Consider the following 72,089-nt stretch of genomic DNA (forward strand, 5'->3'; position numbering starts at 1 on the left):
TAACCATTTTCGGCCCTCTTGGGTGGAAATATGTGTCTAGAATATCTTGAACAAATGGAACATCTTTTCTACTTCCTGTCTCACTGCACAACAAAAGGGAATAGCTATCCCATTGTGATGTACAGGAATGAGGGAATCATAACACATGGATAAGACAGGGAGTAGGTGGAGCATGGTGGCCAGGAATAAGAGCTATGAACCAAATAGCAAGGTGAACTTTCACCCCAGCCATAAACCTCAGGTAGCCTTAAATAACCCAGTGATCTGGTTATCATAATCAAAATAAACCATGATGGCTTACTTAAATCATGGCACATGAAGGGCACAGTTTTCATAATCAACCCTTCAATAGCCTATGGGTTTTTGGAGAGTTGTTTCCCCCTCCAACAAGCCATGCCACTCAAGTTCAGACAACATGACAAGCCGTGCCTAGACAATGATTATGGAAACTGCGCCCCATATGCACCGCAATGTAAATAAGCCACAATGGCTGAAAAAAACCACAGTGGCTTATTTTGATCATGCAAACTGACCCACTGTCTCTCTGCACCCTCCCATCCTGATCTGCAATACTGGGGTTAATAATACTGACCTACCTTACAATGCTATACATTTCTAACCTGAAATGCTAGAACTGGGATAAAAACAATGGTGGGGTAAGCAGAGCTGGCCCTATTATTTTAGGGGTCTTCATGCAAGGTATCTGCAGTCCCCACCCCAAAGTGGCCAAATGATCCAGCTGGGAAGGGCAGGGGGGATGGATCCCCCTTCCACACAAGTTTCCAAAACAGAAACCGATGATGAAGAGCATGTCGAAGCTGTTCCACCCTTTTAATGGTACAAGGAAAGCAGCTCAGGTTAAGCTCATGAAAGCTGGGATGTGATATCAGGAGCAGCAGGGAAATATGGAAGGACTGACTAAATGGGCAGGCACACAGGTCACCTGGTCACACTCAATTTCTATTCAAATTATAATAATTATCTCTAAATTTACATTGATACACATAAATTAGCATATGCAAATTTTATGAAAATTGATATCCTCCTTTGTTCTCTTTTTGAATGATGCATTTTCACTTTTTTGGAGATGTCGAAGTGGCCACCCTAAGGTAGGGATGTGCAAAACAGCAAAATTCAAGCTTACCAAAATTCTCCAGATTCCATCTTGAAGCTTGCTCTGACCCGAAGTCCCCATCAAATTGCAAGCTTGCTTTTTACTTTTCACTTGAAAATCCATGTGTATTTTCATGTGTATTTTCCAAAATATATGCACCAATTGTGCATATCTTTGAAATATATGCATTCTTCTCCCATTGATTCAAGTGTATTTGTGCACAGTTTCAAAAGTACACATTTTTATGCACATTTTTCAAATGTACACATGCTATCAGATGCAATTTTTTTTGGTCTGTGATTCACACTGCAAGCTTGGAAAAGTACAGACTTTAACTGCAGATTGTGTCCAAGTCTGTGTTTGATCAGGAAGGTGCAAACTGAGTAAATCCTGACCAAAAAGAACTGAACTGAATTTCTCATACATCCCTAACCTAAGGTTCTGTCTAGTTAGTGGTGGGCCCCTGCTAGAACTGTTGATCTCAGGTCTGCAGGTACATAGTGTGAGCTTTAAAATAAGGTATGGTTGTTGAATCTAATACTGACACTTTTTAACCACTAAAGTGTTTCGCTCTAATTGAAGTTCTATGTGGAAAATACTAGTTAATTGCTGACAGAGATATTATAATAGCTGCAAGATTGGAGCCAGGTCACGGGATTGATGAGAGAGGTGGGAGGAAAATACCAGAACCACTTGTCCCCGCAAAGTTTGTGTACTTAGCAAACAACAATACATTCTTAATTCGAAAGCAGCATGTCACTACAGTTGGAGAACTCTGAAATTTTATTCCACACAACTCTGTATAGTTTTTTAGTTAAGTAAAAACCAGTGGACCTTACCTGGCTGATAGCAATCCAGAACCATTGTGAGACTATGAAGAAGGGTCAGGTCAGTGCTCAAATTATGGGAGAAATAGGGGGGAAGTTAATGACATCCAAAAGCCCCCAACTCCAATTGCAGCCAAAGCATGCCCCCCACCATAGGTAAGGGAGTTGGACCCCTTTGGGCCATGTAAATCGGGGTGGAAAAATTGACGTATTAGGGTGTGATTCTAGATCTTCAGGCCATCGACCCAGTCATACGTTAAAGGAGATGGTGGCTTATATACATGAGAGGAAACCAACTTCCCAATTCCTCTGGTGTTCAGGGGATCAAACTCAATCTGGTCCTGAATGTAGACATACTGAAAACCATATTGCAATTTTATTTCAGTGGTGCATGCCCTGGCTCTACCCAGAATTAATCATGAGTACATTAAACATTTTGGGATTGTCCAGGCTTCTACACTCTGCACTCTTTGAGGACTGAGAGGTTGTCAGAATGTATCTTTCTAACTTTTGGCCTAAAGAGTAAGCAGGTTATCTGACAGACAGGCTGTATTTATGGTGGTCATTCCTCAGGTGGTACAGAGTCTGGCAGCCTCCCAGTGTCCTGGCTATAAGATAGGTAGTTCCCAAAGCACAGAGTAAAGCAGCCTTCCCCAACCTGGTGCAGTGATCATGCTGGCTGGGGATGATGGGAGTTGTAATCCTACACATCTGGAGGGTTGGGGAAGGCTGGACTAGAGAAAGGCAATCTGGCACCCTGAAAGTGGTTGGTACATAAGTGAGCAAGAAAATTTTGAATTCATACATTTCCAGTCATGATATTGCATCCTTCAAACCAAGACAGCAAACATGGAGTTTTTAGGCAATCTCCCACCTAGGTACTGATCCAGCCCAGACCTGCTGTGCTTCAGCGAGCAAGATGGCTAAATTACTCTCACCATGAAAGCAGTGCACAATATTATAGTGAAATCAATTACCTCTTCACAAATGCCATTCACTATCATAATATGAAGAATGCCATATTCCTGTGAGAGCTGGAACCACCAGGTGATTCAGGTGTGCTGAACTGTTTCCCAAATCTCTGTTAAACTGAATAAAAACAATTTCAGTCAGAGCTAACCCCAGACCCAAACCAGATAATAAAAAAATGTCATTGTTTGACTTTCCGCGGCTCTTGTGCCTTCTGGCGCTGTTATAAAATGTCCTTGCCTGCTGCCAGTAGTTTAGATGAGCAAGCAGTGAACACGGCTCAGGGAGAAAAGGTCTTGACCTCAGATCCCCCCAGGAACTTCTTTGTGAAACCTGGATCTTCACTTTAGCCTGGATGTTTGGCACTGTTATGTTCGGGGAGCTACTGGAAGGAGGCACTGTGATATCAAGTAAGGGATGCTATGAAGGAAACACAAGCACTGGATAGTGACTAGTGGAGAACTGTGCAGGACCTCGCAGCAGCTCCCTCCACCCACAGGAAAACTCAGGGATCAGACATGACAGGCATCAGGACAGGAAGAAGGCAAGAACCTAGGGGATTAATAGCTGAAGTCCAGGAAACCCCCGAGCACGGAGCATTTGTCGCAGTGAGATTGAGGATGAGAGTCCTACACACATGGACACACACACACACACACCCTCCTAGTTACTATAACATTTAACTGGACAATTATAAGCCTTTTCAGGGACTGAAACTGGATCAGGTGATGATGTTCTCTGTATTACCCAAAGGGGAATGTGTGAGAGAAGTAGATAAGGATCCTAGACAGGAAGCACCTTCCCATTTTTCATGGCCGCCTCAATTACTCTGCTCAATGCAGCGTGGCCCCTGTGGGCATCATATGTGCTTTTGGCTACTGTACTGCCGATGTGCAAGGGGTTAACAAAGCTTTTGATCTGACCAGCCAGCAAAACATTAGCTGAAGACTCACTGAAGCATCGCTACTTTGTCTCACCCAAAGAGCACAAGGATTATTTCTCTTTTCCATGGAGAGCATAAGCTTTCAGAGCTGCATTTCACTGTCCTGACTTCAAGTCTCAAAGAATTCGCATGATGATGGAAATCGTGCGTGCGTGCGTGCATGCGAGAGAGTGTGCGGTGGCACATTATACAATGCCCTTAAACAATATTTTCAGTCTGCTTTCAGCTCATCTGAAGAGTGTTTTGTATTTTTGTATGGCTTCTGCTACCTTCTGCTACTACCACCATTTCCCCGGGTTTTGTTGTTCATTAAGAGTGAACTGCCAAGACCACATCATGTCCTAATGAGAAATGCCTTACAATGCTCAGTGTTTGATTTATGGGTGCAGCTTAAGTTACGCTTAGAGTCATGCCAAAACAGGCCAAAGAGATAAGCACACATTTATCTATAGAAGTTAAGGATAATTATACGAAAGCGTTACATTTTAAAGAGAAACAAAGACAGACCTGCGGGAAGCACATTTTCACAGCGTGATTTAGCAAAGCCCAATCAACCCCCTTGTGGGAGGACAATTAACAGAATTAAAAGTTGGAATTTTAATTATCATACAAATTAGGGGGAAATTAATCAGCTCATATTTTATGACCACTGTGCTCTCAGCCTTGCCAGTTGAGGTGTTATGGCAAATCTTTGATTAATTGAGATGCAGCATGAAAGCATAAAATCCAAGCTTGAGTAGCCTTTTAACACTTAACCCTCTCTTCCGTTTGCTTGCCAACCATAAAGGAAGAAGAAAAAGAGAGTGAGAGCTCTTTGTTCGCTGTACATCTCCACCAGATGCTTCCTTTGTTGCCTCAGCCTTCTCCAGCTTAGTTCCCTCCAGATGTTTTGCGCTATAACTTCCAGTATTCCAGACCATTGGCTATGCTGACTGGGGCTGATGGGAGTTGAAGTCCAAAATGTCTGGAGGAAACCAGGTTGGGGAAGCCTGCCTCAAGTGTTTTCTAGCGACTATACATTCTTTATGGCACTGACTGACCACAGAGACCTTCCATTTCCAATGGTTAGTGCAGATTGACATAGGACCCATGCAAATATAGCAATGGATAGAGTTTAATCAGCATATGGTCAAGCAGTTCATTCCAAACTGGAAAAAAAATATTAAATCTTGGGTTCTGAGCCCAATAAGGTGTAAACTGTGTAACTCCTACAGTTTTCAGCTATGGATGTGGGGATGCCGATTGGCAATGGGTGAGATGAATATTTCAGTTCAATTTACTAAAGTTCGCAAAGAATTTGAATGCAGGATAAAGCAAAACGACAGATTCAGCCATCCCTATGTGGGAGTGATAAATATAAACAATAGTTCTTTGTTTAACAAATTAAGTGCAATTATCACATTGAATTAAATTGTTGTCTTGTGTTGTTGTTTTGTGTTGCTGTTGTTATAAAAATAGATGTTGCCTTCATCAAAAGAGGATTTCAGGGCTTCAAATGTTTAATACAATACAACAAGCACAAAACATACAGTCAAACGGAGAGGCATCTAATGAACCACAGCAAACAGTGCTGGCTCCAGGCTTCTGAGGGTCCTTGAGCAAGACACCCTCGAGGGGCCCTTCCTCAGTGTGCTGCCTCCTTGCCATCATTGACACCGGCTGCTCTTGCCCCTCCTCCTCCTCTCTCTCATCACTGCTACCCCTTGCTTGCTGGACAGGCGGAGCGCCAGCCAGCCAGCAGTCAGTGGCATCTCCTGCTCCTCCTTCTCACCACCACCGTTGTCTGGGCCACAGCGAGAGGCGGGTGAGCAAGCAGGTTGCAATGTGAAGAGGGGGAGCAACTCCAGGGCACCCTTATCAGGGGACCCTTGCTGGGATGTGGGACCTCAGCGGGTGCCCTACCATGCCTACCCTTGATGCCGGCCCTTCTAACAAAGCACAAATGACCCCACCTTCAACCCACAGTTCATTCTAGTCCTGCTCAGGCATTGTGTTCATGAGGCTAACACCTGTGTGGAGGGAAAGAGCTTGGTTATGCCTGTCGCATTGCTTCCCAATCTTAGGAAGAGCTTATGTGTGTATAACAGGCTCCCCTGTACAAACAGACCTCACAATGCGGGGGGCAGCGGACAGGGCCAGGAAGGCACATGATGGCAAGGGTGGGGCCAGTGGGTGCAGCCCCACTCTTTCCCTCTGTGCAGTTGTTATCTACATGAGCATAACCCCTGAAGAAGCCTAAAGAGGCTCATGTGAAGCATTGATAGTCTAGCAGTTTGACAGAAACTATGACAGAGTATTAGTCCAGTATTGTCTATACTGACTGGCAGCAGTTCTCCACAGTATCAGAGAGGGGTCTTTCCCAGGTCTGCTTGGAGAAACCAGGGATTCTGTTCATTCTGCCTGCTGCTGGTGTTCCTGCTTCTGGTGTTATTCACTCTCTCTCCACTTTCTGTCTGCTTCCTTCTCTTTCTCTTCTCCCTCAGCCCTTCTCCATTCTCCGTTGCTTCTTCTTATCTTCACTTCTCCACTAATTTTCATCTTCTCTCCCCTCAGCTTCTGTATCCACAACAAAATAGTCTTTCCCCTTTTTCTCTTTTCCAGTGTTTGATGGCCCTTCCTTACCTGGCCCATGATTCTACACCGAAGTGCAAGTCTGCTAGCTATGGCTTTGGCTGACTCCCAGCCCATTTACCAACTTGCTTCCAATCTCAGGGGGAAGATTGCTGAATGAGCTCTGCAGCTTCAAGCATATTTGGACAACATCAGTGATTTGGACCTCTGGTAGTCTGGCTTTCACCACCTGGGTTGCACTGAGACTGCGTTTGTGATTGTGGCAGACTGCTGATGGTGAGGTGTGGGCAACTTCTGTGCAGGACCTGAAAGGTGTGTGCAGAACTGCCCAGTCCTCCTGAATGGTCCTTCTCATCAGGGAGACCCCAGAGAATAATGACAGTTAATATGCCATTCTTTAGGACCTCACTTTTGTAGGGCTCCATCTTGTCCTCCCATCTCTTCAGGGTATATGTGAAGCTGCTGAGGTTGTTCACCTCATTCAGTGAACAACCTCACTCAGTAGTGCAGACAGATAATTGTAGATGCTGGACTGAATGGTCTTATGGGGCGGGGGGGGAGGCCACTGGACAGCCATGTTTATTCCTAAAGTTGTGAAGCACACAACTAACATTTATCTTCTCTCCCCACCCCTACCCCATACTTCACAACTCATGATACATTACAGCACAAGATCAACCCTCATTTTTTAGAAAGGCATACTCTGAGCATGTGCCATTTTCCATTTTAAACTCATTTAGATCATGGCACCATAATGACTGCAAGGATAAAATGTTGTTTGCTTCAGCTGCCCTGATGCTAAACACATTTACTTGGGAATAAGCCATTTTCTTGTAGAGAGATATTTTTTTATGTAAAAACAATAGAGCATCTGCAGCCATGCTTATGCCTGGTTTCCCAGCCCCCCCCCCAAAAAAAAAGAATAAGGATGCTGCTGCAAGCAGTGTCGGCCCTGGTGGTTCCAGCATGCCTATACCAGCCCTGATGCTGATGCTGAGCCTGTCTGTTGCTGCCCCCATCACCTTCCCCACTCTGAGCAGTCATGGGGGGCGGGGGCTGCAGGGCCCTGCACTTCAGATGGCACTGGAATAGCATTAGGGGCCTTCAGCAAGTTGATAATACACACCTTTATCTCTCATCTTCCATTTTAATCTGGCCCAGGTTCTGCTATCTTGATGGTTTCCCAGGAACGAGAAATAGTTGGAGACTGAAAGCATGAGAGCGAATTGAAGCTGGCGTCAGGCAAGATGAAGGTGATGGTGGTAGATGAGTCTTGTGACATGGGGAGGTGGAGATAGCGATGGGGCATGGTAAGTTGCTTGAGCCTTGCCTAACCCATGATGGCTGCAACCCCCGATCACCTGGATCAGAGGTTGCATATTCAAAATGGAGTCCACACACACTCTGCACGTGCCAGGGCTAATTGTGGGTGAATTAACTCACAATAACCCATTGTGTTGTGCAAACCAGTCCATGTTCACCTAGAAGGAAAACCTGTTTATAAGTTTTAGCCTGGAACATCAGAGATACATTAGTCCAAAGATGATGAACAGTGGCAGAGAAGGACCTTGTGCCTATAATAAATCCTGACTTTAAAGATCGTTCAGTTCTTCCCTATTTAAAATACAGGGTATATTTTGTTGTAGGAGGCTGCTGTATGTGGACATGTACGATATGCTAGGGAACAGCCAAGGATGACACTGGTCGAATTAATCCAGTATTTGAAGCATTAACAAAGATGTTTTACATGTTCGTCTGCTGAAAATTCGTATCCTGCACCATTGCAATTTGTTAGAAGGTGCATTAGAAACCATCGAAAGGAAATGCTACTACAGCTTATAGTCGATAACTAAAGATTCGTGTTCAGTTTGACTTGTTTTATTCCCATCAGAAATGTTCTGCTAGCACATGCTGTGGTCTGAATATTTCGGGAACCATCTGCTGGGATATCTTTATTTTCTGGTCCAGCTCTGTTTGCATCCATGATCAGCAGTGTGCATTTGGCTGGAAACAGCATGCTGTGATGGTTCTGCTTGTCAGTGTTTGCTTCAGCCAATCTCGTGCTGCAAATTATCCTTACTTCCAGATCAAAGCATGACTACTCCCAGGAAATCTCAACAGTCTGGGGCATGGTAGAAATATGAATCTTGTATAATAACTTCTGCTTACTACAAAGTGTAGTCTTTAACCTCTCAAATACCTTCAAAAGCAGTTACTTTCCCAGCATAGTGTCTGCATAGTAAAGGGAAGGAGAATGTCTGTGCTTGCATCTGTAATACATCTACAGTATATCTATATCATCTATACCAAAAAGGGCAATTACCCATCTTCATGTGCGCAATGGTTCTGGGAAAAAATGGGAAGCATCCTCTATGCCCACCAACACCTAACCACATAGTTTCTAGTGTCCAAGAGACAACTGCATTCAAATTGCCCCAGAGGGCTCCCAGGTTGAACCAATTTTCTGCTGGTTAGTCATGTGTAAAAGTGGCCTTTAACAGGAAACACAGTTTTTCATCTGCGTAATGCAACTTCAAAGCCTCTGATTTTGCTCGTGCCTCCAAATGATCAGGGCATTCTGCAGCCAGATGGTGTGGAATTAAGGATTGGTCTGCAGGGCTGACTAGTGACATGGAAGTGATTATTTTAATTAGCCCAAGATCAGATTCTGTATGACAAATGAGCTCAGATCCACTGTCTCAGAACAGACACAATTTATGGTTCAAACAGAGCCCCCTGACCTCAGCAAGAGTTTATTCTAAACATAAGGATAAAATTAGGGCCGTGCTTGACGAAGGAAGTTGATTGCAGCTAAAACAGAACTATTTAGTTTTCAGATTCATAATCCAAATGGTGAACTAGCATATCATGATCGCAGGGCATACACATATGCTCGTTGTAATGGGCAAGTAGTTAACAGCAGTGTCACTAAAGGGTTTTCCCTTCAAGGGGTGGGCTGCTCAAAGAGGGAATGAAACTACAGGTCACTTTATGTATGTGTAGGAGCCCACAAAGGCAGATGGCCCCACTATGAACCCAGATTAGGTGTGTAAACTGAACTGGTACCACCCAATATAAGATGAGTTAGCTCTGCGCCTGTTGGGAGGTCCAGAACTTGGCATGCCTGAATCAGAGAGATCAGCAAGGCATCCCATTTGCTTCAAGAGCGCCAGACCTGAGAGTTCTCACTCTTCACTAAGTTGGCTAGAGGGATCTGATTTCCCACAAAGCTGGTCTAAGGAAAGGAAACCAAGGATTCCAGTTGTGATGGCTGCACTGCACTGCCTGAGACACTGCACTGCCTGAGATGGTCCTCATTCTCCCCACCCCCCCTGCCGCCCCCAAAGATGTGCCAGTTTGCTGTAGGTTTTACTGCTGCATTGATGGCAGTGCAGGTATTCCCAGGATTTCTGGAGCCGTGGTGCCCTTCCTCAGAGCGAGGCATTGTGGGTGGGATGGTCAGGGAGAATGCCTGTGGCTTGTGGCACTGCTGGTTTGCCACAACACTGACAAATACTGTATACAGTTTGTAAAACTTTAAAATTATATTTAAAATTTAGCAAGCTTTAAACGGTATTTGCTGCCACAGTTGCAAAGGAGCGACAGCATAGGCACTCCCTGAGCCACCTCGGCCACATTTGAGCTGGATTCGCTCCAACCAATGCCTGCTTATTTCCCTTCTGGAGTTGAAGAATGTGCTTGCCTGCAATGTGCTCCCCTGTGCCACTCTTCCATGGCTAGAGCGGCTGGCCAAGGCCTGGGCCTGCACTCCTGAGAGCCTTGTAAGAGCGTCGCCAGCCACAGCGACAAAAGCAGCAGCGGTACTGCAGAGCAAGCAGGAATGGCAGCAGCAGCAGCAACTCAGGGGGGAGGAGGGAGGAGCATTGACCAGCAAAGGAGCCAGCGAGACAATCCAATTGGCTGTGGCAGGCAGTAGGAGGGCAGCAGGTAGCTGTGGCAGACAGGAAGAGTGGCAGATTGAGGCTGGCACCCTGATCTGCTGCTCCTCCCAATCCACTTCCTGAGACAGTCTGCCTCATGGGAGGGCCGGACCTGAGTGGGTTCATGAGAGCCACAACAAGGTTTCTGAAACTTGTTCTCTGGCCCTCTGCAGAAAGCACTTTCAGCCTCCTAAGTGGGACGAGTTTCATTATATTCTCCTAAGAGGTTTGCAACAGTACTTGGATTATTGTGGGGGGTGGGAATAGCAAGGCCCACAAAGAAATCCACAAGTCTTCCTTTGCTTCCCTGAGTTTTAGTCATTTATGCCATTCCGGTAGCTTTCTAAAAAAGACAATGGCCAAGGGTGCTCTCAGGGAAAGGGTCAGGCCTGGGGCCTGCTCTGCTCCCCCTCCATATAATTTGAGGACTGCAATAGGGACTCCAGCTGAGCAAAAGAATCCAGCCTTCTTCTGTGTGGTTCCTGATGGTCATTTGAGTTGGATTCCATCCAGCCCTCTCCTGCTTCTTCTTTTCCTTCTGAAGATCAGAATGCACTCACCTTTAAGTCCTTTGGATCCTGACATTGCAGATATATGGTGAGTTTTAAAGCAGTTGATGTGGCTGTTCCACTTGGCTGGAAAATTCCCTCAGCCAGTGAACATAGACTCTATGGCAGGAGTAGGCAACCTTTTTTGGGCCATGGGCACTTTTGGCCATTTGAGAAACTGTCCTGGGCACCATCATAAAATGGTTGCTATCGGAGGCATGGCAAAGGACAAGCAACCTACCAAAAGACTTGAGTATACAAGGCAGAGGTGGGGTCCAAGCCCCAACACACTAAATATCTCATTTGAACCCACAGTTTTAAGCACCAACAGAAACCTGTTTCATAGCAATCCCAGCTGCAGGTAAGAAAATGTATTAACTAAAAAAAAGTGGGAGGACTAGGGCACCTTGTCAGGCACTAAGAAAGGTATCTGGGGACCCATTGGTACCCATGGGCACCCCGTTGCCTATCCCTGCTCCAAGGCAACTGGAGCCCTTGGGGCGTGGTAGGAATTCTTTTAATCTGTCTACAGTGCAGAAAATGTAAGGCAGATAACCCTCCCTGAATTAACATTTTCAGGAAGGGAGCCTGAGAAACTTCCCTTGTTTTCTTTTCTTTTTTTTAAATCCTCATATTTGCAGCAACAGCCCTTCTGTAATTCAAATGACATAATCATGATTGGTGAATCATCATTCCTGGACCTAGCAGAATTAAAACAAAAACAAGAACTAACAAACAATCAAGAGCACTAAAAAGTTCCAGATGGCAAGGTGTAAGCAAACTCTTTCCAGATGTAACATCTGGCTTTTTGACAACCTCTTCTAGCTGATGCCTTCCTGAAGTTTTGCCATGAGATCAGAGTACTAATTGATGGCCTGAAACAGTGGCCTGATTTTAGATCTGCTCTTATGTACTCTTCTTCTTAAAACAAACTCACATACACAAACCTGGAGCAACGAATCACAGACACAAACCATTACATAAAATAAGTAAAGCTTAGTAATGAATAAAAATGAATAAATAATAATTCACGAGTTAATCCAACATAAAAACATTTGAAGCCATTCTCCTATATGTGGCTTCTTATTCCTTCTCCAATTTCTTGCAAGAAACAAACATATTTATTTGTTTGCTTACTGTATTTCTGTACTGCCTTTCTGAAGCCAGCCATGGTGGTTTACAAAAAATGTCAGAGAATAAAAAACCATAATCAAATACAAGCATAGTAAAACATTAAAAACAACCTTTAAAAGCCATAACAAACATAAACAATACCTCTTCACAATTTCTGATAGCACTAAGTCTGTAAAAGAAAATCTTGCTTCGTTTGCTGCTCATCGCCAACATCTTCTGCATTATTTGTTGTTGTTGTTCAGTCGTTCAGTCGTGTCCGACTCTTCGTGACCCCATGGACCAGAGCACGCCAGGCCTTCCTGTCCTGCGCTCTCTCCCGGAGCGTGCTCAAGTCCATATTCATTGCATCGGTGATGCTATCTAGCCATCTCATCCTCTACTGTCCCCTTCTCCTTTTGCCTTCAATCTTTCCCAGCATCAGGGTCTTTTCCAGTGATGTTTCTCTTCACATTAGGTGGCCAAAGCTTCAGTTTCAGTATCTGTCCTTCCGATGAGCACTCAGGGATGATTTCCTTTAGGACTGACTGATTTGACCTCCTTGCAGTCCAGGGGACTCGTAAGAGTCTTCTCCAGCACCACAGTTCGAAAGCATCAATTTTTCAGCACTCAGCCTTCCTTATAGTCCGGCTCTCACAGCCATACGTTGCTACTGGGAAAACCATAGCTTTGATTAGACGGACCTTTGTCGGCAAGGTGACGTCTCTGCTTCTTACTATGCTGTCTAGGTTTGCCATAGCTTTCCTCCCAAGGAGCAAGCGTCTTTTAATTTCATGGCTACAGTCACCATCTGCGGTGATCTTGGAGCCCAAGAAAATAAAACCTGTCACTGCTTCCATTTTTTCCCCTTCTATGTGCCAGGAAGTGATGGGGCCAGATGCCATGATCTTCGTTTTGTTAATGTTGAGTTTCAAACCAGCTTTTGCACTCTCCTCTTTCACCCTCAACAAGAGGCTCTTTAGATCCCCTTTGCTTTCTGCCATTAGGGTGGTATCGTCTGCGTATCTGAGGTTATTGATAATTCTCCCGGCAATCTTAATTCTGACCTGTGATTCATCCAACCCACTGTTTCTCATGATGTACTCTGCATATAAGTTAAATAAGCAGGGCAACAATATACAGCGTTGTCGTACTCCTTTCCCAGTTTTGAACCAATCGGTTGTTCCATGTCTGGTTCTTACTGTTGCTTCTTGACCCTCGTACAGGTTTCTCAGGAGACAGGTAAGGTGGTCTGGTACTCCCATCACTTTCAGAATTTGCCACAGTTTGTTGTGATCCACACAATCAAAGGCTTTACCCTACATCAATACAACCATTTAGAAAAGAAAGTTGGACCTTAAAAAATAAATGCCTGGCCTTGCTCCCATAGAAATCAATGGGGAACATGCTTCTGACCTCTGTGAAATGATTGACTTGTGAACCCTGACTGCCTTACTAGAGCAGTTGCTTTGTCAACAGAAAGTTCTAAGAAAGACTTGAACATCCTTCCCAAGCCATTTTATCTCTCAAAGCTTCATTCACAGCAAGGACATTCTCATTTATACAGTATCATATTTCAGTTGTCTAGAAATGCCCACAGCTCAGATTGGAGCGTTATAAGAAACCTTTCCATTTCCAAATCTGCATTAAGGGTCCTTGTGCACTGGGGACAACAAATCAAAGAAATGTGGAAAAACTAGGACATCGATAATTTTGTAAAGAACTATTTGAGTGGCAAAATAAACCAAAGCTAGCAAAGTAAATACAAATGGCTTCCTGAAAACATAGATAACAGTCCTGGCTGCTACTAGAGATTTTCCATCCCCCAATCCAGAGATAATTAAATTCTTTGAAGAGGAAACTTCCAAACTTCTCCACTCCTTTTTTTTTTAAGTGTAGCTTGTTCCCTTTGTACTCATTCACTTTGACTCACAAAGAAATATTATGGTACTTCTGTTTCGGCCCCAGTCACATACTCACCTTGCTTCATAAGGGTATAAAAATTAAGGTACTTCCATAAGAGATAGAAAACATATTCCAAGACACTTTGATTGCTAGAAAGGTCTGACAGTAGAACTTTTAAAACAACTTAAAACAACTTAACTTAATTGCAGCTGCTCTCAAGGACAAAACAATAGAACTACAAGTGATAAAACCCACACAACAACTTACTCCTTTATCAGCCCAATTACAACACATCTATAATTCATAAACATATAATATTCTAAATCAGGCGTTAGAAGAGAGATGACAATTAATGGAACTCAGCTATAGGTGATTATACTTTGGATAAATAACACCTTTCTCATGGCAGTGAGCACTTGTGAAGGCTTTTGACATCTAGTTGGGAGCCATATATAATTGTACCAAGTCATACTGCCTCTGTTAGGCATGGCATGTTAATCCAGAGAAGGGATTCTCCATAAGAATACAACCAAACATTTTATGCTTCCCCATATTTTCTGCATGGACTCCATTCTTTTTCAGGATTTGCAGAACACACATTCCAGGGCTTCTTTGATTAGGGACATTCCATTGCTAAATGGAAGTTGAAAACAGTATAATGACAAAATTGCTTGATCTTGTCCCCAAGACAATGAATGTATTAGTCACTGATGAATTCTGTTTTAAGAAAAGCTTATTTTCCTTTCTGATCCACCACTTCTCAAAAAATATTTTGGTTACCCATTTCTCTTGAACACCTGAATAATCTCTGAGTCAGGTAGTGTAAGAATAACATTTCTTCTGTGCTGTCCTTGCAAGAGGAAAAAAGGCGGAATATAAATGCAATAAATAAATAAATAAATAAATAAATAAATAAATAAATAAGCAAGCTGTATCCCTTCTTTTCAGTTTGGAGTCTCTTTTTCCTCCCTGTCAAGCTACATACTGACCAGGTTCCATGGTCAACTGCTGCTCTAAGATGCCATCTCAGCATTTGTCCACCCCACTCCAAGTGATTCCTTCAGAGAAGGAATCATGTTCAGAGAAGGATGAATAATTGCCAATTGGATTCCAGTTAGCAGAGGTCAAGGTGATGCCTGCCTGGCCTCTCTTGGACTTGCCATACAACTTGCTGTTATTGCTTGGGTTATTCAAGCCTATAATCGGCTGAGTTCCACTGAGATGGAACCTTCTGCTTCAGTGAATTGTTTTTTGCAGTACCGCCGCCAGGATTTTTCTGCCTTGGACAGCAGGAACAGGAGCGGTAAATTTTACTTGGGCGTACCCATTCTATCCTCTTCATGGATCACTGCCGTGTTGTGGCGAAGGGGCTTGCGTAACTCAGTGAAGCCATAAGCTATGCCGTGCAGGGCCACCCAAGACGGACAGGTCATGGCAGAGAGTTCTGACAAAATGTGGTCCACTGGAGAAGGAAATGGCAACCCACTCCAGTATTCTTGCCAAGAAAACCCCATGGAACCTATCACAAGGCTAAAAGATATGACGCCGGAAGATGAGCCCCTCAGGTCGGAAGGTGTCCAATATACTACTGGGGAAGAGCAGAGGGTATTTTCAAGTAGCGCCAGAAAGAGTGAAGCGGCTGGGCCAAAGCCGAAAGGACACTCAGCTGTGGATGTGTCTGGTGGTGAAAAGAAAATCCGATGCTGTAAAGAACAATATTGTTTAGGAACCTGGAATGTCAGATCGATGAATCAAGGTAAGCTGGAGGTGGTCAAACAGGAGATGGCAAGACTGAACATCGACATCTTGGGAATCAGCGAACTAAAATGGACAGGCATGGGTGAAATTAATTCATGTGACCATCATATCTACTACTGTGGGCAAGAATCCCTTAGAAGAAATGGAGTAGCACTCATAGTCAACAAAAGGGTGGGAAAAGCAGTACTGGGGTACAATCTTAAACGATAGAATGATCTCAGTACGAATCCAAGGCAAACCATTCAACATCACAGTAATTCAAGTCTATGCCCCAACCACTGAGGCCGAAGAAGCTGAGGTTGATCGGTTCTATGAAGACCTACAACACCTTCTAGAACTAACACCAAAAAAAGATGTCCTCTTCATCATAGGGGATTGGAATGCTAAAGTAGGAAGTCAAGAAATCACCAGGATAACAGGCAAGCATGGCCTTGGTGTACAAAATGAAGCAGGACAAAGGCTAATAGAGTTTTGCCAAGAGAACACGCTGATCATAGCAAACACTCTTTTCCAACAGCACAAGAGATGACTCTACACATGGACATCACCAGATGGTCAATATCGAAATCAGATTGATTAAGTCCTTTGCAGCCAAAGATGGAGAAGCTCTATTCAGTCAGTAAAAACAAGACCTGGAGCTGACTGTGGCTCAGATCATGAGCTTCTTGTTGCAAAATTTCGGCTGAAATTGAAGAACGTAGGGAAAACCACTAAACCATTCAGGTATGACCTCAATCATATCCCTCATGAATATACAGTGGAGGTGAGGAATAGATTTCAGGGATTAGACCTGATAGACAGAGTGCCTGAGGAACTATGGACGGAGGTCCGTAACATTGTTTAGGAGGCAGCAATTCAATCCATCCCAAAGAAAAAGAAATGCAAGAAAGCAAAGTGGCTGTCTGAGGAGGCTTTACAAGTAGCTGAAGAAAGAAGGGAAGCGAAAAACAAGGGAGAAAGGGGAAGATATATCCAACCGAATGCAGAGTTCCAGAGAATAGCAAGGAGAGACAAGAAGGCCTTCTTCAATGAACAATGCAAAGAAATCGAGGAAAACAACAGAATGGGAAAGACTAGAGATCTCTTCAAGAAAATCGGAGATCTCAAGGGAACGTTTTGTGCAAAGATGGGCATGATAAAGGACAAAGAAGGCAGGGACCTAACAGAAGCAGATGAGATTAAGAAGAGGTGGCAAGAATACACAGAAGAACTATACAGGAAAGATCTGAATGTCCCTGATAGCCATGATAGTGCGGTCACTGAACTTGAGCCGGACATCCTAGAGAGTGAAGTCAAGTGGGCCTTAGGAAGCATTAGTAACAACAAAGCTAGCAGAGATGACAGTATTCCAGCTGAGCTATTTAAAATCCTAAAAGATGATGCTGTTAAAGTGCTGCATTCAATATGCCAACAAATTTGGAACACTCAACAATGGCCGCAAGACTGGAAAAGGTCAGTTTACATTCCAATTCCAAAGAAGGGCAACGCCAAAGAGTGCTCAAACTACCGCACAATTGCACTCATTTCACATGCCAGCAAGGTGATGCTCAAAATCCTACAAGCTAGGCTTCAGCAGTATGCGAACCGAGAACTATCGGAAATACAAGCTGGGTTTCGAAGAGGCAGAGGAACTAGAGATCAAATCGCCAACATTCGCTGCATCATGGAGAAAGCAAGAGAATTCCATAAAAGCATCTATTTCTGCTTCATTGACTACGCTAAAGCCTTTGATTGTGTGGATCACAACAAACTGTGGCAAATTCTGAAAGTGATGGGAGTACCAGACCACCTTACCTGTCTCCTGAGAAACCTGTACGAGGGTCAAGAAGCAACAGTAAGAACCGGACATGGAACAACTGAGTGGTTCAAAATTGGGCAAGGAGTACGACAAGGCTGTATATTGTCACCCTGCTTATTTAACTTATATGCAGAGTACATCATGAGAAATGCCAGGTTGGATGAATCAGAGGTCAGAATTAAGATTGCTGGGAGAATTATCAACAACCTCCGATATGCAGACGATACCACCCTAATGGCAGAAAGTGAAGAGGATCTCAAGAGCCTCTTGTTGAGGGTGAAAGAGGAGAGTGCAAAAGCTGGTTTGAAACTCAACATTAAAAAAACGAAGATCATGGCATCTGGCCCTATCACTTCCTGGCATATAGAAGGGGAAGAAATGGAAGCAGTGACAGATTTTACTTTCTTGGGCTCCAAGATCACCACAGACGGTGACTGTAGCCATGAAATTAAAAGACGCTTGCTCCTTGGGAGGAACGCTATGGCAAACCTAGACAGCATAGTAAGAAGCAGAGACGTCACCTTGCCGACAAAGGTCTGTCTAATCAAAGCTATGGTTTTCCCAGTAGTAATGTATGGCTGTGAGAGCTGGACTATAAGGAAGGCTGAGCGCCGAAGAATTGATGCTTTCGAACTGTGGTGCTGGAGAAGACTCTTACGAGTCCCCTGGACTGCAAGGAGGTCCAATCAGTCAATCCTAAAGGAAATCAACCCTGAGTGCTCATTGGAAGGACAGATACTGAAGCTGAAGCTCAAATATTTTGGCCACCTAATGCGAAGAGAAAACTCCCTGGAAAAGACCCTGATGCTGGGAAAGACTGAAGGCAAAAGGAGAAGGGGATGGCAGAGGATGAGATGGCTAGATAGCATCACGGATGCAATGAATATGAACTTGAGCACGCTCCGGGAGAGAGCGCAGGACAGGAAGGCCTGGCGTGCTATGGTCCATGGGGTCACGAAGAGTCGGACACGACTGAACGACTGAACAACAACAACAACCCATTCTATTTTTAGTTATTATGTAGGAGTTCAGTAATGAACAAGATTAAGCAGTGCGTCTGAAGCACAGTGTCTCTCCAAAACTACAGTGGCTTGTAGAAGTGGTATTTTTGAATGTTGTGCTGTTGTCTTAGCTTGACCGGCAGTGCAAAACTCTGCAAGGACAGCAGCTTAAAGGTATGTGAAAGACACACTTGCCTGCACCAAAATCTCTGGCAGGAATCATTGTAAGCTGACATTTGTTCCAAAGGAGGGCCTCTTCTCATGGTTATCTCTTTACAGCTGCTCTAGCTTGCGGGACAGCGAAGAAGAAGAAGGAGAAGAAGGAGGAAAAGGAGAAGGAGGACGCCTTTCTAAAAAAAAGACTCAAGGTGACTTAAAATGGAATTAAGACATACAAAACTGAAAACAGCTGTTACAATTATCCATTAAAATACAACCACCCCATATAACAAAAACATTAGTGACACCCATAAGCACTCCACAAGTTGCAGACTGTCCTGCCTCACTATATCACTGTCAAGACCAGTCCAGAACTGGTGGAGTCTTCCTTATAGGAGGAGGACCCTAACACCTTAGGGTTTCAAGGGATCAACAGACACTGACAACCCCCCTGAGTCCAATCCCAAGAAAGATGTCCCACTGATAGGCCTGTGTTGTGAGCAAACAGAGCAAAAGAGGTGGGGCTTCTAAGAGGTGGAAGTCCAAGAAAATCTGTGGTAGTTCAGACTGTTATGGAGTGTAGGGAAAAGGTTGCTTGCTAGAGGGCATGCAAAAAGGCCTGTGGGACAGAGAAACAAAGACAAATAAATATGGATGGGGAGGTATGAAAGAGTTTGACTATTTCTTATTAGTCCTGGATGAAAATCCTGCTGTATGGCACAGTCCCATTAGGTGGTGGAGGAACTTCCAACAACGTGCTCTGTGTTTTTAAGATGGCATTTTTGATTAAATGTAAGTGGGGTAAAATGTGTCAAAAAAGCTTTTATTTGGTTAATGTGGGAATCTGGTACTTCTGGGTTAACAAAAGTGCAAAAATAACTTTCAGATTGATTTGAGTTGTGCACCTCTGTTCTAGACTCTAGGCCAGGGTGGACAACTTGTTTGGCCTGAGGGCCCCATGCAATGCCGGGTGATGGGTCTGAGGGCCACACATGCACATATGTGCTCACACGCATACACACACACACACACACACACACCAACAACCCACTCACAGACACCCAACAACACACACACACCCATGCACTCACACATCCATATACACACATACAAACATGAGTGCACACAGAGCAATCCTGGCTGCTTTGGAGTCACTGGAGGAGGGGGAGGCTAGCAATGCTATGCCACCTTGGTTGCTGGGCACACATTCCCCAGTACTTCACATCCTCTGTATGCCCCCCAAATGCGCCTATCTCTAAGCTCTATGCATTGTTTTACTTAGTTGTTTATTTATTACATTTATATCTTGCCTTTCCATTAAAAATAGTTTTACATCAGTCCTTTCCTCCTTCTTGACTCCAGCTTACTCCAGTTCTATGTCCTATCACCCATTGTTTCTGCAGATCCATGATTTCTAGACCACTGCATTTACCCACAAAGGGCAGGTTTGTGGCAACTGTGGCAGTAAGTGCTCTGAAAAGGAGCCACGAAAAGGGCAGGGGGGAGTTAATGTCTCCCCTTTCTGGAGTTGCTGGAGAGCAGGGGAACTGCTCAAAAGGTGAAGACTGAGAAGTTTCAGTTCAACACTTAAAAGTGAGAGGATTTCATTGCCAAGGGGGAAATACTGTCCCCTGCCTTTGGGGGCATTTGCTCCTTTGGCTCCCCCCCCCCGCCTCATTTTTCTGAATTGTGCCACTGGGTCCTATCTTTTCCTTCCTATTATTTCTCGCACAACACGACAACCTACCATGGGCAGAACAAACCTACAGCGAGCCATGGGTTCTTGGTGCGGCTTGTTCCTGAAAAATAAGTCACCCTGTGGAAAGCGCTCTGGGTTCGGACAACACAACAACCAACCATGGCTGGCTATCCATGATGGGTTATTGTCTCGTTCGAACCCAGTCAATGTCTCTATCTTGACTAGCTTCCTAGAAATCACCTCTTCCTCACCAAATAGCATAGAACAGCCTTCCCTAACCTATAGCAGCCTCTAGATGTGTTAGATTACAACTGCCTTCATTCCCACTGAGCACAGCCACTGCTGGCTTAGGATGATGGGAGCCGCAGTCCAGCACATTTGGAGGGCACTGGGTTGGGAAAAGTGGTGTACAACCTCTCCTTATTACTATTACTACTACTACTACTATTATTAATTACATTATTATTATTATTAATTACATTATTATTATTATTATTATTATTTATTACATTTCTATACCACCCCATAGCTGAAGCTCTCTGGGTGCTCTACAGAGATTAAAATATTAAAATACAATATACAAAGTTTAAAAGCCATTTACATAAAACACACGGACAATATACATAAAGACAATATATAACTAAACACAATTTTGAACAGTCAGTCATAACCAAAGACAGATCCAGGATCAATTAAAAACTCATCATGTGCTGCTAAACACTTATCATGTGCTGCCAAACCTCCACTCTGATTAGCCTGCCATTTTCCTCAAGTCTTATTCTTATCCATGTACCCTTCCATCAGGTTCTGTTTTTTCAATCCATTGCTTACCTGGAACCCTTCATTCAACTTCCCTGCCTTCTTGAGGGCTCCCTGTCCCTTAAAGGGTCAGGAGTGGACAAAAAGTAGATCTTCAGATATTGTGGACTTCCATTCCCAGCATTCCTGACCACTAACCATTTGTAGACTATGTATAATTGCCAAAATTTGTTAGGGCCAAATTAGACATTGGTTGCATGAATGCAATTAACGTGCATGTTTTTTGTTATAGCAGCAGAGAGGAAGCCTGAGCGGCGCGCCCTCCGAAATGTGGGAAGGGAAAGCTTAACTCTTTCTCTCCCTGCCTTGGTCCCAACAGCAGCAACAACAAAGCCCTTTCTGAAGCCATTTGCATTTCAAGGGAGGTCTCCCTTGATGCCAATGGGAGCTTCCCTTGACATGCAAATAGCGTTAGAGAGGAGGTTTTTTGTTGGGACTGTAGCAGAGAGAGAAAGAGTTAACCTCCCATTTACAAAGTCTCCTGGTTTTGAGACTGCTCAGACTTCCTCTCTGCTGCTGTTTACATAACAAAAACCATGCATTTGATGGCACATATGGGGCAGTATTCAAGAGGGCCACTCCAGCTTTGCTTGTTCTGTTACACTCTGGGACCCACCCTTTGCTTCTGAAAATGGAAACGCTCATTTCCAGATCAGGACAGGTCAGTGGAGCTCCCTCCCTTCTGTGAATTCTGCTGGCCTGCCCCATTCCAGAAACGAGAGAAAACACTCGTTTGTTTTTCAGGTTATTTTTACAAGTGGCAAAGCTCCATTGTGTGAGCAGTGGGTCCTGCGAGTGTAATGGAACCAGCAAAGGCAGTGCAACCCCTTTGAATACTGCCCCATATGTGCAATCAACATGCATGGCTTTTGTTATATAAGTAGCAGCAGAGAGGAAGTGTTTGGAGAGAGGCTGTGTTTGAAGCACAGTGTCTCTCCATTATTTTGTAGTAGCAGTGTTTTTAAATGTTGTGCGTTGGCTTGGCCTGACTGACGGTGGAAATCTCTGCAAACATAATGGTATATGAACAGCACACTTGCCTGCAACACAATCTCTGTCAGGAATCATTGTAGGATGACATTTGTTCCAAAGGACAGCCTCTTCCAGTGGAGGCTGGTGGCTCTGATTTTGGTGGGGCTATAGGTCCATTCTGGGTTTCAGTCAGAACCAGACAGAACTCTAAAGGAGCTGTCCAGGGTACTGACCACCATTCCCCAAATGGATTCATCAGCTTGGATAGCTCCTTTAGTGTTCTGGCTGGTTCTGACTGAAATCCAGAATGGATTCACATCCCCACCAAAATTGGAGCCACCAGCTGGCCTCTTCTCATAGTTATCTCAGATCACCTAGGGAAAATTCCAAACCTGTGTGCTTTCCAGCCCCTCTAGCCTATGGCACAGCAAAACAACAACAACAACAACAACAACAACAAATATTTAGATGCCTTTCTAAAAATAAGACTCAAGGTGACTTACCATAGAATTAAAACATACAAAATTTAAAAGAGCTACTACAATTATCTATTAAAATACAACCACCCCACATAACAACACAAACACTCATTTCCAGTTATTTTTAGAAGCACCAAGGTCCTGCTGAATGAGCAGTGGGTCCCACAAGCACACAGGGACACTAGGAATAGGATACTACCCTTAGTGTGGCTCTGAGATGGGCCATAGGAGTCACCATGCTGAGAAAGAAAATATCAAATACATTATGCTTATTTAAAAACAGGTGTCACTGCAGTTCATAAAGTCATAATTTAGCAACACCAAAGGCACAGACCCTGATCTTGAGAACAATGTCAACTCCAGTGTACATATACATACCAATACTCAGGCTGTTTGCGGAGCTTCTGTGACAGATTCTGGCATTTACTACAAAGCAGAATGTCACAATGGTAAACTGCGGAAGGACCTTGCCAGATGCAACCTGTAGAGGTCTGAAGAAGGGCCCATCCAGAGACAATTAGTTAGCTGATATACCCATGAGACATACATTGGAGTCATCAACAGATACAAGAATAAATCCTCAGAACAATTACAAAGCTTCAATTTAAGCTGGGGAAGGAGAGAGTGTAAGAACTGCCTCTAGTCAGACTGGAAAATAATAAAGCATGTGGCTAGCTGTACAGAACTGTGATTGCGAAGTGGTTAGGGCTTTTGACACAGTTTCAAATCCTTCTTACAGTACATCTCTCAATTAGTGAAGGACAAACTGACCCGATCGTAATTTGTAATTTGCTTGCTGAGTTACCAATCCAGTGTCATGAATTCACTTCTGAGCAGTGGATCCCACAACTATTCCTGGTTGTTTTTCCCAAGGCAAACAACATATGTGCAGTAAACTCAGATGAAAGTTCTCTGTCGCTATGAGATTTTGAAGCATTTTTTAGTTTTGCGTATGTGCATCATGGAAGTGCATAATATGGTATTCTTTTCTGCCCCATGCATCATGACATCATGTGCCACGTCACATACCTTGTCCAACTGGCTGTTAACTACATGAGCTTTGTTAGCAGAGAGTAGATCTGCATAGAGCCACAGGCAGAAGCAGCAGCTGTGGAAGCAGAACAGGCAGAAGGTGCAACAAAATGCCCATTCGCTGTAGGACTTTCCGCGTTGCTGATGCGGTCAAGGAGGAGATGGCAGAGTCATGTCAACTACATGCAGGCTCAGCAAATGCAAATTAATTCATAATCCATCTTGGTTGGAATTATAAAAACATTAAAGTTTGTTGGTTCTTAATCAGGGCTCGTTACACATTTGACAATTACAAACCTTGTAGATTCTACTTACACACCAACTAATCTCAGTGCAAATTTCATTGTAATCATGTAGTAACTATGAATGTCAAAGCAGTGTGGTGGTAGTTATTCTGTATTTAAGAACCATCCTTTAATAAATTAATTGCATTTTTGTCCTGCCTGTCCTCCAAGGAAGTCTAAATTATATTCCCCCCTGCCCCCCATTTTGTCAACAAAACAAAACTATATACATTTGGTCCTATATAATCAGTAGGACTGGATTTCCTGTGCTGTCCTATCCATAAAACATATATTCTGAAACAGGAATGAATTATGCATATTAACTTAGTACAGTCACACCACTGAACTTATCTGTGCAAACCGGAGGGCTAGGAACATTTTAAAGAATGAAAGTCGAAATGCTCATGATTTTTTCATAAGTCTCATGGCTACAGGCTTTTAAAAATAGGCTTTTACAGGCTTTTGTGATTGCAGGCTTTTATCTACTTATATCCTTTTTACTCCCCCTCCCACTCCCATTACAAGCCCAAGGGATAGTGTTAGGCTTCTTGCTCGCATAAATACAGAAACTGTTACACCCCTTTCACAGTCAAATCTAAAATTCATAGATGTAAATAATTCTTGTGCGCTTCTCCATTTTCTAATAGATGCATTTCAAACTATTATCAGAATTAGTACACTAAGCTGGGTTTTGAACAAAAATTATTCCAGAGATCTTCACATTCAGGGCCACCAGACGGATCAGGAGAACTGTCTGCACGTCACTGCATCCCGTTGCCAGGGATATATGAGAATTTTGTTCCTCTTCATAAAGCATGTGAACATGTCCCATGCGCAGCCTCTCACAGCTGCTCAGCCATGTTCTCTTCCTCTCGTTCGGAGCCCATTGAGCCTTCTCTCCAAACCCCACACCATACAGCATACAGCACAGCATAATTCTTGAGAAAACGTTGCAAGTTCCTGGGCTTGCATTCCCATTTGAAAGTGCGCACTCGGCACTTCCCAAAAATACACCTCCTCCTCACATGGCATTTTCATGCGTTAGCCTATGGGGGAAGTGTGCATTTGGGATTCATGCCTGGAAAAGTGTGCATTTTTCATGTTTGAAAATTAGCACTTTTCCTGTACGGAAAAAAAGACATTCCTGATCCTGAACATGAACAACCCAAGATGGACATTGAGGTGGAAAATGGAGAACCACAGTGACCTCTAACATCACTCGTTCTCCCATCTCTACCCAGCTCTTTTATCATATCTCAGATCTATAGCTGATACCATTTATTTATTTATTTATTTATTTATTTATTTATTAAAAATTATGTTAGGGAGCAATCCTATAGGGATGTACGAAAGTCACTTACCTTTCACGGATTATGTTGATGGTGGGGGGGGAGGCGTTCCATCCCTCCCCCCAGAATCCTCGACGGGGGGGAGGCGATCCGTTCCTCCCCCCCGGAATCCTCCGTGGCCGGCTGTGCTCCGCAGCAGCTCAGCGGAGCAGCCGGCCAGGCCCAGCCAGGCCAGAGCCGTCCGCAGCCGGATTTCCGGCCGTGGAGGGCACTGGGAACCCCCCCCAAAAAAACCCTCATACACAAATGGCGGTGGCTACGGCCGCCACCATTTGCGTTCCTTATTTTTGCTGTCTTAATCTACGTAAATATTTACATAGACTATGACGGCGAAAATAAAGGGGAATGCAAATAGCGTAGTGGGCGCTATTTGCGTCCCTTTTTGATTCACCATTTTAGCCTACATAAATATTTACATAGATTAAGACAGCAAAAATAACCCATACGCAGGTTGTTGTTGTTTTTTTAACCCAGCCATGATAGGCTACGTAAATCTTTATGTAGCTTATCACGTCGTTTTTTGTTTTTGTTTTGTTTTTACAAGAGATATGGTGGTGGCGGCAGCTGGTCGGAAGACCAGCTGCCACCGCCGCCAGAGCCGCCGCCAGAGCCGCCGCCACCCGGAAGATTCGCCCTAGGTAAGTCTCGTCCCGGGGGGGATCCACAGGGGGGCCAGGGGGGCAGGCCATTCCGCCACAGATTTCAGGGGGCCGAATGCACTGGCATTCGTCCTCACCGAGATCCATGGCAGAATTCTCTGCCATCCCTAATCTAGATAGGTGGCCACCTCCAAACTCGGAGGGACGGCCTATCCAAAGCAGGGCAGGAAAAGCACAAAGGGGATCATTCCCTCTGCACTTCTCCTGCCCTTCTTTTTCAGCTAGACAGCTGATTGTGGCTGTCTAGCCACGAGAGGGCAGAGCCAGAGAGGAGGCTGCTGTACGACACATTGGATGTGTCGTACAGGCATTTCCGCCCACCCTAGAATGCCCCCCAGAACACCCCCTTTTGGCCGCTCCACACTCCTCTTGTGAGTGCAGAGGATGGAGCTGTTCCACGCTGCCTCTGAGGCAGTGCGGAAGTGGGGGGACATCGGTTGTCCAGGAACTGACCTCGGAGCATGGGTTCCAAAGTCATTTCCCAGAAAACAACATATCCTATGGCCATCTAGCTGCTGTCTAGCAGCCATAGGATTGCTCCCTTAAGCACCTAAACATATGTGCTTAAATACCATAGTGCTTTTATTGTACTGTAATGCTTTTCATATCATATTGCTTTTATTCAATTTTAATCTGCTTTTCTGCTGTTACTTTATTTTAAGCTATGGTGCAAACCACATGTGGAATATTGTATAGAGTTCTGGTTTTTTCTTGTTCAGTCGTTAAGTTGTGTCCGACTCTTCATGACCCCATGGACCGTAGCACTCCAGGCCTTCCTGTCCTCCGCTCTCTCCAGAGTGTGCTCAAATTCATATTCATTGCATCGGTGATGCTATCTAGCCATCTCATCCTCTGCCGTCCCCTTCTCCTTTTGCCTTCAATCTTTCCCAGCATCGGGGTCTTTTCCAGGGAGTTTTCTCTTCGCATTAGGTGGCCAAAATATTTGAGCTTCAGCTTCAGAATCTGTCCTTCCAATGTATTGTACTGCTAGGAAACTTGTCAAAAAGGGCAACCATGATCAAATGACTGAAACAACTCTCTTATGAGGAAAGGTTACAACATCTGGAGCTTTTTAAGTTTAGAAAAAATTGTGGGTAATGTGTGTGTGTGTGGGGAGACATGATAGAGGTATATAAAACAATGCATAGTGGAGAAAGTAGATAGGAAGAAGTTTTTCTCCCTCTCTCATAATACTAGAACCTGGGGTTATCCCATTAAGCTAAATGGTGGGAGATTCAGGACAGATAAAAGGAAGAACTTCCAACAGTGCATAGTAAGATTATAGAATCCACTACCACAAGATGTAGCAATGACTGCCAACATGGATGGCTTTATAAGGGGATAGACAGATTCATGGAGGATAAAGGTATCAATGGATAGTAGTTGTGATGGCTACATATTACCTTCAGTATTAAGCAGTATGCCTCTGAGTACCAATTGCTGGAGAACATGAATGGGAAGGTGCTATTGTGATCATGTTCTACTTGCGGACTTCCCATCTGGTTGGGCATTGTGGGAACATAATTCTGGACTAGAATAGGCCTTTTGTCTGATCCAGCACAGCTCTTCTTATGACCTTAACATAGACAATTCCACTATGATAAACATACAACAATTCGGTTATATAATGATTCAAAAAACCTCAAACTTCCATTTCCTGTTAAAGATTAACTTTGATTAACAAAAAGCCAATGAGGGTGGTCAGACCAACCGAGGAAGAAATGTAGAAGTTTGCAAATTCTGCAAATTTTAATTGCAATCTTGCATATAGTTGCTCATGTGTAAGTTTAAATAAAATCAATAACACCACCTCATGCATAACTGTGCACAGGTTATACAACCAGACACCTGCATTCTAAATCCATTGGTCTAGGAGAAACTGGCAAAGGTTTTAATGCCATCCCTGTCCAGATATATGTGATGGAGGGAGCAATCCCATGGCCATTAGTCACTGTCTAGAGGGCCATAGGATATGCTCTGTTCTGGGAACTTACCTAGGAGCCCGTGCTCCGAGGTCGGTTCCCGGAAATCTGGCCTCCCCCCTTGTCCGTGCTGCCTCTGAGGCAGCATGGAGAAGCCCTGTTCTCTGTGCTCAGAAGACGTGTGGAGTGACTGAAAAGGGGCGGGGGGCGTTCTGGGGCAGGGAGAGCGGAGTTGCATGTATGACACATCCAAGTGTTGTACGGCAACTTCCTCTCCTGTTCGCCCCTGCTGCTAGACGGCCAAAAACAGCTGTCTAGCGAAAAAGAGAAAGGCAGGAGAGGCACAGAGGGAATGATCCCCCCATGCCTCTCCTGCCATGCTTTGGATTGTGCCCTAAGGTCATTACTTTAGGCCACAATCATATAAATAGTAGGGATGGCAGAGAATTCCGCCACAGATCTTGGTGAGGCTGAATGCCAGTGCATTTGGCCCCCTGAACTCCATGGCAGAATGGCCTGCCATCCCCCCGCAGATCCCCCCTGGGATGAGACTCACCTGGGGTGGATTTTCCGGGTGGCGGCAGCGGCTCCGGAGGCGGCTTCGGCAGCGGCAGCTGCGGGTCTTCCGACCGGCCGCCGCCGCTGCCATTTCCACTCTTGTAAAAAAAAAAAAAAAAAGACGTGATAGGCTACGTAAAGATTTACGTAGCCTATCATGGCTAGGTTAAAAAAAAAAACATGACATGATAGGCTACGTAAATCTTTACGTAGCCTATCATGGCTGGGTGGGTTTAAAAAACAAACAAACCCGCGTACGCAAATGGCGGCGGCTACAGCCGCCACCATTTGCATTCCTTATTTTTGCCCGTCTTAGTCCACGTAAATATTTACGTAGACTATGACGGCGAAAATAAAGGGGAATGCAAATAGTGTTGCGGGTGCTATTTGCGTCCCTTTTTGATTCCCCATTTTAGCCTATGTAAATATTTACGTAGGCTAAAACGGGGAATCAAAAAGGGACGCAAATAGCGCCCGCTATGCTACTTGCGTTCCCCTTGATTTTCGCCGTCATAGTCTACGTAAATATTTATGTAGATTAAGAGGGCAAAAATAAGGAACGCAAATGACAGCGGTCGTAGCCGCCGCCATTTGCCTACGCGGTTTTGTTTTGTTTTTACCCAGAGCCCTCCATGAACGGAAATCCGGCTGCGGACAGCTCTGGCTTGGCTGGGCCTGGCTGGCTGCTCTGCGGAGCTGCCGCGGAGCACAGCCGGCCGCGGAGGATTCCGGGGGGGAGGAACAGAGCACCTCCCCCCCCATCGAGGATTCTGGGGGGAGGGATGGAACGCCTCCCCCCCACCATCAACATAATCCACAAAAGGTAAGTGACTTTTGTACATCCCTAATAAATAGTTAAATGTGTATGGATTTCATGGGACATAAACTAGAGCTCCGTTGGAGTCATCTTGTGAATGGTACATAAAACAGAGCTGAGACAAGCTCAGCAGATCTGATTTTGGGGGTTTACTGAATTCCTGTTGACCCTTGATCCAAAATTTGTGGAATTATTTAAAATCCCTGGATCCACATGGAGTTCCAGCATAATTGCTTAAAGTCTCCTGGTGGGTAAAAACATACAAATACAAAACAGTGTGGATCCATCCGAAATAGCAGATGAACAGCATGATGCTGTTCTTGCATCTATTTTTCTTTTAACTTTCTTTGTTTCTGTGCTGATATGAGACTAATAGCTAACCACAGAATATTGATTGACTTGTGCCAGTCCAAGCAGTGCGCGTAGCAGTGGCAATCATATATAGTCTGGACCATAAGATCAGGCAGTTATCTGTGTTATCTATATACTGTTCCTGAATTAGCCAAAACCATAAAGATGAACAGTTATGGGGTGGGGGTGGAGGTGGCAAAGAATAAACCAATTTGTGAAATTTTGCAGGTTTCCATTTGTTCCCTTATTTTATACAAAATGTCAAACCCATTTCCGAATAGAACGCATTTTAAAATCCTGTGCTCGCTTGATGTGATGGGCCTTAGAAGCCCCTATAATTTGAAGAGCTTTGTGGTGAGCTCAGTACATTTAGCTTCTTCACATAACCCATGCAAGTGCTCTGCAAAAGTCAAAAGATGTGAACTGATCCTCTAGGGAGGTCCTGTGTAAAGAGGACAGTCCTCTATCAGAAGGGCTTTCGGAGGACAGTCCTCTATTTGAAGGCATTCTTTATTTTAAGAGCTGCCCAGTCCAGGTCCTGTTTAAAGGTAAAGACCCGTAAGAAGGCAGAGCAGCAGGGGCCTTGCAGTTGCCCATCAACACTGAGAACCTGAACAGTAGACTGAACAGGCAAACAGGCCACCAGGCCATAGTCTTCCCTACTACAGTGAGAAATTAAGTTTCAATTTGCACACATACATGTAAATTAGCATATGCACATTTGATGCAAACCGGTACCCTCTTTTGTCCTCTGTTTGCTGCAGATCGGTGCCCTCTTTTGTCCTCTGCTTTGTCATGCATTTCCTTGGGGGGAGGGGCAATGTCTAAGTGGCTGTCCTCCACATTCACCAAGAGATAGTAAAATTTCTCCCACTTTCAGTATTCCCATGCGTTCGTTAGGCTTTCATCTGCAGGCTCAATCTTTATATTTGGCTTAAGGGGGGGAGTGCAACAGGCTGCTTGGCTTTGTTTACTTAGCTACCACCGAAGAAGGGCTCTGGAGCGAACCGGTTCTTTTTCTACAGATCCTGACCTGCACTTTGGAGTTATTTGCAATGTTATGTTAGCCACTTCAGTAATTTTGATGCAGCAAAAGGTTTCCTGTGGAATACGATTATTGTCTTGGAAGGGAGCAAAAATCCAGGTTTCCACTGCACAGGGCTTGAATGGTAATGAGAACTGCCTCTCATTAGGATTAGCGATGCAAAAAGGGTTCCACTTAATGAACAGTGCAAACATTTTGGCAGTTGCAGAGTAGACTATTGCTGGGCTGTTCACGCTGTTGTAGTTTGAGTTTCTAATGAGGCTGTCCATTACCAAATTAGAATTTTGAGGGGTTTATTACTAGGGATGTACGAAAGTCACTCACCGTTTCACGGATCTGCTTCGCGGTGGGGGGGAGGCGCTCCGTCCCTCCCTCTGGAACCCTCGATGGCGGGGGAGGCGCTCCGTCCCTCCCCCTGGAGTCCTGCCCGGCCGGCTCCGCTCCACAGGGATTCCGCAGAGCTGCTGGCTGGCTCTGCCAGCAGCTGGACATCTGGCCGCTGGGCAGCAGGGACACAAATGGCGGCGGCTGTAGCCACCACCGTTTGCGTCCCTGTAGTTAACCGTGATAGGCTACGTAAATATTTACGTAGCCTATCACGGCAAAGTAAAAAAACCAAAAAAACGTACGCAAATGGTGGCAGCTACGGTGACCACCATTTGCGTTCCTTATTTTTCGCCGTTTTAGTCTACTTTGCCAGGAAATTAATGTCTCAATGAGACTTGGCACCCTAGTCCTCCTCTGAAGGAGTATCTTCTCCAATGTGTAATCTCCTTTGTGCTTTGTAGAAAATGTGCACTTCCGAGGGTCAGAAGGGTGCTTTACACTTTCTCTAGCCTGACCAAAAAGGCTTCCCACAGTCAATTTGAAAAGGCAGTCTCTCATCTGTCTGTCTGTCTGTCTGTCTGTCTGTCTGTCTATCTATCTATCTATCTATCTATCTATCTATCTAGAATCTACATCTATTGTACATGCCTGCCAATTTGTTGGCCTTTGATTTAAGTCGTCGGCTTGTCATTCCCTTCATAAGTCTGTTTGTTCAGATGCTCATTGACCATATGAGTAACTGTACATGGCCCCACCCCCACCCACAGGCAAGTGACAATTGGGGTACATACAATTGATATTGGGAAGATTGGGCATGCTGGCTGAGAATTATGGAAGAAGTAGTCCAACACATCTGGAGGGCACCAGATTGGGGAAGGCTGGGTTAACCCCTATGTCCAAAGCACCAATGGCCGGAATGCATCTCTTTCCCCTTCATCTCACCCACTCTGAGAGTTTTTACCTTTTCTAAAAACAACAACACACTGGAAATCTATTCATGGATCTCCTGATATCTGATGATCCTCAGACACTGGAATGAACGTATGCTATTTAAATCATAAATGAGGAAGGGGAAATGGAACAGCTTGTTTATCATAAGTATCTACTGTTGTGGATAGGTGGCAGGGGAGAATGGGAAGGGAGGGTCTGAAAAGGGAGGGCTTGTGGAGGCATCAGCATGGGCTACAATGGCCCCTCCAGAACTACCCCAAGCATGGCTGACCCTCAAGAGACTTCCCCTCAGCTTCAACAGCTAGATCAAGCCTGTACAAGCTTTCATGCAGGCATAACCTAACATGCAAATAAAGGAAAGGAGATGGCCCGGTAGTCACAGTGTCACCCAACAGAGCTTCCAGGTCCCTGTCAACTTTGACACAGCTCAGTGAGAAGGCAAGGAAAAACAAGCCAAGTAAGGATCTCACCCTTGCTTGCTCCTCACTCCCTGCCCATAATATTGACAGGCATAAAGCCAGAAAAGCCTTTAGAGGTGGGTTGGGATGGCTCTAGTCTTCCAGCAGTGAGAAGATCAATGATTTCTAGGGAATTACATTAAGGTTTTTCCCAGCCCTGTAACCTTCAGATAGTAGATTGAATCTGGAAACTTAAGCGTGGGCAGATCTCTTCCAAAACATGGCCCCTTGTTGTATGGAGCACATCAACTCTGGCCAGGTTTGGTTGGGAGCAGTGTGGGGCTGAGGAGTGAGAATCAAGGCACCTACCTAGAGCAAGATTTGAAGCTGTATCATCTGTTTCCTAACAGAGCACTTTTGATCACCACACTAACACTGTTTGGTCATGTCCAGGGTATTTGGTCATGTCCAGGGTACTACCCCACTATGTGAGACAGCTCTGATGTAGAAAAGCTTGCAGACTAAAAGGCATTGTTTCCTCAATGGTGGGACTGACGCTTTGCTTCCAGGCATGAACACGGTAAACACCCAGCTGCAATTGCACCATTGAAATAGATGTCCAATTTAAATAGCTACATCAGATTTACTTTTTTGTTGCCCAAAGCAAGTATTCCCAGCTAAAGAATGATTGTTGAAACAAGCAATGGCATTTTGTAGATATGCTAATTAATATCTAACAGCTATTTTCTTTAGTGCAATTAAATTCAGGCACATCTTTTAAATTTTTAGTGCTTTTAATCAAATGGCACCTTCATTTCTTTAGCAAACCATTTCACAGACAATAGTTAAAAACACAGAGTAAATGCTCTGCAATAGAGTATACGGAAATTTAATGAAATTGTAACAACTGTCCTACTGAATCTAATTTAGGTGCTTATTTCAGACGCTTCATTTAATGTGTTAACAAAATAAATTGCATGTAATTGGAAGCATCAATACTGCAATGAAGGTTACTGAATTAGCAATGGGATGCAGGCAATAACACATTGGTATTAAAGAGGCAAAAGCAACGTCAATTCTTTTCAATTTAAATAATTAGGGAAAAAAGTAGTTCAAGGTATAACATTAGTCTTTAAGTTCTCATTGTTTATCTCTTTTCTTCTCAACATAGTTGTGTGACTTATCACTTTAAAATGATTCCATTTTGAAAGCCAAATCTTCAATTAGACCCATGGGCTATAGTGCAAATTGAAATAAACGTATACAAGGTTCATAAAAGCTACATTTCTATAGTTTCTAGGTCAACATTTTCAAAAGGAGCTAGTATAGAGATCTTTTAGTTCTTTGGTTTCTGCTTTCCAAAGACAATCTCTTTTACAGATCTACTTTCCAGGAATTGGACTTGTGTTCTGCCAGGGGCAGAGGGTTTTTAGGATTTGAACACCAGGTGGGTTCCTTTCCCAGATTTTATTTCGCAGGAGAGGCAAGCTATTAACAGCAGAGGAACACATGGAAAGGAACAGGCAGATACAGAGAATCAACACCCCTTCAGTTACCAGGAACCCCACTATAGTAACAGACATACTCGTTAGCTGGTCAGCCACGGCGCAATCCTCACCCATGGAGGGGTTTCTCATTAGGAGCTCCCTTGGGGCTTTTCATATGGTATTTCTCCCATAGGTTCCAATACATTCCAATACTGATGCTTACATCACTAATTAGCTATCAACTACACCTGTGATTAGGCTACATGCTAACAGACCTGGCAGACTATCTAGTGAATACATAGTTTCAAGGCTATGTGCATTAATTCATGTTTCAAGGCTATGTGCATTAAACAGAGTGATCTGTTGGTGCATACAACTGGTATCTCTGATCTGTTCCTCTGTTACACCTGGAGATTTTGCCTTCGACATCCTCCCTCAACTCTTCCCTTAGGGATCAGGAGAAAATTCAGGCACAGAGGATGAACAAAAGCAAGGACTCAGGCATGGAGATTTGAGCAAGGGGGAACCATTGTCATACACCACTACCACCCTCTTTATGATCACAAGAGTCTTCAGGAATGGGTCCCACTACAACTTGTGAGGAGCCTCAGTTGACAACCCAAACTGTCTGGTTCTGGAAACTCTAAATTCATAACTTAACTCAGCCTTTAATTAGGGATGTAAGAACTCACCCTAGTTCGGTTCTCCGCGCACTCGCCGAAGCAGTGTCCCTGCTCGCTTCCCCCCTGAACCTGTGCTCGAGCCACCCACGAGTTTGGTGAATTCCCCAGCACTCACTGCGAACCTGTTCAGTGAGTGCCGCCATTTTCGCGCCTTTGCTTTCTAGGTAAAACAGGAAGTTAAAAAAATACGCATATTCAAATATGTGCAGTTTGGAGCTGGGAAAGCTAAATAAGCACAATATTAGAGGGATTATACCTCTAATATTGCGCTTATTTAGCTTTCCCACCTACAAACTGCGCATATTTGAATATGTGCATTTTTAAACTTCCTGTTTTTCCTAGAAAGCAAAGGCGCGAAAATGGTGGCGCTCACCGAACGGGTTCACGGTGAGTATTGGGGAGCACGAGCAGGCACAACCGGGGGGCGAATAAGGACAGTGTCTCGGCGGCTGCAGCAGGGGTCACGGGCGGGAGTTGCTCGATGAATTCCCAAACCCCGAACTGCACTCGCAACATCCCTACCTAATAGGGCAGGCTTCCCCAACCTGGGACTGCAACTCGCATTGTTCCCAGACAACCTTGCTATGGAACTTTTCAACATTAAGACTCCTTTCTTTTATTTCACTAGATGAAGAAATATTATCAGGCAGGAATGTATGGATCTGTTCTGTCTTGTCAGGCACGTTTCATTCCATTGTCCACCCATCAACAGAATCAGATTTTTTTTCTTAGTTTCCAAATTTATGCAGATGCAAATTTGTGCAAATTCACACTGTTTTGGTCCACGAATCACATTGCAAGTTCAGAAATGTATGGACTTTGACCGCAGATTGCGTCTGAGTCCATGTTCAGTCCTGAAGATGTGAACTGGGTAAATCTTGATAATTTCTTATACATCCCTACCCTCTTCAGTCACGTGCACACTTGTCTTCTGGCAAAGGCTAATTGTCCAGATCAGCTCAGTCTGGGAAGCTCAGCTCGACCTGGGGGCCAGACATAGAAGGCAGCCTGGGTCACAGTATTTGCAGGATTAGGCCCTGGCCCAGCAGGTGCTCCCAGGTCCTCTAATGCAGACCAGCTGGGAGCCTCAGGAAGTCCTGTAAAGAGCTTCCTCTTCCCTTCAGACCTTTCCAAAGCACTGCAAGTCCTAGTGCTGGCAGTATCATGGTCCAGTTGCTCATTCCTGATCTTTGCTATGCTTTGCCGGTTCTTGACCCCTGCCTGTTTGGACTCTGCTTTTGCCTCTGGTGCTGCCACACCTTGTTTGGGTCTGACCCTTGCCCAGGGAACCTCTGCTCTCTGCCCACCTCCATTCCTCCTGTTCCTGATGTTCTTGCCAAGGATGCCTGCTGCCCACACCCTAGACCTGATACTAATGATTGTGGGACCAATGATGTTACTTTGTCTCATCCACAAATGAAGGACATAATTATACTAAGAATACCTCTCAAAGAAGGCTGGAGTTAGAATTTTAAACATCAGTCAGAATTTTCCATTGATTTAAGTGGGATGTACTGAATAGGGACAGGGGAGAAGTCTGTTTACTTTGCATTTTAATATGAACTGATCTAATTTGCACTTCTGAATGAATATGTGAGCCAGAATGCAATTCTCCATCACTTTTCACACTTCTCCAAACTGTGCACTGCAGTCCTTGGATTTAATAAAATGCACACAAAAATGTGTACCTTAGGGGAAATAGCTAATGTGTACATTAGGGGAAATAGAAAAAGGGATGCTATTAGGGAAAAACGCTCGCAAAGCATGTGTATACTGGGGTTAATGTGTACAAATTTTCATGCCTATGAAAGTGCACATGAAAATATGTATGAATATTTGTACAGGCATTTTTTAAATTCACAGATTGATGCAAAAACAAGACAGAATTAACTGGTGCTTGAAAAAAAATGTAAACTTAATAGGAAGTGAAACATAGATTCATCTATCCCTAGTCGTGATGCAGTCACAGTCTCAGAATCCAATTTTGTGTGAGAACAAAAACAATTAAACCACCTCAGATCTGAGTAATCAATAAAGAGTCCATAGAACCCATACAAGATTGCTTTGGATTCCTTTTCTGTCATTCTACTATGCAGAGTGGGTCAAGCAACCATCATAAAGTCTGTGCCAGAAAAAGTAGCCAGCCTGAGAGAAGAACTGCCAGTCAGAGAGGTGGTTTTGGCAGGAAATGGAATCTCATTCTTGTCCAAAGCTTTGGGCAGCACAAAGAGAGCAGAAATAGCTCAGATTTATCTTTGTCAGTTAACTGTGGATTATCTGTACATATGTTGAATTAGAAACTGATACTTTTTAGAGTCACCTTTTCTGACTCCAACTCTACTCTGGGTTTCAGATTTCTTCATCTGGCATCTGGCAGTGCATAGCAGTGTTCTTGAAAATCTCAGACTATATTGGGCTGATTATAAAGCAGTCCCACCTCGTTTTGTACCATGTCCAGTATAAACATGGTTGAGTATAAACATAAACATGGCATAGCCTTGCCTATAGCAAGAATATGCAATCGGCAATACCGTTTTGCCTTATTGTATTTCAGCTGCTATGATACGTTCTGTTTTGGTAAATACAGATGAAACCTGTGCCTATTTTGTGGCAAGGTCAATAAAATCAAGTATGATTTTTAAAAATCCAGGTGTTAAACTTCAGTTATGGCTATGGGTGAAAAAAGTAGCGCTGTGCCAAATTTTTCAGTCTATTTATTTTAAAGCATTTGTTGGGGCGGGGACGACGACAAATCACATCTAAAAACTGAGGGAAAGGGTGATAATTTCAGATGTGCCGTGTTTAAGGGCTTGCCTTACTGTGACGAGGTGTCTGGGGTGTCTGTGTGCATGTGCTCTTTCTTTTTCCACTTAAGTCCTGTTCTCCTGTGCTTTGCAGCTCTCCCGCTGCTTGAGCTTTCTGAAAAGCTCCCTGGAGGACCGAGCCAGGACTTCTTCCCTTGGGGATTTCCAATACTGCTGCCTACTGAGTGCTTGAAAGCTGAGCAAGACATTTTTGGTTTTGTTGTTAAACCAGTGGCAGCTGCTGACTCCAGTTCTGGAGCGGCTGTGATTCATTCAGGGTTTTCATTACCACCAGCCAAACCATTAACGGTGCTATCCAAGGTGCTGAAAAGTGCTATCCAAGACACTGATCCCTAGCCCCCCAAATGGGTTCAGCACCTTGGATAGCACATTTCAGCACTTTGGATAGCACCTTTAAGAATTCTGGGTGGTGGTTACTAAAACCTTGAATGGAATCCCCATTAGCCACTGTGTTAAACAGACACCACTGCCAAATCCTCCTCTTCTCCCCCTCCTCACTCAGCTTTCAGGCACTCAGCAGACAGCAGTACCGGAAATCCCCAAGGGAGGAAGTCCTGGCTAAGTCCTCTGGGGGGGGGGGTTCAGAAAGCATAAGCAGCCGGAGAGGCTGCAAAGCACAGGAGAATGGGACCTAAGCTGAAAAAGAAAGACCACATGCTCACCCACCTCGGCCACCTCATTACAGTAAGCAGCCATAAGCAACGAACACTAAGAAATGTCTCCAAAATTCTCAGTATCTCTGTGAAGGAAGCAGAAAAGCAACGGCCTCTTTCGCAGGGAAGTGATAAGGTTCCAAAAGTCCAGGTGGGGATTTGGCACAGCACTAGAATAAATATAACTGTCTTGCCAAGTGCTACTTTAACTGAACTAACAGTGGGCCTTCAATCACATGAGTCACAACTGACCACATGGGTAGGAAATTTTTACATACATCTACAGCTAATTAGAAATCCAGGAAACTATCAAAATTCTATTTAGCACATGAATGGAGTGGACAGACACTATAGAAATCAGCTTCCAATTGAGTTGTATGCCCACCATTTACCACTTGGTAAATGGTCATCTTTCTTCACCTTGTGTCACCATGGAAACTCTGGCCACACATGAGGAAAAGTGGATGGAAGCAGAAATAGCTAAAACAAGCCCGTTCATATATGGTATTAGCATTCTCAACTCCCCTCCCCCCCCCCACTTCAAGGACGGATGAGCCAATAATAAACTCACATTTAGCACACTGAGATTGGTCAAAGGCACGGGCCCGCACAACCAACTCATTTGGCTTCAAGGGCCACAAACAGCCAGACAACCTGACATTTCTGATCCAACTTAACAATTAGGCTATTAGCTTTAAGTGGTGATGACTGAGGGGGAAAATACTGACAAGGATTCCAAGTCATTCATGATCTAACTGGTGCTAGTTGCATGGCATTGCCAGCTTCCTGTCTATAGAAATTCGGTTTATTGGAAGGAAATTTGGGGTTTGGAAGGGAGATTCTGGAATCGGCAGGACACATTCAGCTAAGCAAGCTACTTGATGTATCGTTTCAGCATTTTCATTTGCAAGTCAAAGTTGTGAACTGGCCAAAAAAGCCTAGCTCCTTTTCTGTTTGCATAGTTTGGGGGATTTAGCTTATCCAGATGGCTGCTCTCCCCCATTTCCATATTCCACCTACTTTCCTTGTCCCTTCTACATTTTCTTTCTATTGCTTTGTGGTGTGATATTTTAGGCTGCTGTGGGTACGGTTCCAAGGTGGATAGAAAACCTTGGATTCATTGTGGGTCAGTTGTTGGCTCCTGAAATGGATAGTGGGGGGAAGTCATGCCCTACTGGTGGATTTGCCTTTTTGTAAGAGTTCTCCCAAAAGAAAGATAATAGGATGCCACCGCCACAGGCTGATCCTAGCCTGAAACACACACACACACACACACACACGCTCACATGACTATTTTTATGGATTTTTTGGAATATGTTCTTAGTGCTTTTTTACTGCATCTACTTCATGTGGTTTTTATCTTGTACACCACCTTGAAAGGGTCCCAGCATTAGAGATGGCCTAAAAATAATGTTAAATACATAATTAAAAAATAAAATAAAAAGACTGTCCAACTATTTGGGAGGGGGTTTTCGAAGCCCTACTGGCAAAGACCTTAAGCCCAGCTCTAGAAATAAATAAAAAGAAAGGAGCCTTAGATTTACTTCCCCCAAAAGCCTAGAGGTCACAGAACTTAACAACCTTGTGAAATATCCTTAAAACATAACACCATGTAGATGGGGAACATTTTAGCTAGAACCTCCAGAGAAATACCCCCTTTTAACCCTATCAAATCTACTCTCAATGGACACAAAGAAGTTTATTTGGGAAGAAGAAAGAAAAATGTAAGGCAAAATAATCATACACAGAGAAACTTATGAATACATTTTAAAAGTCAATTGAACTTAATTAGGTCCATGTTACTTCCTTGAGTACAGTCTTCGGTTTCAGATCATGTGCAGAGTTCCTTTGCATAAAAGTTGGTCTGAGGAAGCATAAGTTCCTTGCACGCCATCTTTGGTCACCTGTTGCCTCACGCAGTCCATGGAGGTTTTGCATGTAGCCAGTGAAGCCTCCTTGGGGTCCTCCAGAGGGTGGGGCTTGGCCTCCAAGCTCCCCTTCTAGAGGAATCCCCTGTGGAGGAATCCCCACTGTTGCTTCAGATGCCAGATATGAGATAACACTGAGGTCTGGGTGGCAGGGGTCTCCGCCACCTCTGGGGAGAAACATGTAACCATCCTCTAAGTAAATTTCTGACTGGTTGTCTTACCTGATGGGGGCAGTGAGAGGTGCCCAATTTAGTCAATGCTAGGAGGAGTGCTGGCTGAGTTCCTTTCTCCATGCTGACAGGGGCAAGGAGCTCCATGCCTCTCTCATCATGGAGAAAGGCAAAATGGGCAGGGTGGGTGATGACATCAGTGGGCATGGCCATGCCCATTGACATCGTCTGGCCCCACAGAGGGCCTACTGGGGGGAAATATGGCTTCCACCCTATTTTGGTTCTGTACCACTGCTCTAGGTGGTGTGGCTGGCCTAAATCAGAATATAAAGGATAGTCACAGCTCCTCTTAGGGTGCAAGTTAAGACAGAAGTTAAGCATGCTGGGAGTTGTAGGACTTTTTTTCTGTCTAAACATGCATAGGAGTGCACCCTTAAACTACCAAAGTTAGGTTCAATTTTTTTTAATGCATAAATAAAGAATACCTTAGGGGAAAGTGTCTGAGACACCATAATGTATGTGCCTAGTTGCTGAATTTATTAAAGAACTGATAATGCAGTGAAGAAAAGTTTTGATTGAAGAGGACTGTCTATTAAGGAATGATCCTAGAATGATGGCTGTCGGCAGAATAAGCTTTACCAGGCTCTTGACAATTTGCAGTGGCAAATCTAACCCATCTCACTCTGATCAGCCATGATAGCTCTGCAAAGAGAGATAAAAGATTATTTATTAAGGGGGAGCTAAGGCACTCACAAGCATTTTAGACACCAAAGGGGTCATTGTGCATTAACAGATTGTCAATTCTATTATGTTTGTACAATGAAATAAATGTGATTTGGCTAATTATGTCTGCCACTGGCTGCTGACATATAAAACTAGAGAAGCAAGCAAGCTCCCAGATAGTGAGCAATCAGAGCGAGTGAACAGGGGGAGCAACAGGAGTTGGCCAGGGGAGCTGCAGTGGCAGAAGAGACAAAGGAGACAAAAGCAAAGAGGTAAGTGGGCTGGAGGAAGCCCAGATGGCTGTCCATTTCCTGCTGAGTGGCTGTGAGCTCACCAGGTGCCCCTGAGAGCTTCAATTAATTCGGGGGGGTGGCCTGAGTACTCTCAGCAGCTGAGTGGGCAGGAAGCTTCAGTCTGTTTCTCGCCTCCCAGCTGAGCAGAGCAGAGGAAGCTGCTCCAGCTGGTCTAGGGACTACAGAAGCAAGCAAGCTCCCAGAGAGCGAGTGAACCGAGCAAGCAAACAGGGTGAGCAAACAGGAGTTGGCCAGGGGAGCTGCAGTGGCAGAAGAGACAAAGGAGACAAAAGACAAAGAGTGAGTAGAGGACCAGGCACAGGCTACTCTGGAACAACCAGGAAGCTAGACACAAAAAGGGAAAAGAGACTATGGAAGGAGAAGACTCTCCAGCGGTGGTGACCTGCAATGTGTGTGCCATGTTTGTTTTATTGCCTGAGAACAACATGGCCTATATGTGCAACAAGTGCAAGTTGATCACGCTGCTGGAAGAAAAAGTAAGAGGAAAGGAGCAGCGAGTGTCGACCCCCCAGGGAATAAGAGAACATGAAGAGTTCTTGGACAGAATGGTGGAACTACAGCAGCAAAGCGAAGAACGGAAGCTAGACGAGCAACAGCAAGATGAGGCAGAAGAGGAAACTGCTGAGGTGAGGAAAAATGAAGTAGAGGATACTCCTTGGAAAAGGGTGACAGTTAGGAGCAGAACTAGAAGCCATTCTACACCAGTGGAAGCAGTGGAACTATGGAACCATTTCCAGGTACTTGCAGATGAGACTGGAGGACAACCTGCAGAGCAAGAATTACAGGGGACCCTGCATGAGAGGGAGTAAGAGGCTGAAGGTCAGTCAAGCAGAGGCAATGAAACCAAGGCCTACAGCTACAAGAAGAGAAGAGTGGTAGTAGTGGAAGACTCCTTGCTGCATGGGATTGAAACCCATGTATGTCGCAAAGACCCGTGGACTTGCCAGGTATGCTGTCTCCTGGGAGGACGGATTAGAGATGTGACTGAAAGGTTGCCTGCACTCATAAAGTCCAGGTATCCCTTTCTTCTCATCCATGTGGGAACAAAGGATACCACCAAGCGGAGCTACGAAGAAATCATATCAGACTTTGAAGCTTTGGGAAGGAAACCCAAGAACTTTGGGGCCCAGATAGTTTTCTCATCCGTCCTTCCAGTAGTTAGAAGAGGGATAGAAAGGGAAAGAAAAATACTCCGGGTGAATGACTGGCTACAAAGGTGGTGCTGACGAGAGAAATTTGGATTCTGAGACCATGGGCTATACTTTCTGGAAGACGGACTCTTGGCAAGGGATGGGTTGCACCTCACAAAGGCTGGGAAGAATGTCTTTGGCCACAGCATGAAGAACTTTATCAGAAGGGCTTTAAACTGAATGCTGCAGGAAAGGGAGACGAAAAGTTGGGGGTAACAATGGACGAAGGCTCATGGACCGCAACAGAGAGAACAGCTCTAATAGCGCCCAATAATAGTCTTCACAAACATGTAGGAAGAAAGCCAAACCATGAAGCACATGGTGTTCGATGTCTACATACTAATGCCCAGAGTATGGGAAAAAACAGAACGAACTTGAACTCTTAATACAGGAGGGAAATTATAACTTGATAGGTATAACTGAGACTTGGTGGGATGACTTTCATGACTGGAATACAGCAATTGAAGGATATAACTTGTTCAACAAGAACAGGAGGAACAGAAAGGGAGGTGGGGTTGCACAATATGTTAAAAATACTTATTTCTGCACAGAAATACAGGAGGATGGGCTTTGTAGCCCCATCGAGAGCATCCATGTTAAAATAAATGGAGCAAAGAATAAAAGGAACCTGGTGGTCGGAGTCTACTACCGGCCACCCAATCAAGGAGAAGACAAGGATGAAACTTTTGAAAAGCAAATAGCCAATGTTTCAAGGAAGCATGATGTAGTAGTAATGGGGGACTTCAATTTCCCTGATATTTGTTGGGAGACAAATTCTGCAAAACATGGCCCCTCCAGGAAATTCCTGACTTGTGTGTCGGATAACTTCCTCCTACAGAAAGTAGAGGTAGGAACTGGAGGATCAGCTATCCTTGACTTGATCCTAACCAGCTGTCAGGAGGGCCCTGGCGGTAGGGATGTCAGAGAATTTCACCACGAATCTCGGGGAGGCCGAATGCCAGCGCATTCGGCCCCCCGAAATCGGTGGTGGAACGGTCTGCCCCCCTGAACCCCCCCGGGACAGGACTTACCTTGGGCGAATCTTCCTGGCGCCGGCAGCTCTGGCGGAGGTTTGGTGGCAGTTTGGCGGTGGCGGTGGCGGCTGCGGCGGCCGGTCTTCTGACCGGCTGCCGCCGCCGCCATTTCCAGTAAAAAAAACCCAAAAAACATGACAGGCTACATAAAGATTTACGTAGCCTATCACGGCTAGATTTTTAAAAAATACCATGATAGGCTACGTAAATGTTTACGTAGCCTATCACAGCTGATTTAAAAGAAAAAAAACCCGCGCGTACACAAATGGCGCCCATGGGCGCTCCATTTGCGTTCCTTATTTTGGCACGTCTTAGTCTATGTAAACATTTACGTAGACTAAGACGGCGAAAATAAGGAGAATGCAAATAGCGTAGATGCTACGCTATTTGTGTTCCCCTTATTTTCGCCGACTTAGTCTACATAAATGTTTACATAGACTAAGACGTGTCAAAATAAGGAACACAAATGGCAGCGCCCATGGGCGCCACCATTTGCGTACGCGCATTTTTTTTCTTTTAAATCAGCCATGAAAGGCTACGTAAACATTTACATAGCCTATCACGGCTGACTGCAGGGACGCAAACGGCGGCGGCTACAGCTGCTGCCATTTGCAGAGCCAGCCGGCCAGGATTCGGGGGGGGGGACGGAGCGCCTCCGCTCCCGGCCACAATTTCAGGGGGGAGGGATGGAGCACCTCCCCCCCCAGCCAGAATTTCAGAGGGGAGGGATGGAGCGCCTCCCCCGTGGCCAGAATTTCGGGGGGAGGGACGGAGCGCCTCCCCCCCACTGCGAATGTCACCCTTCGAAAAGGTAAGTGACTTTCATACATCCCTACCTGGCAGCCTCTTTCAGTCTACTCCAATAGCTAACTCAAGACACAGACAAAAGGATTCTTTTCAAGGCTTTCCTCCTTTTACAGCTTAATGACTCTTTCAGATACTAATCACCAGTGACTAAGCAAGGAACAGCAGAGTAGCCTATGCTCCAGGTTAGGCAGTTGGTCCCTGTTTGAAGGAGAATCACAGGAAGACTCTGAACTTATGGGCTAGGGAGAGTTCCTCCCTCTTTCCCTTGGGATGCGACCATTGCTTGTGCGCCAAACAAGCGCTACACCTCCTTTCCGTACCCTCCAGCTGTCGTCACTCCCGGTGTTGGCGTCAAGCGTCCAGCAAGCCCCCCTCCCACACTCTCTTGCTGCCAGGGTCACTACCTATCTCAGGAATGCTGGCAGGAGGAATCTCTGCCAGCTGCTGTGCCTGTGAGAGATGAGCGTGCTCCTCTCCCACGGATTGCTGTTCCTCCTCAGAATCAGAACTGCTCTGGGGTTCTATCGGCTCAGTTTCCACCCTGACACCAACAGAGATGACTCAGTGGGTAAAGTAGCAGTTATGAGAACTCTGGGGGAAGTGAACATGTTATACTTGAGTTCTTGATTCTAAAGGAAGCAAAAGCTGAGTGTAGCGAAACGTGTACGCTGGATTTTAGGAAAGCCAATTTTAATAAACTCAGAACAATGATAAGTAAGGTCCCATGGCAAGTGACTGTAATGAGAAAAGGAGTCCAAGTTGGGTGGGAGCTTTTAAAAAAGGAAATTCTCAAGGCACAAACAATTCCAACAAGAAAAAAAGGAGGAAGACAACAGAAGAAGCCAGTGTGGCTTTATAAAAAGCTAAGAGATGACCTGAAAACAAAAAGGGACACATATAGGAAGTGGAAAAAAAGCCAAGCAACAAAGGAAGAGTACAGGCTAGGGATGTCAGAGAATTCCACCGCAGATTCCAGTAAGGCTGGATTCTTTAGAATCCGGCCCCACGGAATCCATGGCGGAACGGCCTCCTGCCCCCCGCCACCCCGCAGAATCCTCCCGGGATGGACCATACCTGGAGCGGATGCAGCGGCAGCGGCGGCGGTGGCAGCGGCGGCGGCTGGTCTCCCGGCTGGCCGTGGCCGCCTGGCCGGGCTGCTGCGGCCGCCATTTGCGTTCTTGCAGCTGTGATAGGCTACGTATGTATTTACGTAGCCTATCACGGCAAAGAGCAGGGACGCAAATGGCGGCCACTACGCCATTTACGCCCCTGCTCTTTGCCATGATAGGCTATGTAAGTATTTACGTAGCCTATCACGGTAAAGGCAGCCATGCAAATGGTGTACCGGCTGCCATTTGCGTGGCTACCTTTACCATGATAGGCTATGTAAATACTTACGTAGCCTATCACAGCAAAGAGCAGGGGTGCAAATGGCGTAGCGGCTGCCATTTGCATCCCTGCTCTTTGCCGTGATAGGCTACGTAAATACTTACGTAGCCTATCATGGCTGCTTGCAAGGATGCAAATGGCAGCCACTACGATGGCTGCCATGTGGCCGCAGTAGCCCGGCCATGGCTGGAACTCCAGCTGCGGCTGGCCCCGGCCGGTGGCTTCGCAGAGCCAGCCAGGGAGGATTCTGGGGGGAGGGACGGAGCACCCCCCCCACCGTAGATGCCCCGGCGCAGAGCCAGGTAAGGGATTCATACATCCCTAGTACAGGAAGGTAGCACAGAATTGCAGGGATGGTGTCAGGAAGGCTAAAGCTGAGAACGAGCTGAGGTTAGCGAGGGATGCTAAAAGCAACAAAAAAAGCTTTCTTCAGCTATGTGCATAGTAAAAGACAGAGGAAAGAAAGGGTTGTTCAACTATTAGATAAGGATGGCAAGATGATAATAGATGACAAAGAAAAGGCAGAAGTGCTCAGTTCCTACTTTGGCTCAGTCCTCTCCCAAAAGAGGGACTATGACCCCCCTGGCAAAGGCGAAGTACAGACTGAAGGGACAGGATTGCAGCTTGAGATCGATAGGCATATGGTCAAGGAACACCTAATTACTTTGATTGATTTCAGATCTTCAGGGCCAGATGAACTGCACCCTTGAGTAATAAAGGAACTGGCAGAAGAACTCTCAGAACCACTGTCTATTCTCTTTGAGAAATCATGGAGGACGGGTGAAGTGCCAGATGACTGGAGGAGGGCTAATGTTGTTCTTATCTTCAAAAAGGGTAAAAAGGAGGAACCTGGGAACTACAGACCAGTCAGTCTGACATCAATCCCTGGGAAAATTCTGGAGCAGATTATAAAGCAATCCATCTGTAAGCACCTTGAAAACAATGCAGTGATTACTTGAAGCCAACATGGATTTGTCACGAACAAATCTTGCCAGACTAACCTGATCTCATTTTTTGATCAGGTAACTTCCCTTGTGGACTGTGGGAATGCTGTGGACATAATATACCTCAACTTCAGCAAAGCTTTCAACGAAGTGCCCCATGATATCCTGATGAGCAAACTAGCTCAAAGTGGGCTAGATGAAACAATGATCAGGTGGATCCACAGTTGGCTACAGAATCAGACTCAAAGAGTGCTTATCAATAGGATCTTCTCCAACTGGGGAGAGGTAACGAGCGGGGTACCACAGGGCGCAGTCCTGGGCCCAGTGCTCTTCAACATTTTTATTAATGACTGTCAGGAGCGCCCTAGCGGCCTCTTTCAGTCTACTCCAATAGCCAACTCAAGGCACAGACAAAAGGATTCTTTTCAAGGCTTAAATCCTTTTACAACTTAATGACTCTTTCAGATGCTATTCACCAGCGACTCGCAAGGAACAGCAGAGTAGCCTATGCACCAGGTTAGGCAGTTGGTCCCTGTTTGAAGGAGAATCACTTGCAGACCCTGAACTTATGGGCTAGGGAGAGATCCTCCCTCTTTCCCTTGGGTCCTCGGGACGCGACCATTGTTTGCATGCCAAATGAGCACTACGCCTCTTTTCGGCGCCCTCCATCTGTCAGTGCTCCCTGCGTCTGCGCCGAGCATCCAGCAAGCCCACCTCCAGCACTCTCTCACTGCCAGGGTCACTATCTATCCCAGGAATGCTGGCAGGAGGAATCTCTGCCAGCTGCTGTGCCTGTGAGGGATGAGCAGGCTCCTCTCCCACGGATTGCTGTTCCTCCTCAGAATCAGAACTGCTCTGGGGTTCTATGGGCTCAGTTTCCACCCTGACAATGACTTGGAGAAGGAGGTGCAGGGAATGCTGATCAAATTTACGGATGACACAAAATTGGGCAGGATAACTAATACCTTGGAGGACAGAAACAAAATTCAAAGTGATCTTGATAGACTGGAGCACTGGGCAGAAAACAACAGAATGACATTTAATAGGGATAAATGCCAAGTTCTGCACCTAGGAAAAAGAAACCAAATGCACAGTTACAAGATGGGGGATACATGGCTCAACAACACTACAAGCGAGAAGGATCTTGGAATTGTTGTCGATCACAAGCTGAATATGAGCCAACAATGTGATGTGGCTGCAAAAAAGGCAAATGCTATTTTGGGCTGCATTAATAGAAGTATAGCTTCCAGATCCCGGGAAGTCCTAGTTCCCCTCTACTCAGCACTGGTTAGGCCTCATCTGGAGTACTGTGTCCAGTTCTGGGCACCACACTTTAAGAAGGATGCAGACAAGCTGGAGAGGGTTCAGAGGAGGACAACAAAGATGCTCAGAGGACTGGACACAAAGCCCTATGAAGAGAGACTGGGCATGTTTAGCCTTGAGAAGAGAAGACTGAGGGGAGATATGATAGCGCTCTTCAAGGACTTGAAAGGTTGTCCCAGAGAGGAAGGCCAGGATCTCTTCTCGATCATCCCAGAGTGCAGAACACGGAATAATGGGCTCAAGCTACAGGAAGCCAGATTCCGGCTGAACATCAGGAAAAACTTCCTGACTGTTAGAGCAATACGACAATGGAACCATTTACCTAGGGATTGGGCTCTCCCACACTGGAGGCATTCAAGACGAGGCTGGACAGCCATCTGTCAGAGATGCTTTGACTTGGATTTCTGCATTGAGCAGGGGGTTGGACTTGATGGCCTTGTAGGCCCCTTCCAACCCTACTATTCTATGATTCTATGAAAATACTTTGGTATTTAACTGTTGGTGGTCAGAATGATGTTTATATGTGATATTTGCATCTGAAGAGGTTAACTTGCATTTTCATTTCGGAGAAGCATATATGCTTACATATACTAACTGAATAATGATTCCCTGCCCCCTCGCCCTCATTATGCTACTTTTGTGAAACTGAGTAAACAGCAAATATGATTTTAACAACTGTGGAGACCTATGAAACTTCTCATCTCACTCTCACATGTACTGCTGTATTATCTATCTGCTTCTCGCTCACACTCACATATACCTACACCCACTCATCTACAAGCTACAATAAGATGGCCCCCTATGGGGCTATAGCTTTGCTGTTTAAAATCTGTATTTTAAATCTCTGCATTGCTGCTAGGTTTTATTCTGGTTTTATTCTGGTTGTATTGTTATACTATCATTTTAATGTTTTATATGTTTTATATTGTTTTATTGTGTGCTCTTTGGTTTTAATTTTTGTGAACCACCCAGAGAGCTTTGACTACAGAGAGCTTTGGTGGTTTAGAAATGAAATAAATAAATAAATAAATAAATTAGCACCCCCCTTTTCAAAGAATGTATAAAGTTGTGCAAGAATGCCTATAAGAAGATGTGGCAAAATCTAATTTGAGTAAACCCAGGTTCTGACTTCAGTCCAGCATAAGATAAGGAGTAGCGTATGGCCTGCAGGATGCATGTGATCCCCCTTTTTGGGGGGGACCCACCATCCCCTTATTTTGCTTCTGAAATGCAGTACGGCTGTGGCAAAAGAGTCAATTTTACTTTAAAACAAGGGGCATGGAGAGTGTGTGCCTTGTTTTCCAGCAAAATCACACTCCCAGAAGCCTCCTGGAGTGTGATTTTGCTTGAAAACCAGGCACATGTAAGTTGTGATGCAACCCGCATAACCCTTTTTTTTACTACCTCCAGACCATCGAAATTCATTGGCAGATTCAATAGCATGGCAGCAGGAGGCAGGTGTGCCCCCCCCAGTGGGGTCCAGCGGCAATGCAGCCTCTGGCCCCCAGAAGTTGGCCATCCCTGGGATCAGGGAATGGGACACAGAACTCCGTTGAACGAGGGCCCAGCTTTATTAACTCCTTACAAAGAATCTTCAACAGGCTAAATGGTAGCCATCAGGCTTAGAATGATTCCCTGAGCCTGGACTGCAGAAGCTTATCTTCCACTCACCTCATCTGCCTCCCTGCCCACCCCGCTAAAAATGCAGGTTGAGCCTCACCCTGGTTCCAAGTCTGGGAGCAGCTGCCGTAATTGTTCCTAGCTCCATACTGCCTCACATGCACAGGCCTGCCTGAGTCACAACGCATTTGGGTGGATAAAGCAGGCATGTCCCAAAGGGGAGTCCGGTCCCAACAGGTCCACGAGGTTTCCAGTTAAAGCCTCAGGGTGCTCACCAACATTTTTTTCCACCAGTGGGATATTCCAGTGGATCAAAAGATGTCCATGGATGGAAGGGGCCCTTCTGTTCACAAAAGGCTATGCTAGAAACCGTCCCATTATATCCTGACCAAATGAAAACTTTAGGATGGTGGCTAAAATGATGATCAATATTCAACAGCCGGGCTAATCATCATAGTCAGGAAGAAATTACCTGTTTTTGTTTGTCTTCCCCTGCTGTATATTGTTTGCTTCTCTTGAATGAGTCATCTGCGTATTGCTTAGAAAGCACTTTTCATGGTGTACCTGCTGCCTTCTTGGCCATCATTTTGGTTCCATTGTATGACATTTGCAAAAGGCCCTTCCAGCTTGTGAAAAGGAGACTGGGCTGCACCGCCTTTGGATCCCTTTCATCTCTATGACAGTCTAGAAAAGCTTTTAAGAAAGTTCTGATCTTTGTGGACTGATTCACATGCTAGTATCGTAATATGGTAGCACATGAATAGGAAGCTCCCCTGACCCTATCCCTGAGAGCCAAAAACAGACAACTGTTGCTTGACAGCACTTCCTTAAGCTTGCTGACCTCTTTGCCATGCCCACCCTCATGTCACCACATGTAGGCCTAGCTTCTAGCAGGCCTCTTCAGCAACAGCATCTGGGACCCTAGCTATCCATCCAGCCATCCATTTTATTTATTTTTTATTATTATTTTATTGCATTTATACCCCTCCTTTTTTCCTCCTGCAAGGAACCCAAGGCGGCTTACATAATCCTCCTCCTCTCCATTTTATCCTCATAACAACAACCCTGTGAGGTGGGTTGGGCTGAGAGTCTGTGACTGGCCCGAAGTCACTCAGTGAGCTTCCATGGCCGAGTGGGGACTAGAACCTGGATCTCCCAGCTCCTAGTCCAACACTCTTGCCACTACACCACACTGGCTCTCTATTTGATCTGCTGGCTTCAGCGGAATGGTAGTATTTGCAATCGAAACATCTGTTGGTATCTAGATTCGGTCCTGCTGCTTTTACTGCCTTAGAGTCTCCTTCACTATTGGAAATACTTATTGAAGCTGATCAGATGTATCGACCTACCATTCATGTTTATAAACATTTATTATCAATGAATAAATATGACACAAATTGTATACAGCAGGAATAGAACAGGGAATTGGAGCGTCCTGTTTTTCTTAATCAATGGACTGCCATTTTGGCATTTGTATTGGACATTTCAATGGATCTTCAGTTACGCCTTATTCAGCAAAAGTTCTTGTTTTGTGGGTCTATTGGACGCCATAATGGCTTTTTAGTAAAGGCTTGCCAAATTCGGGTAATTGTTGGAGGTGTTACGCAGTCAATGCTTCTTTTATTCATATGTTTTCGAAATGCCCAATGGCCGCCTCCTTTTGGGAGGAAGTTATTGTATGGATAAATTTTGTACTGGAAAGCTCTTTAATATTTACGGATGTAAATGTTCTTTTAAATTACATACCTGCTTCTTGGAACGTAACACATGGTCAGCGTAAATGGATTTTTCATGCCCTTTTGGTTGCTAAAAGACTGATACTATGATATTGGAAAGATAAAAGCTCACTGCCTATAATGCAGTGGATTAAAGTCTTAACATTAGAAACCTTTGAAAGAGAGGTATATAGATGTAACTTGCAAATGGACTTGTATTTGGTCTGCTTTTACTGAAGCTTATGTGCAACCCTTTTTTTCCCTTCCCTTTTTTTCTTGAATACTGTAATGTTAGAAACTGAGGATTTTGAATATGTTGTATGTTTATTTTTATTTCATTTTTTTAGAGTTTGTAATGTTTTCAGTTTGTTTTGTAAACATTCACAATAAAAGATTAATAATAATAAAAAATTAATGGAAGTGGAAATGTGATCGTCTGTGAGCTTGACCTTCTGAAATTATACAGAACCATGTCTGCATCAACTCTTAATCAGCATATTGCTTTGATTTCTTTGCTTGTTGCCTTGATTTTACCTGGGATGGCCTTACACTGAGTTGGACCATGAGTCCCCCAAGCTGAGTAGTGTGTCATTCTAGCTGGCAATGTCTCTCCAAGTTCTCAGGTGGAGGTCTTTCCTTTCCCAGCCCTGGCTGCTACCTGAGATCCTTCTCACTGGAGGTGTGGCCCACATGCATAGCATGGAGAGAAGGGGTACTGCTAAACCATTTTTTGGTTGGGGCCCAATTGCCTCCCACCGGGCCCTTACAGAACAGATGACATCAGTAGGCACGGCCATAACCACCGACATCATCTGCCCATCCATCTTGCCTTTCTCCATGCTGAGAGAAAGGAATGGAGAAAGGGACTCAGCCGGTGCTAAGAAGAGTGCCTGCTCCTTCCAGTGCCGGCCTCTAGCTGCCTGTATCCTCACCACTGGGATCGACAACACAAATTCCTCCAGGGGGGATTCCTCCAGGGGGTGGGGCTTGGAGGCCAAGCCCCACCCCCTAAAGGAAGCCAAAGAGGCTCTGTGGGCCAGATTCGGAACCTCCACAGGCCAGATTAGGGTCAAAGGTCTGCATCCCTGTTATAGAAGCTTATGGCATTTCTCTTATTCTTACAGATCCAAAACGAATCTCCTACAGTTCCAAAACGAATCTCTTACAGTTCCAAAATTCCTGTCTCAGAATTTCCTATTTTTTTCAGAATTGTGCTAAATGAAATGCTGTTGTGTTTTAGTAACTGATTTGTTTTATATGCCTTTTCCCCTATGTTGCCTGTAAGTTTTAAAGTTCTTATCTATGCAGTTTTGAATTGTTTCCCAGTCGGCTTGTCCTTTACTAAGTTAGCATCTTACATTAGCTATTCTGCCAATTTATTTGATTGCCTTATATTACTGATCTCTTTAATTGTATCTTTAAAATAGCTTCATTTCTTTGGGTATAATAAAATAATGTTTAGCAAGTTGTGATTGTGCTTTTAATCAAGTTTTTTTCATTATGTTTTTAATAAACATTTCATTCAATCTATGGTGTACTTCAGGGAAATTTCTTCCTAATCTAAAGAAATGGTTGCAATAGTGAAGATTGTAACATGAATGTCTCTTGTCAAATAACCTGCTTGATCCCTTTCTGATTGTTTTATCACAGGGTATAAATAATTTATCTGGGTATTTTGGAAATACACTCACATTTTCTTCCAGAATAGACAGTTCTCAATCATAAAAGCAACATAAAGTTTGATAGGACAATCAGTTCTCAACTGCTTTATAATAATATACACTTCCCTTAGCATTCCAAGTATTTATTTGTGTGATGCAAAAAAGCTCCTTTCCTTACAGGACTTCAAAAGTAGCATTAAGATAGGATGGAAGGGTTACCCTAGAAATGTATGATCCAGCAGAGGCTGGTGGCTCCAATTTTGGTGGGGCTGTGCATGTACTCCAGGTTTCAGTCAGAACCAGCCAGGACTCTAAAGGAGCTATCCAAGGTGCTGAATATATTTGGGGGATCGTGTTCCTCATCTTGGATAGCTCCTTTAGAGGTCTGGCTGGTTCTGACTTGAACCCTGGAATGGATTCACAGCTCCATCAAAATCAGACCCTGACAGCACAATCCTATACATGTCTAAATTCATGGGGCTTTCTCCTAGGCAAGTAGGTATAGGATCATGGTCTCAGTATACTTCTACCAGTATACTTCCACCACATGGGGAAAGTAGAGACTAATTTGCCCTATCCAGTTGAACAAGGGAAGTTTTACTTAACAGTCACCTGTTCTCACACTTCATGATGTTTTTCTCCCTTTCTAATATTACTAGAACTCAAGATCATCCAATGATGCTAAATAAATAGAAATTTAGGACAGACAAGAGGAAATACACCTTAAGAGCAAAAGAAGAGCCATGCTGGATCAAACCAAGGGTGCATCTAGTCCAGCATTCTGTTCACACAGTGGCCAACCAGTTGCCCATGGGGAACCCACAAGCAGGACATGAGTGCAACAGCACCCTCTCACCCATGTTCCCCAGCAGCTGATGTACATAGGCATACTGCCTCTGATACTGCACTTAGCATATAGCCATCAGGATTAATAGCCATTGATAGCCTTCTCCTCCGTGAATTTGTCTAACCCCCTTAAAGCCCTCCAAATTGGTGCCATCACTACATCTTGTGGTAGCAAATTCCATAGTTTAACTATGGAATTTGCTACCACAACTTACCTATGTGTTGTTCTGGGTTTTAGTCAGAAGCAGCCAGAACTCTAAAAGAGCTATCCAGGGTGCTGAACCTTAACCCTCAAATGGGTTCAGCACCTCAGGTAGCTCCTTTAGAGTTCTGGCTGCTTCTGACCAAAACCCAGCATGGAATCACAACCCAACTGACATTGGAGCCACCAGCCTTCCCTGGTGAAGAAGTACTTCCTTCTATCTGTCCCGAATCTCCTGCCAATTAGACAAATTCATGGAGTGGCTACTAGACAAATTTATCAGTGGCTACTAGTCATGATGGCTAGGTATTACCTCCAGTATCAGAAGCAGCATGCCTCTGAATGCCACTTTCTGGGAAATATGAGTGGGTCTCTCACTGTGCTCATGTCCTGCTTGTGGGCTTTCCATAGGCATCCAGCTGGCCACTGTGGGAACAGAATACTGGCCTAGATGGGCCTGTGGTTTGACCTAGCAGGGCTCTTCTCCTGTACTCTGTCCACCTGTCCCAACTGCTGTGCCATTTGTTTATTTCAGGAAAAGTATAACCCACCTTTCCATCCAAGGACGCCCAAGGCAATATAAAACAAAACAATATCAGACAAACGGGACAGAGGAAATCAGAAATAAAACAGTGCAGGCTTCTAAAAGCAGACAGTGGCACATAAAAGTGAAAATCAATTGGATTGATTGACAAATCAATTGGATCGATTGACAAACGATTGACAATTTGACAAATTGACAAACGATTGGCAAATGATTGACAAACGGTTGACAAATCAATTGGATCGATTGACAAACACCTGCCAAAATAGATGAGTCTTGAAGAGGTGATGAATAATCACTAACACAGGTGCCAGATGGATCTCTCGGGGCAAAGAGTTCCAGAATCAGAGTCTGGCCACAGAGAAGGATCTCTTCCATGTCCCCACCAAATGAGTCTATGATAAGGGCAGGATACATGAGAGAGCATCTTGAAGGATGGGCAGGCTCAGTTTGAATGGCTTATTCGGACATAAATCTAAATCCTGGTTTAGCACTGAGTTTTGGGCCCCATCTACATGAGCCTTTTACTCCAGGGTGGCTGCAAGTTGAGGTCCCTCAGGACAGACAATGCAGTCACCACTTTGCAGCCATCTAGGGATGGACGAAAGGGACTTATCTTGTCCCGCAGCTTGCTTCGCGGTGGGGGGGAGGTGCTTCGGTTCTCCCCCCGAAGTTCAGGCGAGGGGGGGAGGCGCCCTGCCTCGCCCGGCCGAAATTCAGGCCGGGGGGGAGGCGCCCCATCCCTCGCCGGCGAAATTCAGGCCCATCTCCCCGGCCGCGAAAAAAAAAAGTACAGTAAAAAACAACAACACACACCCGTGATAGGCTACGTGACGATTTACGTAGCCTATCACGGCTAGAATTCCAAAGTCAGCCATGATAGGCTACGTAAATCGTCACGTAGCCTATCACGGGTGACTTTTAAAAAAAAAAAGCGCATACGCAAATGGCGGCGCCCCATGGGCGCTGCCATTTGTGTTCCTTATTTGGACAGGGGTAGTCTACGTAAAGATTTACGTAGACTACGGCGAAAATAAGGGAACGCTATTTGCGTTGCCCTTATTTTCACCGTAGTCTGCGTAAATCTTTACGTAGACTACCCCTGTCCAAATAAGGAACGCAAATGGCGGCGCCCATGAGCCGCCGCCATTTGCGTACGCGCTTTTTTTTTTTTTTTCCAAAGTCACCCGTGATAGGCTACGTGACGATTTACGTAGCCTATCATGGCTGACTATGGAAATCTAGCCGTGATAGGCTACATAAATTGTCACGTAGCCTATCACGGGTGTGTGTGTTTTTTTTTTAACTTTACTTTTTTATTTTGTAATGGCGGCGGCGGCAGCCGGTCAGGAGACCAGCCGCCGCCGCCGCCCCTGCCGAAACGCAGCCGAACTGCCGCTGGGACCCGCCGCCGAGAGGGACATTCGCCAAAGGTAAGTCCCATCCCGGGGGGGGGGCGGGGGGCCGGCGGAGAATTTCCCCACCAATTTTGGGGGGCCGAATGCATCGGCACTCGGCCTCCCAAAGATTCGTGGAGAAATTCGCCGCCATCCCTGCAGCCATCCATGGTTTTCTCCCAGAAAATGTGGATTTCCACGGAGGTGTTTTGCTGCAGTGTTGTTCATTTTCTGTGGGTTTCCCTGAGGTTGTGAGCCATCTGTCCTTTCCCCAAACTGACTTTGCATTTTGCAGTGGGTGTGTTGTAGGCATGCGTAATGCTTACATCACTCTGTGACGCCCCTTTACTCCCCCCGGCCCTTTGCAACTGCACAGTTACAAAGGCACAGAGGGGCATTTTCATTTATTTAATCACACTTCCGCACATTTTTGCAGCTTCGTATCTTCACAATGGTTGCTTTTGGACTCAGTGCCTAAGGGCCAGGGGGGTCTTGAGGGAGTACCAACTTCACTCAGGCCTCCATTTCGGAGCAATGGGTGGGCATGTTCCGCTCACAGTTGTGAGTGCAAACTATCTCAAGAGTCGCAGGCTGGGGAACTGACAAACAGGTGGCGTGGAAATGAAAGAGCACAGAACATCCACTTTTTTATGAACCGGGGATGGAAAGACACAACAGAACCCCTAAAATACAAAACAGCCACTGAGGTGTCACACTCCTATCCTCACAGGACTGCACAGCTGAGCATTAAAGTATAATGGCCAAAAAAGAGGGCACGGCGGAGTTTGTTAGGGAAACTGGGAGTAAATCGCGAGTGTATCCCATTCCCAGCAGAAGCTAATTCGAAGCTGAAATGCTGCACAGTTGCGACAGAGTGAAGGGTGAAAGCAGTGCTGTGTATATGGGGCCTTAGTTTCATGCATTCCACCTTCCCTTTTCCCTATGGCCACAAGGAGAAAATCTGAAGCATTTGCTTCCATTTTTAACTAGCCATGGTCTATTGTTGCATCAGATCATGGACTTTCCTGACTTCCTCATGCCTCCCTTTATTTTACTTTGTTCCTCATCCCATATTATCATTTGTCATAATCTTACTGGTTTTATATTATGATTATCATCATTATTATCATTAGTTATGTCACTGCTATTGTTCTTGATGATATTCGCAATAGTGATGGTAGGATTTGACTTTCCTGCCACAAGTGTTATGTGCAAAAGTGTAGAGCACAAAGAGGTAGATCTGTATGCAAATTATGGGTATAGATCCCTAACTGTAACAGATGCTAATGAGTGTGAATGTGTCTACCAATGGTAGCAGTACCTTGGCAAGGAACTTCCCCTCTTTAGGGCTCCGGTTGTCCAATCAGGAGTGTGTCTGGAATGGACTGATTGGGTTAGGGACTGTGCAGGACGAAGGCCTCTGTATATTCTGGAGGTCCCATGCCCATTTCAGAAGCGTGGAAACCCCACCTGTTGTCTACACCACAAGGGACAACCAATGTGCATCTGCTTTATTTCCACACGTCCACACTGTTACTTGATATACTTCACCGAAGCAATGTGGAAGTTTCTAGAAAAATCCTTCAAACAGCAGTGAGACTGCACTCTCAATAACGACAGAATAGGTACTGCAGAATTAACTGAATACAATGTACAGCAGGCAAAGAACAGCCTTCAGCAGTGTGCTATCATAAGGGGTCCTTGGTGCATGAATAGGGCTGTCACAGGTCCACACAAGTATGCCTATTTTCACCAGTAAAATGTGGGAGGGTATGTGATCACTCTCATGTGAAGAAAGGGAAGTGTAAACTGGGTGATACGCAGCAGGTCCAGGTCAGATAATATATCACCCCGATCCAGCCCAGTGTATGAAGGGGAGTGAATGCACCCCTCTCCCGGTGCACCATCTCTGCCTCTGCTGTTCCTTCATGTACACATGAGGATACAACGTATGAATGCTGCTATATGCACATGTGGTTCAGCTCACATAGGCAAAAAGTGTGTGGCTGAGTTCTTGATTTAATTAGGAAAACCAAGCATGCAATTTTTATCCAGGTGTGTTAACTGTACACACAGGCACATATCCCATACTTGTATTACCTATGTATTGCACAGTATGTACAGAGATAGAGGAGGATGGTAGAAGGTATGCCAGGAGGGCAGGAAGAGGTACGACTATTTCCTCCCTCCACTTACTAGGCTAGATCAGGGCAAACATATCAACTGATCCAGCCCCACAGACATACTCTGGGCTTCTTCTGAGGAAAGGTGGAATATAAATAAAGACAAACAAACAAAGATCCGTGAGATTATAGCAGCTGGAAATGGTGCAACTGTAGTGGCAAAAAATCTCCTCTGGCTGTCCTGTACAGCAGGAGTAGGGAACCTGTGGCCCTCCAGATATTGTGGAACTCCCATCATCCCTGACCATTGGCCATTCTGGTCCAAGAACATCTGGAGGGCCACAGGTTCCCCCAGCCTTGCTGTACAGGTTTGGGGCGTGTTTCCACGCTATCAGCTTCACCTGGCTTGCAACTTTGTTGTGATGTTTCCCTAATCGCATCTGCTCCTTTTTCAGTTTCCACAGTGCTTAAAGTCCGGGCTTATCATCGCTGTAGCCTGGAGCTTTGTGCGGTTTCCATTGAGCTCTAATTGAATTATTTTCTTGATGGCTGGGTGGAGCCTGGGTGGAGCCTGGGTTGGCTCTGATTACCTCATCCATGTTCCCACCTCATCCTCTTGCTGAGTCCCCCCTCCCTCTCCCCCTTCGCTGACAGAAACATACTTCCAGGTGGGTTGGCACCCCTAAGAACTACCGCATTAGCAGGCACATGCTTAGTCACTATCTCATTATCACACTATTGCACAAGTCTTCCATCAGTACACATACCCTCCATGTCAGTATGTTGCTAGGAGCCTATCATTCAATCGCGAAATAGCACTAACACGCATTTGCACTATTGCGTGATAGCGCTACCACGCAATAGTGCATTACTCCAGGGGTGCCTGCTGACTCCTGTTAAGGTCAAGGGGGCTTGTTCCAGAAAATGTGCTGTTTCACAACAGTGCTATCACACGATAGCACAAATGCATGTTAGTGCTATTTCGCGATTGAGTGATAGAGTCATAGGAAGATACCGACACAGAGGGTGTGCATATTGATCAAAGACCTGTGCAATAGTGTGATAATGACATAGTGACTTAGCGTATAATATGAAAACTAGACCATGATGCTTGCGGCATTGTTTCCCTGGTCCAAATGACACAAAAGAATATTAGTCATGGATCCTCCCCACGTGTAGTTCTGGGGAAACAACCTGAGATAAACCTGATTTTCAGGCTGTTATGGGAGTACTTGCTTGCCTGTGATAGCAGGCTTATATGCACTAGTGTTCTAGCGCTTATTTTCAATGATGTTTTAAAAGTTGGTCCCTTGGCATCCTGCTCCAAAACAGCGATGAAACTTCTGGGAAATAGGTAGGGAAAGTGTTAGGGCACTGAGGTCATGAGCGACACACCCACAAAGGCCGGGCTACATGCTTCATGGGCAGGACTATGACACTGAACCCAGTGTGGTTGTAGAAACAGGTCAATAATGGAGCCAGATAAGCTGGCAAAGTCAGAGTATAACCAGTCTCAGAAGAAGTTGTTTTTCCACGATAAAATGTGGGGCTGGTGCTGAATGGCCATGACATCATCGAAACACAGAGACCTCACCACGCAGCCAGGTTGGGGTAAATCACTGGTGGAAACACACCCTTGTTTGCACTTCTGTTTACTCACATGCCTGAAGAAGGCTCAGTGCTGTTAATTTATAGAGAAAATCCACCGCCTGATAGCCTTCCTATACAGTGACACTGCTGGCTAGGCTTCCATTACGCTCCTCCCCAGTTCGCCTACTAAGGCCAGGCAAAGGACTAGTTGCCTTTATTTTAAACTTAACATGTCTTTGAACTTCAGAAACTCAACTACATATCATGAGTCAGCCAAATGCCTGAAAAAATGCTGGGGGGGGTGCGGGGGGGCTGCAAAATGGAAAGCTTTTATCTGACTCATTTTAAAGTGCTATTTTGTCCTTGATTTGGGACTGTCCTGGAGATATTATATTTTTTCCAGTAGGTGAAATGACGGTTTCATTGGTATTACAGGGGCACAAACTTTCTTGCTTGCCTTCCATAAAGACCACCAGAGGAATTTTGACTAAAGCATTGGCAGGGAAGAGATGTCATTTTTACATTCCATGTGCAACACCTGCCTTTATTTTTATTTTTTTTACAAGAGAGTCAATGGAGTGACAACCTGTCAATACTGCAGGATACCTATTAAGGTATTAGATAAAGTAAAACAATGCTGCAGAACTTTGGGACATTTTCTCACAGTAATCTGTTTGCTGTCTGTGGAATGACACACCTCAAAAAGTTCACAAAAACAGTATCTGTTTCTTAGCTCCAGTGACCATATTACTGGAAACAGATTTTCTACAATTCCCCCTTAACACAGCTATTTAAACCCGGGGTTTAAATGAGATTATGCTGTTTGCTGATTAAACCTGAAAGGGAACCCTGTTCCAGTCTCCTGTAAGGCTCCAAAGGAGAAAAATAAGAGATCATCTGCCAAATTCTTCTTTATTGTAATACAGTATACGTTGTCTAAATTACTGCAATAATCTCAGAGCAAAATGACTACCAAGGCACTGCTGAAGATATGTGCTGTAGTAGCTGCACTTTCTAGGAAGAAATAAAATTTTGCCTGGTCTTTGTGCATGTGAATTAGCAACTGTCTGTCGATGGAATATGCCACACTAAAATGATTATGAAAGAAACTACTGGATAAAGACTATTAAGGAGTCTTTTGATCACACATAATTTGGAGTTTACCAATAAAATGGCAGACTCCTGATGATTCATCATTAATTATCCCAAGAATATCAAAAGAATGATATCTACTAACAAGCTTTACTTTATCAGAAAAGCTATATAAAGCAATCCAGTGTATATTTACTTGAAAGTAAGTCACGTTGTAGTTAATGGGGACTATTCCCAAATAAGTGTGCATATGATTGCAGCTTTCAGCCTCAATTGTGGATGACACATTCTTCAGAAATAATAAGACTCCAATTTTGAAGAAATTAAAGAAAAAATATTACAGCGCACAGCAAAAGTGTAGGAGCTATTCCCCAAATATAGTAATGGATTTATAGCTGGGAGATTCATGTTCACATCTCTGCACAGCCACAAAGCTTATTGGGTTACTTTAGGCCAGAAACTACTTCTTATCCCAAGCTACTTCTCAAGGCTGTTGTGGCGATAAATGTACTCACCCTGAATTCCTTGGAGGAAAGGCAAGATTAAAATAACAAACAATATAACTATTTTTCCCTGATATAAATACAAGAGAGCCATTATATGGATCAGTGTCCTTATGGAATAAGAACATCTGGCTGTCTCTCTGAGTACATTTTCAAGAAGAGGTGGTCTGCTAGAACTGAACCTCTCCCCACCTTTCTAGGAATGTATCTGAGCAGAGGACATGCCCAAGCATCTGTAGGTACCAAAACATCTCAATTTCTCCATATCTGAGACTTGACTCCTCCCCACCCCTAATGGTGCAGCCTCTATATTAAATAGGCACATGCAGGAATCACCTGGAGGACACATGATCAAGTAATCTCAGGCTTTGATTGGTCAGTCTGAATTTCCAATCCCTCTCTGAGAAATGTCCACTCCCCACAAAAATACTTTAGTGACATTTTTCTTTGTCTTAGCAAAGAGTCAAGGCTACACCACGCTGTGTTGTCTGAAGTTACTCTCCTCCTGGAATTTTCTTTGTAGTGTTATTTTTAGGTTATTGATAGTAAAGTCTAAGTTAGCTAATTCTTTGTTTCCGTAATGAGCCTGAGAGAGGGAGAGACAATTTGGCTCCCTGTTCATGCTAGCTGGTTGGAATTAAGCACAGCTGGACTAGATAAGGGAAGGATGGGAAAGTGAAGATGTGTGACAAGCAGGAGGGCAACCCAGGCTTTATAAGAGTCCTTCTGGTAAGTCCTTCTCAGAGTACACTGAGAAGAACTTAACAAGACAGAGGAAGGTTGAAAATGAGGAGACATAGCACAGGAGAAGAAGAAAGACTCTCTAGTAATGATTAGGTGATTTGCAGAAGAGAGGGATGGACAGTCTTCTCATCCCTCCCTATGATGAGCTGGGGCTCTTAGGTTCGAAAACAGGAGACCTGGAACGATTCTAGGCCCTGAGGGCTTGGGATCTTGTGGAGAGCCCCACAGTTCCATTTTATTTTAAAAGCAACTGATCATTTCTGAACTTCTCTCTGCTTGGTTCTCAAATGAATATACTCAGTTGGAAACTGCAGTTTATTTAGTTCTTTTGCCTAGCCTGAAGTTGGCCTTACCCAGCCTGTCTAGACCACACTGGGAAACACGCTGACTCCGATTTCAAGGTGTTTAAAGAAAGCTTGGGGAAAGGGCCCTATCTGTTAACATGTCGAAGCCTGGAGCCTGGAAACATATTTCAGACAATAAAGGGTGTCTTGCAGCCTGCCCTACCTTGGTTTGGAGGTGCAGACTCCCATTTGTCACACCCATAGCACAAGTTTGATGGACATGATTTTAGCCATGTGAATGTGCCCATCTCAGCCATGATCTCAAGGCTTTGGTGAGCTTGTTAGATCACAAGAAATAGTGAAATGGAATCCATAACACCTATAAAGGTGTTTTGTTCCAATGGCAAAGCAACTGTACCAGGCAGGGGAAGGGGAAGGGGAAGGGGAAGGGGAAGGGAATCCTATATGCATATAAACTCACCATCTCAGGATCCATTTTGCCTTTTGAGAGTGTGAAGAAGTCACCATTTCCATTATTAGCATTTACGTTATCCAGTTAAGTCACAGGTAAATCTCTCCTAGCACCCATAGAGCCTTGCCTGGTTACATTTCAGTCTCTGATGTACATTGCCATCTATAATTACTACCAGGATTTAACATAAAGTCAATATAAAAATATTGGAACAGCAACCTCCTTCTGAATTTAAAAAGCAGCATTGTGGAAAGCCGGTAGCGAAATGCATCACTATGCTCCGCAGTGCTGCACAATTAACAGATCTAATCATTTAGCTCTCCAAACTTCTATTACATGCAATTATTATTCATTTATCAAGAGCAGAAAGCCCCACTTCACAACACAAGTTAAAATGCAATTAGGTGCAGTAGGGCAGAACAAATTTCTCTGCATAGAATGGGTTACAACAGTACGCCCAAGCGTCATGAAGCTTGCTAGCCAGGCTCATCATTCTCTTAGGACATAATAATGCCACTAAATATGCTGGATCATTAGCAAAATTACATAGCTAAAGAAGGGCGATATTAATAGAGCTTTGTAACATTTTATAGGAACAGCAACTTGTTAAACATCACTAGGAAATAATTGCACTACAGTCAGATGCGTGAACTCATTACGTTTTTAACAATAGAAGCTGGGCAAGCTATTCGCTTTGGAGAACTCCTCACATTATGCTTCCTGTCATTGCCTTCAGATTCAGGGATACACAGAACCAGCTTTTAGGCCTCTTCTTTGAACTGCTCACAGCAAGGGCGGGAATGGCAGCATTTGTTCTATACAGCAAAGCACAATGAGCTGTAGACAGGTATGGAATGCGTATGTCTAGCATTCTGCTCTTTTTAGGCACAGGCATGGGTAGAGGAAAGCAGAGAAAATGCCATACGGTGGCACTTGGTGCTCTCCGTGTCTACTGCAGTTAATGTCATTAGGACTGGATAACTTAAACATGCCTTAACACCACGCCTTAAACATGCCTTAAGCTGAAGCATGCCTTAACACCATAGCATAGACCCACAATTTGGATCGCTTTGGCACATGTTGTGGTACAACTGAACTGTGTGAACCAATGCTAGGAAGCAGGTGTCGGACTCACGCCCACACTGGGTCTTGGACTGGTAATTTGAAGGATGCCAGGCAAGGATTTTGCCTGTGTGCCACCAACCCTGCTCTGGCCAAGGAACTGCGGGGATACCAACTGCGCAAGTAAAAGAAACCTCATTGCACCAATGGGCCAGAGTGGATCAGGTGACATTCTGCGATCCCTATAAAAGCTTCTGGGTTAAGCTTGCTCACTTGTCTGAGCAATTCTGTGACTTGCTCTTGCTAAATGGAGACTACCTTTGCTTCCCTTATTTGCCTTGCTTCTGCTTCAAATGTTGGGACCACGATATCTAAAGGTCTATCTCATTGATCTGCTTCAGTCATAAAACTAATTTACCATTTAGCATTATGTGCATGAGCCATGAGAAGGAGATCAGAAGCTTTTGCTTTGGTTTTCAGTTAATTATGGCTTACTTGTATGCCTGAATCTGAAACTTTGGTTAAATATAGTTTAGGGAAACAAGCCAAGATCATAAACCATGGTGTGAAGTTGGCTTGTTTCTCTTAACCATAGTTAAGAATAACCACAGTTTGTCCATGTTTTAACATAACTAGTCAACTGCTGCTGTAGGACGATGCCTGAGCTCAGTGACATCATAATTCTCTGGCAGTCCCTTATTTCTTGAGCAGCATAGAATGTCCTTTTTTACAGGGACATGCAGCACTTTCACAGTTATTGTTGTTGAACACAGTCCATAATGAGAAGGGGGAGACAGAGGCAGTTGTTCAATATGCCCTCTCTGTGTCCTAAACAGGGTAAGCTACATGGTATGTTAAATATGTATTGTGCAGATTAGCCTCTCTTTTCTTCTTTCTTTCTTTCTTTCTTTCTTTCTTTCTTTCTTCTTTCTTTTACTTACAAGCAAGCATGTAGAACCCTGATCCAGACTGGGACCACCACATTTGGACAGGAGAGATTTAACCCTTCTTCTCCCAGCTGTTTTCCTAAATTCATACCCCCTAAGCCTCCATTGGTGCCAATGGAAGCTTTTTTTGCTTTAGGAAAATGAGTGGCTGGTTGGAGAAGGTTTAAAGTCCCCTACCCACATGTGGTGTCCCATGTGCTTATTTGTAAGTAAAAGAGAGAGAGGCTAAGGTGCACACTATGTATTTAACTTATCATATAGTTTAGCACCCAGTCAGTCTTTGGGCAGATCTAACAGCTCCCTTAAGAGGACAATCACAAAAGCAGTAATTTTACTTCTCTCTGCACATCTTGGACTCTGATGAGTGGCAGGTTGAGCAAGCACTCCTCATGGCCTCCTATTTTGATACCAAGGGTTTCAACTGAGCTTGCAGAGAGACAAGCCATGTTCATTTCCACTGCCTGGTTCTCTTTGTTAGAAATATCCTCTTCTGGTGCAGTCATACGAAGTGATTTGTATTGAAGTTAGTTGGGAGGTGATTGTTCCCTTCATATCTGAAATGTCAGATTGTTCTGAGGAATAAGAGGTCTTAGGATAAAGATCTTGTGATGGGAGGCTTTCAATAAATGGTCTTTCATATCTTCAAATCTTTCAGTGAGTTGAAGATGCATAGATACATTCAGCAGATCCTAACATTTCATAAGGTTATGGTAAGCTGTGAAAAATGTAATTTGAATACAGAAACTGTTTTTTCTCTCTCAATGTTTCATGTTGCTATTAGGATCAAAGCACAATCACCATGAAAATTCTTCATCGATAATTCATGCAAATTGACTGCATTTAAACTGGAGTTCTCATACGCTTGATATTGGGCTTATTATTATGTTAATATGAACTTAGTGGGAAGAGGGTGGGGGAGGTCTGTATACCATGAAACAGTATTGCATACAAAAATATGACATGCTGAATCTTCTGTAAACCAGCCGCTTCATCTAACATAAAATTATGAGATAATATCAGGTAGGACAACTCATAAGTAAATGTTAATTGTGGGCTTTTTTCATTGCTAAGGGCAGACCCAGAGCGATATGGAAGGATGCATCTCATGTTGACTTTGCACTCTAAAGTAGGAAGTTATTAATCTTTGCAATTCCTCCATGATTAAATATCCAGCTTACATCATGGTTGAGAAAAATCTAGAATTTAGTCCTGAAAGAACTTTAAAAGTTCATGTTAAGGCTACCATCTTTTAACTTTGGGAAAACAGATGGGTAACATGTTGACTTTGGACTGGGGTGATGTAGGTTCAAATCCCCACTTAGCCATGGAACTCAGTGGGTAACCTTGGGCCACTCACTCACCAGTCTGCACTATCACAATATCCATTAGCTGCTCAGAATCAACTTCCACAGTGGCCTATTTGAGCATTCCATTTCCGTTATATTGCAACACACAAGCTGGGAGTAGGGCTGTGCCATGTAGCCCCACCCCCTGGCATCCATGCGTGAAGCATGAATGTTGGCAGAGAGGAGACTCCACATGGAGGGGTCTCCTCTCTGTATACATGTCAGGAGCACCCTAGCTGCCTCTTGCAGTCCCCACCAATAGCCAACTCAGGACACAGACGACAAGGAATTCTTTCCAAGACTTTATTCCTTTATTACTTTATGACTCTTTCAGAATACTAGTTGCTAGTGACTAAGCAAGGAACTATAGGGCCGCGGTGGCTTAGTGGTTAAGACGCTGAACTGCAGACTGGAAGGTCGGCAGGTCAGCAGTTCGAGACCCAAGTGCTGCGTGACAGAGTGAGCTCCCATCTTCAGTCCCAGCTCCTGCCAACCTAGCAGTTCGAAAGCAAGAAATTGCAAGTAGATAAATAGGTACCGCCTCGGCGGGAAAGGTAACAGCATTCCGTGCACCTCGGTGTTCAGTCATGCCGGCCACATGACCATGGAAGCGTCTTCGGACAGCGCTGGCTCTTCGGCTTAGAAACGGGGATGAGCACCGCACCCTAGAGTCGGACACGACTGGTTGGGGACACCTTTACCTTTTTTTTAAAGCAAGGAACTGCACTGAGGATAGACAGCAGGGTAGCCTAAGCTCCAGGTAAGGCAGTTGGTCCCCGTTTGAAGGAGAATCACGGGAAGACCCTGAACTTATGGGCTAGGGAGAGATCCTCCCTCTTTCCCTTGGGTCCTCAGGACGCGACTCTTGTTTGCGTGCCAAACAAGCGGAGCGCCTCCTTTCTGTGCCCTCCATCTGTTGTAGCTCCCTGCATCTGTGCCGAGCGTCCAGGAAGCCCCTCTCCAGTGCTCTCTCACTGTCAGGGTCACTATCTATCCCAGGAATGCTGGCAGGAGGAATCTCTGCCAGCTGCTGTGCTTGTGAGAGATGAGCGAGCTCCTCTCCCACAGATTGCTGTTCCTCCTCAGAATGAGAACTGCTCTGGGGCTCTATTGGCTCAATTTCCACCATGACAATATGCAGGGGCCTCCTCTCTGTAGATGTCCACACCCTACACAAGGACACCACCATGTGGGGCTACTTAACACATGTGATGTTGGAGGCGGGACTACACAGCATGCCCCCACTCCCAGCTGCATGTTGGTATACAGATGTACATAGGGAGGCTCAGAGGGCGGCAACAAGGGAGAGGGCCTTTTTTGATGGTGGCTCCCCATTTATGGAATAATCTCCCTGACAAGGCCCACCTGGCACCAACATCGTCATCTTTTTGGCACCAGGTTAAAACTGCCCTCTTCTCTCAGGCATTTGGCAGCATATAAGGAGTTTCTTGATTGTCGCTGGCTGATTGTTTTAAATTCTTTTAGATATATGTTGCTATTGTGTGTGTTATTTGTTTTATGTCGTTACGTGAATGGGTTTTTTTATATTTTATATAATGAATTTTAAGAGTTTTTTAAAGGGTTTTTAATTTTTGTCAACCACCTGGGCAGCTTCGGCTATGGGGCGGTATAGAAATATAATAAATGAAATGAAAATGAAATACATGGCAAGTGGAATGCTGAATAAGGCTAATAGCTTTCTCACATCATTTTCAAAGAAAGACACATCGCTTCTGATATGATTATCAGAGGGGGTAAGACATCGTGGAGGCTGGGGACTAGAAGAAGAAAAAATAGTACAAGACCATTTAGAAAAATCTGCAGCACCACACGTGAGGAAAACCTAAGAGTGCATGTACTGAAACTTCTTAATGGTAAGAGCAGTTCAGCAATGGAACCAGTAACCAAGGGATGTGGTGGGCTCTTTCTGGCTGACAAAGGCTTTGCTGAAGCCATGCAAAGCATCTATTAGCTAGGCAAGTGGGTAATTCTTCCCCCAATCAGATTTTAACCCAAGTGAAAACACTATTTGGGGGCTTTAAAAAATGTGCCTTCCCTTTGAGACAGGCTTTTATGAGGCCCTGACGTTCTTTTCTGAGCCAAGGTAAAGAGAGCTTCACTGGCATGCCCTAGAAGTGGTATAGTCCAGATTCAGGTTTATCACTTCAGCTACTGTTTGTGAGAACTCTTGTCTACTCTTTTTCTTCACTGACAGACTTGGCTTAGATATCCATAGCGGGGCTTGTATTAAACCTTCCTGCTGCAGCATGATACAGCTGACCATGACACAGTAGTGAAACAACTCGATCTAGCAGTGGTGCAGCTAGGGACAGGCTTTGGGGCCATGATCCAGGGCCCCCCAAAATGACCACCTGGAGAGTGGCAGGTGACAGGGGAAGCAGCATACAAGCTTGGTGTCAGTACCTGGGCTGCCATAGGCATGCAAGAGCCCATCAGGATTGATGCTGCTCTCTGCAGTCTCATTTTTTTCTTCTTATTTTAAAAAACATTTTGTAGTTGGGAGTGGCCAGCCAGCCATGTATATGATTACAGATGTTTATTTTACTTTTGCTTTAAAAATATATCCATTTCTACAACAAAATGTGATTTAATCTGTTTTATGCATGTAGTCAAGTCAGCACTCTGATATAAGTGAGTTTAAAATTGAAACTGCACATGCTCAGACATTTCCTTAAAAAAAAAATCAGGGTTGTCAATTATTTATTTATTTATTTATTTATTTATTTCATTTCTATACCGCCCAATAGCTGAAGCTCTCTGGGCGGTTCACAAAAATTAAAACTGAAAAACACACAATAAAACAATTTAAAATATATGGAACATTAAAACACAATATAACAATACAACCACAATAAAACCTAGCAGCAGTACAGGAGTTTAAAATACAGATTTAAAACAGCAAAGATAAAAATTGAGAAAGCTAAAATGCCTGGGAAAATAAAAAGGTCTTCACCTGGCGCCGAAAGGAGTACAATGTAGGCGCCAGGCGAACCTCACTAGGGAGCTCATTCCAGAGCCGGGGTGCCACAACAGAAAAAGCCCTCCTCCTAGTAGCCACCCGCCTCACTTCCTTTGGCAGGGGCTCACGGAGAAGGGCCTCTGATGATGACCTTAAGGTCCGGGCTGGCACATATGGGAGGAGGCGATCCTTCAGGTAACCTGGCCCCAAGCCGTTAAGGGCTTTGAATGTTAACACCAGCACTTTGAATTGGGCCCGGAAATGGACTGGCAGCCAGTGCAGCTGGAAAAGTACTGGCGTAATATCCAAACAAATTAGGTTTTGTTTGTTTGCTTTAACATATCAGGAATGTAGCAGCAGTTGCAAAGCATGGAATTGTGGAGTATGATGGGGGGAGAGAAAAGAAATGTGAGTTGTGTGCTCTCAAGTGGAATAATACATATGGCCATCTAAAGCCCCTGACCCCATCCTGTAAAACCATTAGCTCCACCACTGAAGTCTGGCAGAGTTTTGTGGGACAACCATTTATCAAATGGATTGCTAATATATATTTTTTTTTTTTTGCGGAATTTGAACTGAGTGTGGAATTTGTTGTCATGGCAGAAGCAAGTTTTGTGCAAAGGAGCAAACACTTTTCTTCACTGTGAAATTTGTTCCAGGTATCAGGGTGGGGAGGGCAGGGGATCCAGTTTATTCCTCTGAACAAGTATTGTTGTCCCACCCACGTTCTTTGCTCCTCCAATGCCATGTTGCGTACCTGCTCAAGGGTTTCTACTTCCCTTGCTCGGCTCCATCCATTCTTGCTTGCTGCTCTCTGTTCCTGGAATTCTGTTCCAGAGAATTTGCAGGTGGTTGCTTCAATTATTGTTTTTAAATCTCAGTTAAAAACTGTTCTCTTTTCCAATGCTTTTGGAACCTTAGTTTAGATTTTAGTCATTGTTTGGTAATGTTGATTATTTATTGTTGTAATGTTTCCCATGCCCGTTTGGTGCATTCCTTCCTTTTGGTTTTATTTTGTGATTTTATTAGAACGTAAGCCTTGTGGCAGGCATTTGTTGTTTCATTGTTTTATTCTGTACAGTGCCATGTGTACTGATGGCACTATATAAATAAATACTACTACTACTGCTACTACTAATTAAATAGGGAAAAACTGAAATGAAATAAACTGACTCTTTGAGTAACAGAATCTCTCATCTAGAAATCACTACCCTTCAGGCCCGTTTGGTTTTTGGCTGCTTTGTAGACTCATCTGCAGTCTGCTTCTAATTCATGCTTGTAAGATGGTATATGAGAAGCTATCAGTGCTGGGAATTATGTCAGCAGATATGTTGATGGTTAGGACACCCAGAGACATAAAGCTTAGCATTTTTTACTTTCAACAAATATAGGATCACAGTCTTCTGTGACTTACAATGTTGCACCTTGCAGGAATAAATAAAATACATTCTGCTTTGTATGAAAGCTTTAACAACATTTCAGTTTTCCTTTGAAGTTAAGTGCTTAATGGAACTTCAGTTTCATATTTTTCACAGCCTGTCAACAGAGTTCTGTTAAGAAACTCCAAATGAGAGTTCAGACATGTATCTATTACACAACCTCCCAAAGAAGTAAGTGGAGTGACTCCAGATGACTTAAAGTTGTGCTTTATACAGCCTTGTGATCCCATAGTTGATTTGTGTTCCCCTGTTTGTTATCCAAAGCAAGCTTATTAATGCATTCCTTAAAATCTATTCCAACCTTCTTTTCATAGCAATGTGTCCACATACCTCTGGATGGTTCTGAAAACAACTATATGGGTATTTAGGTTCTATGGCTACCGGAAGAGGATAATTCTGAAAAGCAAGTGCTACAGATATCCTTGTTGATATATCTGTTGTTCCTTTTTACTGCACAGTTGCAAATCTAGAAACAATATTGATCAACCAATATCTGTAAATTTGGGTATTTCCCGAAATAACCCTTCATCTGGAACGTAGTGCTATAAATGGGAATTAAAATGTGATAACTGAATGTACAAATTTATTAGTAACAGTATATTACTAATAAATCGTACATTCAATTATCACATTTTAATTCCAGTTTATGTCATTGTGTTCCAGATGAAGGATTATAGTGGATGACTTCATAAAACTAAATCACTACAATTCTTGCCTCCTTCTGATTATGGAATAAATGAGAGCCAGCCCTTGAAATAATTGGTAGGGGAGGTTCAGCCTTTCATCTATATGGGGGTTACTTCTCTGAACACCAAAGTGCTCCTTGAGGATAATAAGTTCTCTCCATAACCTCCAATGTGTTTCAAAAGACACATCTCAAAATAATTTATCAAACCTTATGAACTCACACATCACAATCAGAGACATCAGCTCTGAAATGACTCCTGAGGAGAACACATTCAAGTGTGTGTGTGTGTGTGTGTGTGTGTGTAAAAGTGTAATTTTCCAATGCAGGATGGTTGCTAGACTGAATTTGGGGAAATGTGTTTGAATGAGTAAGGCTTCAATTATTGCAACAATATTAACCTGAACAGAATTACTTGTGGAAAGAGGTTGGATTTCCCTACCCAGTTGATGTATGCACTGAACAGGGAGAAAAATAATCCTCATCTTGTTGTCCAGCAGGATCATCTGTTGAAGAGTGAAAGTACTGGAAAAATATTTTAATATCCAGCAAAGCTTTATTACTACTCACCATTCTGAGAAAACATGTTCTGCCATGTAAGAAAACATGCCCCTTCTCAACAATCTTTTAGCACTGCTTGCAAGAACTGTTCCATTACCTGGTCAAACTCTCATTTGACTTCATTTCCCCACAGTTATGTCACCACGTAGCCCTTAGTGATGTGATCATGATTAGTTAATTGTCATAGTAACACTGTCCTGTTCACTGTGTAATCCTGGATGGGTCTAATCAGGAAGTATTGCTCTCATTCTCAATTGATTTAATTTGCCACCTCACTGACATCATCACATAACCAAATCTTATTAGCTATATACGTTGGGGTGGCATTCCATTCATTATGTGATCCCCAATTGGCTGGGATAAGCTATTTGTCTAATCCGAAGAGGGGAAAGAAGCAGGGGGCGAGGGGGTGATGCTGAAGCAGCTAGAAGAAACAATATTAATGATAGGCTGAGAGATTATAAATGTGAACTTCAGATTTGAGGGGAACTATTGCTTAT

The 72,089-nt window shown here is 44.3% G+C and overlaps 1 long non-coding RNA gene across 1 annotated transcript; it reads left to right on the forward strand.

The window, feature by feature from the left end:
• Positions 1-10,396: 10,396 nt before the first annotated feature.
• Positions 10,397-52,635, forward strand: LOC146351168 (uncharacterized). Its single transcript, XR_014788892.1, has 3 exons — positions 10,397-10,962; positions 18,765-18,853; positions 52,236-52,635. It is a non-coding gene; the product is annotated as an uncharacterized LOC146351168 (long non-coding RNA).
• Positions 52,636-72,089: the final 19,454 nt, after the last annotated feature.

This window comes from Heloderma suspectum, chromosome 3, assembly GCF_057233095.1.
Source record: "Heloderma suspectum isolate Gila_16-S chromosome 3, 16-S_ref, whole genome shotgun sequence".
Taxonomy (NCBI): domain Eukaryota; kingdom Metazoa; phylum Chordata; class Lepidosauria; order Squamata; family Helodermatidae; genus Heloderma; species Heloderma suspectum.